The sequence below is a fragment of the Dipodomys spectabilis genome, unplaced genomic scaffold (genome assembly GCF_019054845.1).
Source record: "Dipodomys spectabilis isolate Male_0828 unplaced genomic scaffold, ASM1905484v1 ptg000098l, whole genome shotgun sequence".
In the NCBI taxonomy this organism is placed as follows: domain Eukaryota; kingdom Metazoa; phylum Chordata; class Mammalia; order Rodentia; family Heteromyidae; genus Dipodomys; species Dipodomys spectabilis.
This window is the reverse complement of record NW_024870775.1, coordinates 14,486,117-14,558,006: the sequence shown is the minus strand read 5'-3', so window position 1 is coordinate 14,558,006 and position 71,890 is coordinate 14,486,117. Positions and strand designations below refer to the sequence as shown.

General features: G+C 46.0%; 1 protein-coding gene across 1 annotated transcript; it reads right to left on the bottom strand.

Moving 5' to 3' along the window:
- Nucleotides 1-31,361: 31,361 nt before the first annotated feature.
- Nucleotides 31,362-33,200, bottom strand: Gadd45g (growth arrest and DNA damage inducible gamma). The gene is made up of 4 exons (XM_042686714.1): nt 33,054-33,200; nt 32,545-32,646; nt 32,194-32,407; nt 31,362-32,044 (listed from the first exon to the last, which is right to left on the bottom strand). The coding sequence occupies exons 1-4, from the start codon at nt 33,104-33,106 to the stop codon at nt 31,934-31,936; spliced, it is 480 nt and encodes a 159-aa protein (XP_042542648.1). The 5' UTR covers nt 33,107-33,200; the 3' UTR covers nt 31,362-31,933.
- Nucleotides 33,201-71,890: the final 38,690 nt, after the last annotated feature.

Sequence of the window (71,890 nt, the reverse complement as noted above, 5' to 3'; positions counted from 1 at the left end):
CTTCAAACTCACAATCCTCCTGCCTCCGCCTCCAGCATGCACCACCATACCCAGCTTATTGGGCTCCTCTGAGAGCCACATCCAGCCTCCATGGGAGGGAGAGAATCTAACAGAAAATACCCAGGTTTTAGGGATAAGACACTTCCATTCCACAGCACTTACAGCCTGCTCTCCACATCTACCTGCAACAGAAGCTGGAAAACAATGCAGCCCAGGAATAAGTAAAGACTGTATGTACTCTCATAGTTCCTGTGAACACATACATTCCAGTCCTCTGTCTCATGCCCCCAATCAGAAAGCAGCAGAGCATCCCCTCTGTGGCTCTTCACAGCAAAGCCCTGTTCCTCACTGGAACCACATGCACTGCTGGAAGCTGCACCAAGTGCTCATGTTCTATGGTTAGTACTCACATCCACATCCATCCTTCCACTTCAACCATTTGGTTTCCTTCTGACAATTTTCTCTAGCAAGTACAGACCTTTTCTTTTTTGACATTTCACCTTAACAGTACAAAATCACAGCCAGCATACAAAGTACTTTCTCCACAGAGAAAAATTGTATGTGTATGTGTGTGTCTGTGTACCTAATCATTTATTAATGAAGTTCTTCCAGGCAAATGTATAATCTCTGACAGACCAACTGCAAATATTGAAGCTCTATTTCCAGGTATCCAGGCAAATGTGGAGGTCTCAGATCCTTCTTCTTTCAGGGAAGAAGAATGAACATAGCTCAGGTGCCCAGGTGTGTGGCAGCTATGGTCCCATGGGATGCAGCTCAGTTGTGTGTTTTTTAAGTTAGACATAAGAGGCCACATCCAAAATCCTTGGAAGCTGATGCCTTTGGTCAATAGGCACAAGAGTTACATTATTTCCAAGGTGACATGTAGGGCCACTGAACTAGAAGGTTCTATCAGCCTGCAGTCTCCTTTTTGTCTCCATTGATCTGTTGGGTCCCCTGGATGAATAACAAGTTGCCCAAAACCTAGTGGCTGAGAACAAGTAACAAGCATTTCTTTCATTTTTCTGGGGGAAAACTGGGATGTGGGTGGCTCCCCAGTCTTTCTGGCTTCCGTTCTCATGAAGGTCAGGGTGCAGTCACTGGATTGGCAGGTTGGTTGGTGCTGGTTAGTGGTCATACTGCTTGGGGTGCTCCCACAGCATGCCACTGGAAAATATACAGAGTGGGGGGAGGGCACCCAGCTAGTCTTTTTAATAGCACAAAGTCACACATACAACATAGCTTCTACCACAGTCCACCAGAGCAGGCAGGCTCCAGGACAGAGAACAGAGCCCTGCCACCAGTAGAGGAACATTGCAGCTGGTAAAGGAAATGCTGGTAGGTGAGGATTGTGGGAGAACAGTACCAGTCTTTTAAAAAGAAAAAAAAAAAGTCTCTCCCCAGGACAAGCGTATGAATCTGATCCTTCTGAAGCTTGAAAAAAGGTGATCCAGGCAGGGTACCAATGGCTCATGCCCATAATCCTAGCTACTCAGGTGACTGAGATCTGAGGATCACAGTTTGAAGCCATCCCAGGCAGGAAAATCAGACTCTTTTCTCTAATAAACTCCTCCCCAAACCAAAAGTAGAAGGGTGGCTTAAGTAGTAAAGCACTAGCCTTGAACAAAAGAAGCTCATGGATAGTACCCAAGCTCTGAGCTCAAGCCCCAAGACTGAAGAAGGAAAGAAGGAAAGAAGGAAAGAAAGAAAGAAAGGAAGGAAGAAAGAAAGAAAGAAAGAAAGAAAGAAAGAAAGAAAGAAAGAAAGAAAGAAAGAAAGAAAGGAAGGAAGGAAGGAAGGAAGGAAGGAAGGAAGGAAGGAAGAAAGAAAGAGAGGGGAGAGGGAGGAAAGAGAGAGAGGGGAGAGAGAAAGAGAGAAAAAAGAAAGAGAAAAAAAAAGATGAAAAGGTGACATGGAAGGAGACTTCCAGAGCTCTTCCCCAACTGTTAGAAAATTCTCCACCAAAGGGGGAGCTATTTTCAATACAGCTTTCTCAGCTGAACACTCGTGTGTAACCTTGAGCCAATGTCATACAATGCCTTGCTCTGTGTGCAAGAAATGAGACAAATTCTGAATGATAAGGAACAATACAATAAGCACTAACAAGAACCCCAGAACTCGCCCTCAATCCAACCTCTGGCCAAGGTCAAAGGCCTGAGGTATGTGGAGTGCCTTGAAAAAGAAAAGGGGGAGAGAAATAACATTAAAGACTTTGACAGAGTAAAAAATTTTGTGGGGCAGAGTCTATCAAATGCTATAGGCCCACTGGAAGCAAGTCTGAGTTTTGGTGGTCGTGCAACAGCATGGGGCCCTGGCCTTGCAGATCTGTGCCCTTAGTTCCTTTCCCAGCTCAGGAACATTCTGTCCATCTGAGGCTGCCTAGGGAAAATCATAGAGGAATTATCACTGAAAAGAAATCTCTGACTCCAACCTCCAGGTACCCAGGGAACAGTAAGATTCTAGAAGCAAGGAATGAGAAAGCAGGAGTCCTACCCACACAGCCCCAGGAAGAGAACAAAGCTCAAACAACAAGAATTGAGCTCTGTTAACAGCTCTTCTCCCCAGCCCCTTCCCCTCTTCCCACTACTTCCTGGACTTTGGATGGTATTACGAGTGAGACCACTGGACACGGGCCAAGAAAGGGGTGAAGACCCCTTCCCTTAGACATCAACCACACTCCAGATCTTGAAAACCAAGCTAAGTCCTTCACCTCTGATGTCTGCCCCCAGGAGACTATCTGTAAAGAAGGAGAAAGGACACCTCCTAACAAATAGAAATAAGCCTAAAACATTCAATACTCAGTCACTCTTTTCTAGATACTCTTCCATGTGGCTTCTTGAGATGAGACCCTCTCCTTCCCCTAAGATGGATAAGATTATGCCATTTGGCCCATGGGCCACATTGACCAGCACTTGGTCCAGCAATAGCCTGTTGACTAGTAGCTTTGCAGTCATCATTATTGGTCAAGGCTGAGGAAGCAGGGCAGAAAAGATCCTCTCAGCCCTGCCTCATGCTTCTGCTCCTCATGACCTGGTCACAGGCCCTTCTGCCCCAAAGGGATTTGTGGTATCTCAGGAAATCTACCCTGAGTAGCCTTGGTCTCTGGGAAGATCAGTGACACAGGCCACAGAGCATGCTAATACAGCAGGAGAGGGTAGAGACAATAGAACTGGCTTTTTTTTTTTTTATCGTAAACAGAGCCAGAGATCAATCTGCAGTCCTACAGATTCCTGTCTTGCAGTATTCCCAGAATCCGTGGAGCCAGATTGAAGGCAGAGCCACCAGGCTGTGCTGCAAAGACAGAGTCCTTGGAACTCCCTTCCTGGAGGCTCGCCCATTCCAGCCGGTAGCCCTGATGTTGGAGCAAAGCCATTATCCTGGGCTGTGACCTCAGACTTCTAACTGCTACAACTGGAAGGACTTTCCGGGTATAGGGAGCCAGGGCTTGAAGAGGGCCAGAACTGCCATTTGAAGCTTACACACATGGCTGTAGGCCAATTTGGGGGCGGCCCTAGGGGAGGATCCGGATGCCCAGTGGCCACCCACTACATTTTTTTAATGCCTGGCAGAAACTCCCCTTATTGGCTTGAATCTGAAGGATTCATTTTTTATGGTCTCTAAATCCCAGTCCTCCTAATCAAAGGCAATTCCTAGACCTGCCAGGGAGGCCGGAAACTCAGATACTAACAGCACATCCTGCCCTGATCTCCTGCCGAGGGAAGTAGCTGGGAGAGGACAGGCAAGGGTAGCAGCCTCCTCCCTCACAGGACTGCCAGTTTCTATCCTGCAATAGGCCGCCTGTCCTTTGCCTCCCAGGAGCCCAGAATGATGATGATTCCAAGGCAGACTCAAAGGACAAAGTTCTCCCTTCACCAGTACCTCCAGGATAACCAGGGAGATCTCCAGGCCTCCCACATTTTACACATTGCTTCCATCCCCAGCAATCTATATTGAAGGCCTCCAGATGAAGTAAGAAGAAGAGGATATTTGCTGCAAGAGGAGTCTTGACCTGAGACCCTTGGACAGGATTGTGCTTCTTCATGGTCCTTGGACAGTCATGTCCTCCTGTCCTCAGGCTCATCATGGGCTTGGAGCAACAAAATAGGATGTTCCTTAGTAGCAATGACCAGTAATAACCCAGTGCTGGTGGCTCAGGCCTATAACCTTAGAAGGTTGAGATCTGGGAATTGAAGTCTGAAGCAACCTGGGTAGAAAAGTCTGTAAGACTTATTAACTAGCCAGCAAAAACTGGAAGTGCTGGTGTGGCTCGAGCAGAAAAGCACCAGCCTTGAGCACAAAAAGCTAAGGAATGTTATCCCTGGCCCTAAGTTCAAACCTCCTTCCCTTCCCCCCTCCAAAAACAGGCCAAGAAAGATCAGAGTGGAGGGACCTTGGGCCACCATAGCAAAAGCCTACTAGAGTTCTTGGATTGGAAGAGGGTCATGTGGAGATTGGCTTAGCAGTGTGCCCTAGAGAACATCAAGACAGGGTTCTCCATTAGTACCCAAGCCTTCTTTCAGGCTCCAACCTGAGCCTGGGAAAGAAGGAAGATCCCGAGGCCTCCTTGGAGGTAGGGCTTGGGTCTCAAGGATGCTTCAGAACCATCTTCACCCCCACCAGAGCCAGGATGAGAATGGAAAACACCAGGACCACAAGGTTGAGGATGTCAGGAGAGGAAGAAGGAAAGAGGAAGGGGTGGGGGGATGCAGCCATTTCACCAATGCAGCCTAGAGAGAAAACATTTCGGGCAGCCTGAAGGAATGTCTTTAAACCTCCTCCTCAGGAACAATTCACTTCCCCACTCACTGCCCAGCTCATAGCAGGCTGACAGAGAACATTGGATCCAAATGCTGGACTGCCTAAAAAAAGACTCCAGCTGTTGGCTGTTTATAAAGCAGGGTTTTCCTGAGATAGGAAAGAAGTCTTATGCTTCAGAGAATCAAAGTTGGGTGGGAGCAATTTGGTCACTCCTATGTGCTGGGTTGCATGGTGGTGGAGGGCCTGCATGACTGCAGCCAGAAAGTGACTAGAGGCATGCCCAAGAGCATGCTGGAGGCAGAGAGATTGCAGAAAAGCATGCGTGCATGAAGTGACCCTGGCTGTGGCCACTCCCAGCATGGTTTCTTTTGAAATCCATATCCTCTTGTCCTTACACTTTGACCCCACTTGGTCCCACCAAGAGCCGTTGGCTACATAGGCAAGTTGATATCACAAACACCATCCCCATTCATGTGTGTGTGTGTGTGTGTGTGTGTGTGTGTGTGTGTGTGTGTGTGTGTGTGTGTGTGTTTGCGTGTGTTCATACTAGAGCTTGAACTTAGGGCCTGGATGCTGTCCCTTAATTTTACTTGAGACTAGTGCTCTACTACTTCCGGCTTTTTTTTTTTTATTAATTGGAGACAAGAATCTCATAGACTTTCCTGGCTTTGAACCTTGATCCTCAGATCTCAGCCTCTTGAGTAGCTAGGATTAAAGGCATCAGCCACTGGGCACCTAGTACCTTCCCCATTCCTAAATCATGGACCCTGGATCTTGAATGACTGTTGCTGAGACTCCACAGTAGCCATACAACAGGGACTCATCTTTCAACAGGCCATGAGATTCACATGGGGCTGGAGAGATGTGGCAAGGCCTTTTCTATAAATGCCTCCCTGTGAACCTTTCCTCCAATCTACACTGTCTTGAATAGGGTAACGAAGCCATTATTGCTCTTGCTAATGCAATAGTGGAGGATTGGTGTATCCTTCTGACAGTCCACATTTAGAGTGCTGATAATATTTACTAGTATTTATTGGCATTGTTCTGAGCACTGCCTATACCTCTTTTAAAACACACAGGCAGTAACCCTAGGAGGTAAGCGCTTTTCTTATTATCCTTCCTCTGCAGATAAGGAAACTGAAGCATTTGAAGGTGTCATCCCTTGTCCATAGCCCAGGAGCTACTAATAGCTGGCTTAAAAGTCTTGTGTCTTATCCAGGATGGTGGCATCTTCCATAGCCACTTGCTTGTAGATACTTGCTCATAGACACTTCAATAGCCATGTGCTTGTCCCTGCTCCTTCCTGCAGAGATCTCTGGTCACTAGGTTATTTTCTAAAAACACCTGGATCTGGTATCTGACCACAGAAACTTCTCTTACACTCTTCCTTACCACCACAAACAGCAAGGAAAATCTCAAAGAGAGATTCTGCCTCCTAAGTGGGTTTCAAGTTACTTACTTTATTCTGTTCAGAGCATGCCAAGGGAGCCATGGAAATGGCAGAGGGTACAGCTTTAAAGGGAAATTAAGGTGGGGCAGAGGGTTTCTCAATGGATAATTACAGGACTTGGGCTCCACAGTTTTTAAAGAATGCAAGGTTGCTGGAAAACTTGTTGCTATTTTGGTAAGTGGCTCCTTGGCTTGGCCTCTATTGTGGAAGACTATTTATACTAGTTGTGACTATATAACTCCTGAGGTTTACCCCCAGAACATGTAGGACTTTGTCCTTAGCTTTTGTGCAAAGGATACATTTTGCTTCTTCATTTGAAAACCATTGTTAATATTCTTGTTCTGCTTTAGGGTGTTTTTTTAAAAAAATTTTTTCCCCATAGATATGCTTATCCTATTGCTTTGATTCTAGTGAATCTTAAGCTTCTTCTTCTTTTTTTTTTTTTCTTTTCAGGTCCTGGGCTTGAACTCCGGGCCTGGAAACTGTGAGCTTTTTTGCTCAAAGCTAGTACTCTACTACTTAAGCCACAGCTCCACTTTCAATTTTTTGGTGATTAATTGGCAATCAGAGTCCCAGGGACTTTTCTTCCCAGGCTGGTTTTAAGCCATGATCCTCATTTCTCAGCCTCCTAAGTAGTTAGTATTATGTCATGCCACATAGCACCCAGCTTTTAAGCTGTCTTTTGTTTTTGTTTTCCATAAAGGAAATGTTGGAAGAGATGAGTTGGGAAGCATTGGATTCAGAATCTGCCTGGGGGCCTGGGTCAGAAGGAAGGAGTTAGAGACAGTATCCTTCTCTCTGAGCATCTTTGACCGAGCCAGGGTGGGAAGGAAAAGAAGCCATTGGAGCTTGCTTTTACTCCAATATCCCTTTCCTCAGCTCTGCCTCTCAAGCAGCCTCTACAGAGCTGCTATCCCAAATTCAGAGCAACACCTTCTGTTTAATGCTGTAGCCGTCCCATCCATCTGACTATAGGACATTGCTTGGGGGCTAGGACTTGCTAAATCCAGCGCCAGGTTCACCTTGAGTCACCCACTTAGCCTTTCACCTAGCCACAGTTCAGCATTTGTAGTCATGTGTTGTTAACTGTGAGCTACTAAGAGGAAAGGGCAAGATAGACCAGAATCACGGGTGATAGGAGGATTCAGAAGCCCAGAAGTGCCTCTCTGCTCTGAATGCTGGGAGGTCTAGGACAGGCCACCTCCAGCTCAGTCCTCAGTCCCTCATCTGTCGGGGGGGGGGGGGGGGGGGGGAGGGGGAGGCAGGGTGTGGTTCTAGGAGGCCATTTGGTGAACACACATCACAGAAAGTCCCAGAACTGTGGAAAGGTCGGAGGTTGTCACACTGATTTCTCATCAGGGCCCTGGTTAACAGTGCCACTTGGCCATCAGCTATCATCCTGATGGATTCAGTATGTTGGGGGTCCAGAGGCCCTCAACAGAAAAAGAGGCAATTGAGAAAACAGAGCAAGCAACACACAGACAACATAAATCCAAATGCTTAGACCAGAAATGCATGTGTGCTAACATGATCTCTATGCCTCCTCTATCCCCTTCCTCAGCAAACAGATGGTGGCATGCAGGAGGACAGCCTCAGAGCAGGTTCTCTAGAAGGACATGCAACAATGGTGGGCTGGGGTAGTCATTCAGCTATTATGAGTACAGTTCCCAGTTCCTGTCCACATTGTACCAAAGGAAGACTAAAATCCAGAACCTAAGCAGCTTGCCCAGGTCTCGGCTGATTCTAAGAAACCAGCACTAGTTTGTAAATAAAGGTATGCATCAAGTCAACTTTGCTTATATTGCTATAATGCAATGCCTGACAAAAACAAGGAGGTTTATCCAGCTCTCAGTTTGGGATGCTCAAAGTACAAATACAGGAGAACTCTATTGGTTTGTGTAGAAGATAGTGGTACATCATAGCATGAGTACATGTAGGAGTAAATTGTTACACTTAGAACAAGAGCAGGAAGGCCTAGAGTGATGGCTTCTATCTGTAATAACAGCCATTATGAAGTCAGAGGTAAAAAAGTTTGGGCAAAAGAGTACGATACTGTCTAAAAAAGCAAATTAAAAAGCAAAAAGGATGTGAGTATGGCTCAAATGGTAGAGCACTTGCCTAGCATGCCAATGAGCCCAGCACTGGAAGGAGGAAAGGAGGAAGGAAGGACAAAGAGGAGAACAGGAGAGGAGAGGAGAGGGAGAGAGAAAGGGAGAGGAAGGAGAAGGAGGAAGGAGAAGGGAGGGAGGGAGAGAGAGCTAAAGCACAGAGAGAGAGAGAGAGAGAGAGAGAGAGAGAGAGAACCAGGATCCCCTAATTCCCTGGGAAGGTATGCTTCCAATGAACTAAGGAGCTCCCAGTAAACCCCACCTCTGAAGGTCCATAGCCCCTCCCAACACTACCATCTTGAGGGCCAAATCTTCACATGTGAACTCCGGGGACCTTTCAACATCCAGATCATGGCAGTGTGACTCCAAGAGTCCAATTCCTCTCCCTGAAGGACTGCCTTTTCTTAGCAATGCCTTGTCTGTCTTGGCTTTCCATCTGAAGACTCAGGAGACATGAGGTCAAGAGGTCAGGAGAAGTCAACACAGACCCAAGAGTCCCATCCCTACCACCCATCTTCTACCTATACAGACCCAGGAAGTTCTACAAATCTCCAACTAAGCTGTCTTTGAAGCCTAACTTCTTGCTCCACAAGATGAAGACAAGGATGCATTCAAGAAGTCACCAGGGAAACTAGCCCAGAGGTACATGTGGCCACACCACATGGAGAGAGCGCTCTTAAGTAACTGCTGTACCTTCATCCAGGGACCTACTGGGCTCGGGAAGAGTATCCTTGATAAAGTAGCCATGACAGCAGGAAAAGCCCTGGCCCAGGAGGACACAAGAAAATGTCACAACACACGATGTCATTCTCTAGGGCCACTGTAACCAAGTACCTCATATCGGTCAGCTAAGGCCACACAATAGGTTGTTTCATGTTTCCAAAGGTCTGAGATCAGAAATCAGAGTGTCGCAATCCCTGTCAAACCCTGAGTGTCTCCTTCATGACGCACAAGCCTCTGGTGACAGCCTCAATCTTGGCATTCCTTGGAATCCCTCAGTCTCTGTCTCTGTCTATACCTGGTCAATTCCCCATCGACTTACTTTCTCACGAAGACTCTGGTCATAGGATCAGGGCCGTTCTAATGACCTCATGGTAACAATTCTACCCGCTAGACCTCTCTTTCTAAATAAGTTGCATTCACAAGTTCTAGGTTGTCAAAACATGGATATATTACAGTGCAAACTCTAACTTTGGGGCACCGGCTGGTATTGAGCAGCCCAGAAAGTAGCTGTTTTCCAAGCATGGGACCAACACTAGACTCTGAAACAAAGACTACATGGGGGTGAGACAGAAAGAAGATTCCAGAGGGTCACACAAAGGGGCCTCTCAGCCCTGCTCCAGGGTACAGCTCCACACCAAAAGGAGATCCTGACAAAGCATCCTCAACTGGGATCAGAGGGAAGGCCCTGGGCCTAGCCTGCTCCAAGGGCTCCTAGGAGGGTCAGGTGGACCCTGTCATGGCTGTCCCCTGCTCCTTCAGGTCTAATTGATGGGTTCTCAGGGTTACTATCCAGTGGCCGAGAGACAAGGTCAAGGCTACCTTCCAGAGACATCTTGATGGTAGATTATGGGAGGCCTCTACCTTGACATTGACTTTCCAGGGCTCCCTTTGAGAATGGTCCACAGTGTCCCACTTCATCAGACAAGAACTCTCCTTGTTTGTCTCCTTCCAGAAGCAGACTTGGAGACAAGGACTCAAACGCAAGTGACTAGAACAGCTTTCCTCGATCATTGCTGGGCCCCAACCCACCTATGGTTGCCATTCCTCCCCTGTCCTGAGCAACAGGCATATCTGTACACCTTGGAGAGCCCCTTATGGAATGAATGACTAAAGCACCCACTACCCAGGCCTCTCCTGTGAACTTCTTCACCAAAGGATTCTCTAGGTCGATCTCCACTGCCCCATGCTGGCCAACAACTCCCATACTGGCCTCACTAGACCTTCCTCTTCAGGGCCACTGGTATTAGTGGCCTCAGCAGGGTCAGCTGAGGCTCCTGGATCCCCAGTCTCAGTTCCTTCCTTCTCTGGGTGGGCATTCTAAGATCGTCCCATTAAGAGTCTTACTTCAGGATAAGTACACTGAGAAAGCCACACAAAGGACAATGAATACCCCTCTCCCAAGCCGGGCTCTCTGGAGCCTTTGACTTCTTATGATCTCTGATGAGCGTGGAGCTGGAGCCCTCTCCATCCACCCAGCCCTTCTTGGGGTAGAAGTTTACACAAATCTGTAAACAGATGTCCTGTGAGATCCAGCCAGCTGTACTCCCGGCAGCAGAATCTGCAGTATCCTGCTGGCCAGTCCTGAAAGACATCCATCAGACAATGCTGAACTTCCTTGTAAAACAAAGGTTTTCTACGATCTGCTAATGAACACATGCAGGCCCGGCTGTCAGCCATAGATATCCAGGAGGATAGTTGGAGGTGACCAGCAAGACTCACCCAGATGGCCTTTGAGACTCTACATCTCCTCTGTGTGGTTTCCAAGTACAGACTTGTAAAGACTTTATCAACAAATGCCAGTGCTATAAACTATCAAGAGGTCACATCTAAGACATATGAGGAGACAAAAGGGTCCAAGGGCTGGAAGTCCTATTGAACCCAAACTAGCCATGCCTGAAAGCAGATTCATGGGTGGTCACACACACACACACACACACACACACACACACACACACACTCTCACACAAAACCCACAGGTGTGTTAGCAAGGCACCTCCTTTCTCTCATTCTGACTCCCTGGATCATTTCAGGGAGATAGCCTTTAAAGCTGATGAGCCTCCAAACACTGATGCCTTAACCACAGCCTCCTGTATTCCACAGAAAATTTAGCACATGGGCTAAAATGGGAGGTCGGTATTCTGGACTACCCACCCCAGAATCAGGACCATCTCCTAATGGATATGGTTACTCATTTCAGTGGGCAACTCAGAGGAAGCAGCCTTCAGCCTCTTAGTTCAAGGGTAGCAACAGGGATCCTTAACTAATTTAGACTGAGAGTTTCCAGGCTTGATACCTCTTCCTCACAATAAGTTTTTTGTGACACTGGCATTTGAACTCAGGCAGGTGTTCTCCATTTGAGCCACATCCTCATTCCTTTTGCTTTTGTTGCACACCTTCAAAGGAGTAGACTGTAGAAGGCAGCCAGCCAACCTACCCTGTACTTCCTGGACACTGAGCAGAAGCAGAGAGGCAACCCTGGATCCCCAGCTTACACAGAGCTTTGCCTACCTGGAGACTGCACAATGTTCAGAATACTGTCCAAAAAACTAAAGTGCAAGACTACAGTTTTAGACAATAGGCTGTCATTTCTTTGAAAAGGAATATCATACAGCCTAAAAGGATAATTGCCCTATCCCAGGCCCCAACACTAGCCTGCCAGTCCCCTTGAGCATGTCAGTTGCCTTCTGCCACAAAGCCTTTACACATGGCATTCCTTCTGCCTAGAATATCTGTACACATACAACATTACTTAGATTCCTCCCACAAATCTCCAGCTCTTGGTTCAATGTTTTTTCTTCAGGGATTCCCCCAGGCCCCATAATGGATCTTCCTGTAGAACTGTGACCTCTTTTCCCCCATTTTTGTCACACCTCCAAATTCTAATTACTCACTCACCTTGTCATTATCTGGCTAAGCAAAGTGCATTCTCTAGCATCTGTGATATCTTGCACATGCCTAGTAGGCAGTGAGCACAAAAACATGTTAAGAGACTAGCACAATGCAAAGAGCCCCTGGATTGAAGCCCAACCCTAAACCATTCATACCAGTCAGCAGGAGTGTAAATTGCCATTGATGAGCCTCACAGTATTCTGGACACTTACTTAGATTTCCTGTCCACTCTGCTTGAGAGTTAACACAAAGGAGGACAATTTCCCTTCAGAATCCTGAGGTTCACAATCCATCTGGAAAATTAACCTGGAGCTGTTTTCATTCTCCCTGGGGGCAAAGCTTTCTTTATTCTCCTATTGGTTCAGACATAAAGTAGCTCTCCTACAGCTCCAGACAGTTTCACAACCGCAGCTCTGCTCCTCCTACTCCTCAGAGAAGTTTGGTTGGCACCTGTGGCCTGAGGTGTCTTCATGCCTCCTTGAGCAGGCCAGTCCCTGATATGAACAAGAAATGTGAGCTTGCCATGCCCTGATGGCTTATGCCCATAAGCCTAGCTACTCAGGAGGCTGAGATCTGAGGACAATTGTTCAAAGTCAGCCTAGGCAGAAAAGTCCATGAGACTCTTATCTCCAATTGACCGGCAAAAAGCTGAAGTAGAGTTGTGGCTCAAGTGATAAATGCCTTGAGTGGAAAAAAAGTGAGAGCATGACGTCCTAAGTTCAAGCCTCAGTACTGGCACCAAAAGGAAGGGAGGGAGTGTGGGAAGAGAAAGAGGGAGGGAGGGAGCAAAGAGAAGGAAAAGAAAAGAAAGAGGTGAGTGATCTGAGAAATAGACTAGTGGCAGCCTTGCCTTGCTTCTACCTACCCAGCTGAGGAAGAATCAGTCTCAGTGAGCGCCAACCTCATCAATCAGTCTGCAGATCTCCGGAGCTGACTTTTCTGTGTAGGGTGACTGGGGTGATGAGTCCTCAGGGAAGGGTGTGGCCAGAGCCTTCCTCCCTTTCACCTCCTGGTGCAGGCCTGGGACCTCTTAGAGCTGTGGCATTGTCTGATGCATGGTTGCAGGGATAGCTGCCTGAGGCCAGTGGCCAGAGCTGGGTTTTCAGCCAATGTGTTATTGAGTGCCAACTGGGGCAGAGGGCTCCTAGCCAGGTACGGTGGGGAGCTGTGTGGACACTACAGGAGGAAAAGTCCCACGGGAGGTAGATGTACCAGGACAGGGCCAATTGGAGGTTGCCCAGACATAGCTAGCCTAGGGTATAGTAAGAACTGGAGTGCTCTACAGGAAATCAGGCCCACAAGAGAAGGGTTACCCCAACAGAGGATGCACTATACATCCAAATCAAGGCCTCGGCACACAGTGGCACCCACATACAGGCTCAGAATGGGAAGATGTCAGACCCCTGCTCAAGGCAGCAAAACCCAGGGCCTGGGTGATCACCAGCTTGTACACCAGAGCTCCCCAGCATGTGTAAGGTCATTACCTCTCCCTTGTGAACCCGGGGATCTATGCAGCATGACTGGCACAGGGAGATGCACAGAGTTGTTTCTTTTCTTTTCTTTATTTTTAGTCATTTTGTCAGTCATGAAGCTTGAACTCAGGACCTGGGTGCTGTCCCTGAGTTCCTTTTGCTCAAGGCTAGTGCTCTACCACTTTAAGCCATAGTGTTACTTCTGGTTTTCCAGTGGCTAATTGTAGATAAGAGTCTTCTGGTGGAGGGGGGTGGGGGGGCAGGAGGGAAGTATCTCATGGACTTTCCTGTGCAGGCTGGCTTTGAGCTGTGATCCTCAGATCTCAACCTCCTGAGTAGCTAGGATTATAGGTGTGAGCCACCATTGCCCAGCTCACAGAGCTCTCTTTTCAAGGCCAACAGAGAGAACACACCATTGCTGACATGGCTTTGGGATGCCTGGATCCATCATGGACCAGAGAGCCAGTGTGCACACTAAAGGACCAGCCACTCATCCCAGGGCTATCCCTACCCTCTTATCTCCTCCTTTACCCTCATCTGTCTCTAGTACCTCTTAGGATCTGCTCCAGTATAACTCATCTCTACTCTTCCTTACTTCCAGATCTTTACTGTAGAGGAGCTGACACATTTGGAGAAGAAGAAACCTGTTCCCAGAATTAAGCCCTTTCATGCAGCTCTGAAATTGGTGCTAAACTAACAGGGGAGTCGCTGGGAAGGCCAGCCTCCCTGACCCTAGGTAATTCCACAAGCTCACTGAATCACACAGGGCTTTGCTCAAAGCTGGCCTGAGCTACAGCCAAGTATGTAAGAGTTCAGGTGGGCAGAAGAGCTAGGATTGCCTCAGGTGAACAAAGGTCCAGTGCCCCTGTGGGAAGATTCATGTTTTGCTTTAAGCTACATAAAAATCCATCACTGACAACCCCAAGAAGGTCAGTTTGCTCTCATGCTGCTCTGTGCAACAAGATTGCAAATAATAACACAAGTAGAAAAGACAGAAAGCAGGCTTCTGGGGCTCAGGGAGCCATTGTACCCCAGGAGTCAACAAAGGCCCAGGGAAGTCATCACATATACACATCATCTTTACCCAGGAAGCTGTGCAAGATACCAAGCTTCCTTATTAAGGTGATCATAAATTGTGCACTCACTGCCTATGTCAAGCTCATTTTCAAATGTAAGAGAATGTGGCCTGCAGGGAACAGCTAGAGTTTGCTTTTACTGAGCAGCATCCTTGTCTAACCCCTGGCAGGACAAAGGATGGAGCATGAGTTCCCACACTGCCTGGGGGCACCTCTAAGACTTTCACTCCACCTCTGAACCATGGCCATTGGTGGTTCTCAGCTCTCATGGTGGGAAAACCCCTATGACTCACCTTGGGCTCTCCATTGCCCAGCCCGATGAATGCTGTGGAGAGTCTTCAGGGTGATGACATCAGCCCTCCATGGCCATTAATAGGATCCCCAGGAAACACATCTTAAGTTTCAATGGGTATTGAAAGTAAGCATGAATCAAGGTTTCTTCTGTTCATTCCAGAATGTTCCATGGAGACCACCTGTGCTCCTAGACACTATGTGGGGGGAAGTTTCAAACAAGCATAAGGTAGGCCATCCCACTGGCAGACACACAGACTCCCACAGAGCTTGCGGAACAGGCCTGCTGCACCCCACATTGATCTCTTCTAAGACTGAGTACTGGGGAGCCCAGGTTCCAGTTCTGTTTCTTTCTCAACCCTCTTGGGCACTAGCTTCCAGCAAATGCACTGGCAAAGATGACACTTGGATTCACTCTCTTCAATCTAGAGATTGTCCATCATGTCTGCAGAGAAAACTCATGTTCATCACCATAGCTAGCAGGACACACCTTGTCTCTAGTGTAGCCTGGACTCACTTCAGAAGAGCATGTAAGGATGAGCGAACCATGGCAGGAAGTTCATAATCCTTCATAAAGACGTATTAGGGGAACAATTTACACACTAAGTCACAAATCACGCTGTGGGGATAGTTTAGGCTCTCTCCAAGTGCCTAACTCAGAGAAGAACTGCTAGAGAGAGCTGGAGGCAGGTAGAGCTCTGCCAGGTAGAGAAGCAGAACTAGATGAGCTCTCAGCTCTCTTCTGAATTACAAATGCTTCTGTCTTAGGGCCTTGAGCAAGGCACTCTGGGGACAAATCCAATGTGAGACGGAGGAGTAGAGGTTCTCTATGTTCAAATGTTTTCGGCTTCACTCCTCTAGTGCAAGATCCTGGGTCTGGCCACCTGGTAATATCAGCTCCCCAGATATAGGGCAGAATAGTCAGTTCACCAACCAATATAACTGATGTCAGGACAGCAGGGCAAACAGGAGCACTGAGCAAACTGACAATCAGCACCTTGCTGAGAAGGGCCTCTTGCTTTATGTTTTAGAGGATAAGCAGAGCCCCTGGAGTAAAAGAGAAGCTAGCGGTTTTGGAGGCTTAGCTCCCTTGGTAGCCAATTAGTGAAAGCATCAGGTACTAAGTTTGACTCCCCATCTCTGACCAAAACAAACAGATAGAGAAAAAGGAAAAGAATGAGGAGAAAAGGAAAGAAAGAAAAGAAAAAGGTAAGCAAGTGGGCAGAGATGCCCATATAACTGCACAGCACATTTTATTCAGAAGCAATAACAGTTATTCAACTGCATAATTGACCCTGGGGGACAGTCATCACCTCCAAGGGACAAAGTCACTCCATTCTCTTGGCTGTCGACCAGCTGGCTATGGGGAGCTGAAGGCCTCCTCACTCCTAATGCAGGCAGCAGCTACTCCAGTCCCCGCTGGGGCATGTCTGGCCTGCTTACTCCCCTCCCAGACTTTAGTGCACTGAACCTGTGCCTGCAGACTGAGCAGGGTTGGGCCATGCTGCAGAGGCCCAAAAGGCCTCATTTGGTTTCTATGTCCTTTCTTAACCTGACCACTTCTGAAAAGAACCTCCTTACTTCCCTGAGCCTGCCAGAAAGATCTGCAATCAGGCAGGTGTATTTCTTACATGCCAAGAAAGAAGGCAGCAAGCTGTGTTTATGGAGAACCAGAAGAATAAGGGTAAACTACAACCAGGCACAGAGATAAAAATAACAGCAGTACAAGAGGTCCTGCCAAAAGAAGACTGAACTCACAGTTTAATCGCCACAGAGCCCCGGGGCCAGGACCCAAGCTGCAAGGACACAGCTAGCTTTGCCAGGCAGTCTGTGGGGAGTTGGCTCCCTCCCTTCTGGCTCTGGGTATTTCTCTCCCTCTTGTGTGGCTTCTGCAGATATCTGAGAAGTTCAATCGGGATACAAAATACTTACATACTGTGCAGCCAGCTTTGTAAACAGCTCCTGGACCAGCCCAGCCATGACCACAAAGCCATACCCTGGCACTTCTCCAAGGCTAAGGTGTGTGACCCTGAGATGGTACCCTTACGCTAAGGAGCCACAATGCGCTCATTCCTCTTCTCAGGATGGAGTCATGGCAAGGGGTGCCAGTGCCAGGGCATCATGTTTGCTCCCTTTGCTTAAGAAGAAGTCTCCATATGCAGAGGACCTCAGACAAGGCTCGGGTTAATCCTCAGTGGACACTACTCAGAAGATCCTCACCCTTATTAGCCCAGGTAGTTTGTGTCCAGGTAGGGTGATGCCATGCCAGAAATGCCAGTGTAGTTGCAGTGTTCCTCAGAGGGGAACATTGAACGAGGGCACAGCTTCCCCCTCCAGTTGGCATGGAAGACTTGGCAGAACCATGACTCAGATTTCAACACAAAACAATATGTGTTTTTTTCTTTTGTGGCTTTGGGAGCCTATTTGTAACTAACAAAAAGGGGATTTCATCCACAGATAGTGGTGGAAAGGCCTCACAGCTACTCTAGGACTCATCTTGTGTGTGTGTGTGTGTGTGTGTGTGTGTGTGTGTGTGTGTGCATGCGTGCATGTGCGTGCGTGCATGCATGTGCACACATGAGCACCTGCCAGTTCTGAGAAGGCACTGGAAATAGGGCCTGGGCACTATTCCTTAGGTTTTTTTGGTTTTGTTGTTGTTGTTGCTTTTGCTCAAGTCTGGTGTTCTACAGCTTTACAATGAAACACAGCTTCATTTCTGGCTTTTTGGTGGTTAATTAGAGATCAGAGTCTTATGGACTTTCCCGCCCAGGCTTTCTATATGCTCATGTTAATACCTCCCACGCCAGTAAATTCCACAGGTCTACAAGGACAAACTATACCCAGAACTTTAATTCAGCATCCAGGTTGAAGAAACTCTTTGCAATTACCATTTTCCACCTCTGTTCTTGGTTAGTCTTTGCAATATATAAGAGCGATGTGCATCGCTTCCCTGCCCAGAGACTGGGAGAGGTGGGGACCATAGAAGGATGGGGCTGGGAGTGGAGGTGCCAGGCTGTGCCTTCCAGAAGAGGTGACCTGGAGAGCTGCCTCCCTGTTAAATATACTAGTGGCAGGCTTCCTGCTCAGGCCCAAATTTGCTCTCTGCTGCCAGATCCAGGACCCAGGGCAAACAACAACAGGAGCTCTGGGCTCCCTGAAAGCCCTGAGAGCTGAAGTCTACTTCACTAATTGCTAATGCGCGAAGGACAAAGGCACCAACTTCCGGATGAGAACAGAACATACTGTGTACAGGCTGCACATCCATCATCAGCTTTACCCACGGATTCCACAAGGTGCAGTGTTCCCACAATGTAATCATTTAGTAGAAACCAAGTGTTCTGACCATTCTTTTTGCTGTCCTACCTTGTTTACTTGAAGTAATTTGTAGCACTGAAGGGGGAAAGAAAAGATACATTAGGGCCAGGGCCAGAGAACAGTTGTAAGAAGTATAACTTGCTTTCTACTTACTCTAAGGAAAAAGACTATTCCACTTTGAGGCAAAGTACTGTCTTTGCATCATTGCTGTCTTTGCATCCGTGTGTGTGTGTGTGTGTGTGTGTGTACTGGGTCTTGAGCTAGGTCTTTTTATTTATTTATTTGGTTATGGGGGCTGAATTATGGGCCTGGGCGCTGTCCCTCAGCTCTTCAGCACAAGGCTAGCACTCTACCACTTGAGCCACAGCGCCATTTCCAGCTTTTTTCTGCTTATGTGGTGCTGAGGGATTGAACCCAGGGCCTCATGCATGCAAGGCAAGCACTCTACCACTGAGCCAACTTCCCAGCTCCTTGAGCTAGGTCTTAAACAATGTCCCTTAGCTTTTTTGCTCAAGGCTCCTGTTCTATTTCTTGAGCCACAACTCTACCTCTGGCATTGTACCGGTTATTTGGAGATAAGAGTCTCACAGACTTCTCTGCCTGGGATGGCTTTGAACCTTGACCCTCAGATCTCAGCCTCCTCTCTGGCTAGGATTATAGACCTGAGCCACTGGCACCCAGTCCTCTGTGTTTTTCTGTAATCCGTGACATCATGGCAAGGAAGACAGGCAAGGTAAAAGGCCAGGGCCACCTTTGCTTCTGGAATGGGTAGAGAAGAGGGAAGTTGAAGAAGATCAGCAGAGTGGGGACAAGTACCAAGTAACACCAGAAATGCTTAGACCCTTGGGGTCTTCAAGTGAGCTGAGAGGGTGAGCCGAGGTGTAGAGGGCACTGCCAACACACTACCAGGCATATCTGGATGGCACAGCAGTAAAGGCCACTGTACTTGGCGCTTGGTGGTCAGGCCTTCCCCATGTACACCTTTGCCACAAGGGGTCAGAAAGGTCATTCCTCTAGCTCCTTTCCCCTCTCATCCTTGATCCTTTGCTGTTGACAAAGCAAACCCTGCTGACCTTCTTTTTCCTTCTTTTTATAATTTCGTTTTAATTAACACAGTAGAGATTATATATTTTTTGGGGTAGAGTATAATTCAAAACAAAGTGTAATGATCAGTATACTGTGACCACTTTGCTACTCTCTTCTCTCAGATCATCTCCTTTAACTTCTACACATACATGAAAATATGCAGCATTGGGCTCTCTGTGTCTATTAACACAATGTCCTCCAGTTCCCTCAAGGTTGCCCCAAGTGACAAGATTTTATTGCTTGTGTGTGTGTGTATGCACGCACATGTGCACACAGAGCATACAAAACCAACAAATATATGAAGAAAATGTTCATCATCTCTAATCATCATGGATCTGAAAATCAGAACTACAATGAAATGTCATTTCATTCCCTGTGGAATATATTTTAATAAAAAAGAAAAAGAAAAACTAATAAGTACTAGGGAGCAAAACCAGGGTCTAGAGCATGCTAGATATATGTTCTATAAGTGAGTTATACCTCCAGCCCAAGATTTTATTCTTTTAATGACTAATTAATATACCATTATGCATATGTCACATTCTCTCACCCCTTCAACTTCTCACACTTCGTTGATGCTGAATCTTGGTTATTGTGAATCATGTTGTAATAATTCAACATACAGGTATCTTTTTCCTAAACTGATTTTGTTTCTATTGGCTGCATATTCAGAAATCAGATTGCTGGATCTGTTTTTGTTGCTGTTTGATGCTTCATTAGGAACCTTCATGCTGATCACCATAAAAACTGCCCTAATTTACCTTCCCACCAACAGTGCCTAGATCGCTCCCTATTGGAACTAAGAGACTTGTAGACTTGCCTGCCTGGACTGGCTTCAAACCAAAATCCTCAGATCTCAGACTGTTGAGTAGCTAGAATGACAGGTGCAAGCTACAAGCACCCAGCTCCTATGCTCTTGATTCTGATTGCTTTAGTTGTTTGGGGTCTTTTGTATTTCCATATGAATTTTAGGATTTTAAAAATCCAGTTTTTGTGAAAAGTATCATTGTTATTTTAGTAAGAATTATATTAAATCTATAGGGTAGTATGGACCTTCTCATAATATTGAACCTGTAGCCCATGATCATAGGACATGTTTTATTTTTCTCCTCCCCTTGCACTTATTCTATTTTATTGCAATTTAATATTTTTGCCTTCTTCAACTTACTTCATCAATATTTTGTCACTTTCATTGTAAAGATTATTCATTTCATAGATTAAATTTATTCATTGGAGTGAGTTTTGTTTTCTTTTACAGCTTTTATGAATGGGATTGCCTTCTTGATTTCTAGCTCAGCAAGTTTATTATACAGGCTAAAAATGTTACTGATTTTTGTATTCTTGATATTTATATTCTGTAACTTTATTGGATTATCAATTCTAATAGTCTTTTGATGAGGTCTTAGATTTTTCTCGATACAGTCACATCCTGCTGGCCTAATTAAGTAGCTGGTGAGTCCAGCAAGACTGAAAGATTGGGCCTCACAAAACACAGGTGTGGAAACGTGTGCATGCATGTGCATGGATGTGTGCCAATACCCATGAATACATTTTGGAGGAAACAATTAATAAAACGTGTTGTCCTAGAACAGTGGTGTCATCATCAGGCAAGCTACTGGCTTCTTCAGTCCATAGTTCTCAAGCAAAAATGCTCTGAGGGGTTTTTGAAGATGCTGAGCATTAAGGAAGGAAAGGTCAAAAACCTATCCCAAGGTCAGATCCTGCATCAGTTGGTACAAGGGGCACCTACAAGCCCACAGGTACTATGTGACATCAGGGCTTAAAAAATGCAGTCATTAAAGCTCAGAGAAGTACAAAGAGCCTGAGTCACAACCAGGAAATGGTAGGAGGTCAGGAATTCAAAGCATAGCCCCACCCCCCATCCAGATTCATAGTTCAAGCTCTGGCCCCATGGCTGGCTAGCTAATCAGGACCTGGAGCTAGAACCAATATCCGGGGACTGCATCCTGTGTCAGTGCCTTGCAGTACCAATCTTTTCTGCTCCAGTCTGCCACCACAGAATTCTTTCTTACCTGGAGTTGGTCACAAGCTCAGTGGGCCACTGTCTCACAACAAGAAAATTGAGGGGCTGGGAAGGTGGCTCAGTAGTAGAGCACTTGCCTTGCATGCTTGAGGCCCTGGGTTCGATTCCTCAGCACCACATAAGCAAAAAGAAAAAAGCCGGAAGTGGTGCTGTGGCTCAAGTGGTAGAGTGCTAGCCTTGAGCTGAAGAGCTGAGAGACAGCGCCCAGGCCCAGAGTTGAGGCCCCACGACCAGACCCCCCCCCAAAAAAAACAAGAAAATTGAGGATTACTCCCCCTCCCCCCGGACACAAGGAAGAGAAAATCTCCCTCCACTGACTTCCAGGAAAAGTAAACTCAATCCATGGGATCTAGGGGTCTTCTCCACAAGCAGAATACAAACCCTCAGTGTCAGCACTGTCCCAGAGGGGACTTATTAAGTTATTAGAAAGCTGATATCTAGCTGGCGCCAGTGACTCATGCCTATAATCCTAGCTACTCAGGAGGCTGAGATCTGAGGATCACAATTCAAAGCCAGTCTGGGCAGGAAACTCCGTGAGAATCTTATCTCCAATAAACCACTAGAAAACTGGAAGTGGTGCTGTGGCTCAAGTGGTAGAGCACTAGCCTTGAGCTGAAGAGCTGAGGAAGAGCGCTCAGGCCCAGAGTTCAAGACCCATGGCCGCCAAAAAAAAGGAAAAAGAAAAAGCAAGCTGATATCTCAGAGCTATCCAGTCTCTAGGAAACCCCAGGGAGGCAGACCAAGTTGGTGGCTGAGTAAGATCCTCCAAAGCTCATCTCACCACAGACACTAACTTAAACAGCTACTTACACATCAAAATTTCACAAGCGCTAAGGAAGTAGGTGAAAACCATAGTTCCTGGAGCAGCCAGCCAAAGCCTGGACAAAGCAGCCTCTGGCCTCTGGTCAGGATCCTTCGGAGAGAGGGACAACACCTTCCTCAAAGCAGACACAATCTTCCCTTCCTGGGGAGAGATTTTGCTTCTTCCACAGGAAGTGGTGGGTAGAGTTTCCCTGTGGCTATATCACACTTTCCCACCGCACAATGAATTTTTGAGTTTTATTCTTCTCAGGATTTACTGAATTTTCTCCTAGTCCAGATGAGCTGATGGAACCAAACACTGCAGACTGAGTAGCTGATAAGTAGACACTTTTTGATTCTAAAGGTTGGAAATTCAAAGTCAAGAAACTAGCAGGCTTGGTGTCTGGTGAGGGCTTTCTCTCTACCTTTAAGATAGTACCTATTACTGGGCCAACCAGGGAGAGCCCAGCTATGTCTACATATGGTGAAAGGTATGGATGGGAGGAGAAGGGAACTATTTCCCTCATCAGGCTCTTTTGTAACAGGTGTTAGTCCATGATATAAGCATTTCACCAAAAGGCCTCAACTCCCTGCACTGCTGCAGCAGAGGATTAAACTACCAATGTATTCAGACCATAGACAACAGCCTCATCTAATAGCTTCCAACAGCTAAGCTTTGAGCCTGTTGTGAGCACTGACAGCCCCTTAGAAGATAAGGGTAGGCCACCTCCCAGGTCCTACTTGAGCCTTGGAACCCCATGCTCCATTTCACTTCATTTGGCTTGTACTCTTCCATTGACCAAGTCTAAGTACTACAGGCTGCAACCAGAGAAGGAACAAGCAGGGTCTGCCCCAGCGTTGCCCTCATGGAAGCCTTCTGACATGGAGTGGGCCCTTTCCTTTGGGATAGAATACATAGTTGTGATGAGGTAAGACAGACATCTGACTAGCAACACAATTAAGATGCAGGGCAAGGTCTCAGCATGCCTGGGCAATCCCAGATCGCTAAGGCTCCTGACTATAGCAAAGGCCCCTACAACTCTTGTTCCCTACAAGCATCTGCAATTTTATCTGGATAGCTGAGAGCTGAAGCAGAGTATGTCTTGGACACTGAAGGCCACATGAATGGAAAACAGCTGCCAATGCCTCCTTGTTCTGTTAAAGCAAAAAAGCAAATGCCTATGCCCTCTCCTGCGCTAGCATACTTTTTGGTGGGACCTCTATATCAGTCATTATTACTGTTTCTTTTTCTTTTTCTTACAGTTTTCATTACTGTAGGAAAATAACTGAAGTGAACAACTTGTGTCTATTTGGCCCATAGTTTGGTAAGTCCCACCCTCATTGTTTTGACCTACAGTGAGGCAATAATACATCATGGCAGAAAATAAATGGTGGAACAGTACACTCTCATTACCAGGAAACAAGAGAAGGAGGAAGGAGCCAGTGTCTCCCATTCCCCTTCAAGGGAACATTCCCAATGACCTAAAAACCTCTCACTAGGCCCCACCTCTTAAAGGCTGGCCACCTCTCAATAGCGCCACCCTCGGGCTTTAACACCAGCCTTTGGGGGGTGGGGGCAGCTGATATTGTAACACTCTCCAAAATCCTTGATTAGTTTAACTTGCCCTTTTGATGATGACCTGTCAGTATAACACCAGCTCCCTAGGCTGGTCATTGTTTGGCCTTGCAGAGCTGGAATTTAAGTGATTTGCAGAAATCCAAGTACAGAAGGTAAGTGCCCAGGGTTTAAAATGGATTTCTGATAGCTGAATACACAATTGGCAATCTCCTTCCTGGAATACTTGCATCCAATTCCTGCTCAGTGCCAGCAGTTCCATGAACTGATCTTCTACCATGAGTCACTCAAGGTCACTTTAATTTTGCTGTGAAAGAGAATGCATTCTCCTGGGTGCCTCTGTTTCCTTACTTTCCATTTTACTTCTTACTGCAGTATTCTTATCGCTCTTTGTAATTCAGCTGGCCTACACTTCATTATAATAAGACTCCTACAAATTTTAAATTATCCTCTTGAATTTTCCTGTTCAAGGAAGATAGGAGCTGTCCCTAGGCCACCAATATAGAGTAGGGACAAATGAAGAGAAGATGTCAGAAATGAAGATCAATAAAACTATCACGATACAATGGGCTTGTAAACCTCAACCCACAGCAAACTCTGAATACTGAAAAATGAATCATAAAAATTGGCAGCAAGGTTATGAATTCAAACCACATCAATGTAATAATCACAGTCAATGGTTATCAGAGACCTACTTTGTGAAGGGAAAAATCTTCACTATCCTTTTTAGCAAGCTTTCCCATAACTGACTGTGTTCTGAATGTCTCAGACAGTAAGGCCCAGGCTCTTCCTGGCTCACATTGATCTATTATTTTCCACATCCAGGGACCAGAAACAGACCAATAAACGTGTTTGCTCCTTGTAACAGGAAGCCATGAACAACCAGCAAAAAAGAACTTTGCTTTAACCAAGAAAAAATCAGGACAAGTTGAAAACATCTCAGGCAAGAAGATACCCCATGTTCCTGTGCCTTCCCCTCAGCTACTTCCTTTTTTGAGGGGGATGCTGAGCTTTGTAGTCTATTTGCCTTCCTCTAGCAAGGTTTAGCCACCCTGGAGAGGCCCTGGAAGGCTAGATAAGATTGTTCCTGTCAACTTTGAAGATGAGGATCATGAGGTGTAAAGGGTAGCTCTCTGGGGCTGGGTGGTGGGGGAGAAGGGGACCCCTATAGGATTTGAGGTTGGTGGGAGAGCAGGGACACATAATGTAGAATACATGGTGTAACTAGGTTAAAGAGGCTCTAGCCCAGTGGGCATGCATAGAGGAAGAGGGATGGTGGGACTGGAATCCAAGAGGGGACTGATGTCCCTGGCCATACTAAGTAACAAACTGCCATAAAATTCAAACATTATCTGTGCAAAGGCTCACGGGGCTGTGGTTCAGAACTACAGGCAGACTTAGCAGGTTTCTCTGTGCCCACAAGCCTGGACCAAGCTCTGAAGAATTGGTTCCTGAGCTCATCTGTGTTGGTGACAGGATAGATCTGTAAGAATTGGGTACTGTCCACTTGCTGGCTATGAGCCAGGGCTAGCCATTGTGTTTCTATCTTTTCCTTTCCTTTCTTCCTTCCTTCCTTCCTTCTTTTTCCTTTCTTCCTTTTTCTTTTGTGCTCTCTCTCTCTCTTTCTCTCTCTCTCTCTCTCTCTCTGTTTTTGGCAGTACTGTGGTGTTGAACTCAAGGCTTTGTGCTTGACAGCTGGTCACAATACAACTGAGTCACACCTCCACTCCTGTTTGTTCACTCGTTATTTTCAGGATAGGGTCTCACTTCCTGCCCAGGTACCCACCTTAGCTATGATCTGCCTATCTTTAGGCTTTTTGACATCACTGAAATCACAGGCATGTACCACCATATCAAGCCTCCTTTCACAAAGACAGAGTGTCATGGACTTATCTGTCTGAACTGGCCTGACAGCCATGACCCACCCACCCCAATCCTCCCACATAACTTGGGATGCCTTAGAGGTATGTACAACAGTGTCCAGGTATAGGTTAAAGGAAGGGATCTCAAGAACTTTTCTTCTTGGATGGGGCTCAAATTGTGATTCTCTCATTCTCAGCTTCCCAACTCGCTAAGATTACAGAAGTGAGCCACCAGTTTCCAGCCCTATCACCTGAAAACATACCCTGTCCTCTGCTTCATGGCTACCACCATCTTCACCAGTAGTGATGTTATCTGAAGCCTTCCAACATCTAGACCACCACACTCCCTCTTCCACAACCAGCAGCCTCTGCTTTTGAAGAGTGCCTATCACTATTGATTGACCCATGAAAAGCATATCCCTAGTTTCCAGTCTACTGATGGGTAACCTTAATCACACCCACAAAACCAAGAGATAGTTCTCCATCAAAGAGCCCAGGTAGATGTCTACCTTTCAACGAGACATTACCTGGAACATTACTAAGAAGAGAATCACAGCTTCTTCTGTCTGCTGGGCTTCCAAAGGAGATGCCAGGCCCCCAGTGGCAATGAAATATATAACCAGTTGCCCATAGATCTGACTGAGTGAACTTTGCCTGTCATGGGTCAGTGTGGGGAAGGGCTCAGGAGCTACTGAGAGCTCCCTGTGACATTTGTAAGAGTTTTGTTCATATGAAAATTTTCTTCAGTGGGTATAAGTTAGTAGAATTGCCACATTCCCCAGGAAGGGAACCCCTCCAGGTGACATTCAATGACATTGTTAGCCCACTCTGGCCAGGCCCCTGGCAGCCAGGAATCGAAGACATTCCTTAAAAAGTGTCAAGGGTACCGAGGTCCCTCACAGCCCTCAGCTGAGGACTAGACACTGAGGACAGGGGATGGTTTTCTGGAACCTCTACCTTCAATATCTGGACTCTCACCCTCCTTCTTCCAGAAGCAGCAATTTCTGCTTATAAAGGGCACATGTCACTACTCCTAGTTAAGGGTGAATAGTTGGATACAACATATAATACACAGAGTTTGAACTTTAAGAGTAAACTCACATCTCAGAGATCATTTGGTTCTCTCATCTCAAGGTCAGGCCTGGCTCCAACTCCCTGAGTGGACAGCATCAGGAGCAAGAGCCAGGAAGGTGGAACTAGCAAAAAAAAAAAAAATCATGATGGAGAAAGCCACACATCCAGGCAAGGTCAGATGCATGGAGCCACATTTGCCCTAGGCTGGTACACATCAGCAGCTCTATTGTGTAACCTTACCTCTTGGTCACCGTCATCACAACCTTGAGCCGACCTCAGAGATGGGGACCCCAACCCCAGAAGATGAATAATACATTTTCTACCTCCACCACAGTAAAAAAGAAAAGAGAAAAAGAAAAACAGAGAAAAGACTTTCTGGTGCCCTTAAGCGACATGTACCACCTCCTCCCGAAGTTCAGACTCCTCTGGGCAGCCTGCCCCTTCCCAGGGCAGCCTTCTCTCACCCTCATAGTCGCTAGTGAAACCATTTGACAACTTTATTCTACAAGATAAAGAAGTGTGACTTAAAATAGGTCAACTAGCCTGGCTCTAGTGGCTCCTTCCTGTAATCTAGCTACTAGGAAGCTGAGATCTGGAAAATCAAAATTCAAAGTCAGTGCAGGAAAGAAACACCCTTATGAACTCTTACCTCTAATTAACCAGCAAAAAGCCAGAAGTGGAGGTATGGCCCAAGTGGTAATGCACCAGCCTTGAGCAAAAATAGCAAACAAGAGCAAGAAGCCCTGAGTTCATGCCCCCGTATGAACACACCACACACACACACATGCACACACACACACACACACACACTTACTTCACAGGACAACTTAAAAAGACCACATGTCCAAGTTTTCCCTAGAACAGAAATGAAAGCCTTTACATTGTTCTGGGTAACACATCAACCCTGACTTGCAAGTCATCTTAGCATTCTTCCAGGGTTGTGTGCTGTTCCATACAGTATTGGAGACTGTCTCCTTGCTACCATTTAAGTCACAAAGTCTCTCTATGGTGGCTGTGAAAGGACAATTTCCTCTGGCCATTTAGGGAATATACCCAAATAAGAAGATCAGGGGCCACTAAGATAGGAAGCCAACTGAAAAGTGCAAGTATCTTGAGAAAAGCAAACAACAACAACAACAAAAGCACAAGCAAAAGGAGTGTCTGCTCTTTGAGGTGACCTTATGACCTCACTGCCTTGCTTGTTTACCAAGCCTTTACTCCCTTTTCCTCTGAAAAATTCATTATTATTCATTATTGTTATTATTATTATTTTGCTTTCCTCCCAGTGGTTCTTTGTAAGCCTTCTGAGCAATACACATTGTGCTATTGAGGTGAATAGTTGAATACAACTTATAATACACAGAGTTTGAACTTTAAGAGTAAACTCAAATCTCAGTGATCATTTTGTTCTCTCATCTCAAGGTCAGGCCTGGCTCCAACTCCCTGAGTAGACAGGGTCAGTGACTGCCTGACCCCAACACCTCCCACTGTCATTTCTGTATTCATTTACCTCTGTTTGTCACTGTAAAACGGTGTACCAATGGTCTAATGCAAGACATTAAAAATGAATACAAGATAGACCCTGATGGCTCATACCTGTAGGCTCACTAAAGCAAAGTAAGCCAGATACTGCTGCCTAGAAAATACCTGTGCACTTGCATATACTACATGCAATATATACCCTAGAGAGAGAGCAGAAGGCAAGACAAGAATGCACCCAATTGCCCTTGCTGGTTTGCAGAATCGTCTTACTTTGTTCTTTAACATTTTGTGTCTTATGATTGCATATATATATATTGTTTTTTGTTTTCTGCTGGTCTGCAAGTGTGAAGCCTGAACAAAATATTTCATGTTGTGTGGGAAATGTGTCAGCAACTCCCCTTGATCCCCTTGAGCCCAAATTCCAGGAACAACTCTTTAAATTCCACTCCACTCCCACACCACTTCTCTACTCCAGTGAGTGAAACTAGCCAAAAGGCCGGTCACCTCCGGAGTCCAGGACGCTTGGTTTTGGGGGCTTGGCCATTTCTCTCTAGAGGGCTCTGGGGGAAGTCAGGACAACGCTTCTGCCTGGTCAGCTCTTCTTCACTCACCAGACTGACTCTCCTAAACACCTCCTGCACTCCCTGGACCAGATGTTCCTGCAAGTTAAAGACCACTGGGTTGCGGCTCAGACCGTCTACTTTAGTCAATCATTTCGAAGAGCCTCAACTCCATGAACCAGCCAATCCCCAGTACCTGGTCGGTTCCTGCCACTGGTTACGCTAATCATCTTTTAGAATTATTTTATTATTTTCCCGTGGAGTGATAGGATTTGTTAATTGTTGCAATGACTCATAGAAGTCCCTAAAAACCCTATAAAAGCCCTCTCTATCTAGATCCTCTGCATCGGTGATGGTGGTGAGTCCAGGCTCCAGCTTGCACTAAACGACTCTCTCTACTTGCATCTGAATCTGCTCCTTGGTGGTCTTTGGGGATCCTTAACTGGGCACAAGACAAGCATTCCAGCATCAGGAAGTTGTAAGGCCCTAGTTTCTGGAACCAGACTCCTTGGTCCCAAATGGGCTCATCCCCAAAAGGTCAAAGGAACTTACCAGCATAAAAAGAGCTTGTGGTTTATAATTCATGGTCTTGAGCAAGCAACCATTAGTTTGTAAGTATCAGGGACTCTTGTTCTCACTTGACTTTCTTGCTCAAGGCTGCTGCTCTACCACTTGAGACACACTCTACCTACAGCTTTTTGGTGGTTAATTGAAGAAAAAAGTCAGATGGATTTTCCTGTCAGGGTTTAGAATCATGATCCTCTGACCTTAGGCTCCTGTGTAGCTAGGATTACAAGCATGAGCCAACCTCACTCAGCACACTGAGGTTTTTTTTTGTTTGTTTTGTTTTGTTTTTTATCTGCAAAGTTTTGAGCTCAGTTCTTTGCATGGGCCACCTTACATGTACATAATGATTAGCAGGTACCAGGGGCTTCTATGTGTCTTGTACCCAGAAAATAATGTTTTAGTAACAACACGCTTACTTCATGTGAATAATGATGTATTTACTTGTATTTATCAAGAAGACATTTAGCACAAACTTTGAGCCTGGTTCCTGTGTTAAGCCTGCTTTATTTATTTTTATTTTTCTTTTCCTTCTTGCGCTCTGCAAATTCTCCTTGCTTCCAGAGCTCCAACAGGTGGCCTCACAGTAAGGCCTAATTAGAGAAGGCCAAGTTACACATGGCCTGCCAACTCAATGTTCTACAACAGTTGATCAGTGATCAGGTCTGTCAGCCTATTCTGCAGAGTTCTGTTAGAAAACTCAAGATTTGGGGGCAGCAAATAAGTAAAATATGGAGGAAATTTGGGCACAGATAATTAAATTAGATCATTGGGCTTTGGCCTTCACAAAGGAGTAGATGCTTTTAGAACAGATAAATGAGAAACAGAATGCTTTCTTTACAGGAAGGGTAATTAAGCTCCTACAGTTTTCCTGTTGTCTTCCAAATGCTTCCTAGATTTGGAAAGAATTTTTAAAGTAGCACTCAAATCAGCCACCCCAACGACTGCCGGTAAATCAGCAGCAAGTCCTTCTTAGAAAAACAGCACTCCGCCCTCCTTCCCTGAACACTCTTGACAGCAAGCCAGCTCCAATGTGCATTGCTCTCCCTTCCCCCTACACCCCCCCACCAAGCAGTTAGCCAGGAAAGGGAGTAAAAGCAAGATCAAGACTGTCAGATCTCATAAGAAAAGATCTGCTCATTGGTAGGTACATTTTCCTCTAGATCCTTCTTAAAGACAGTCTTGACTTCGAGACTTAACATTTATTTTTCCTGTTTTCAAAAGGGAGTTGCAGCCAAGTACCCATGATCCACACTGGTCATCCTAGCTACTCCAAAAGCTTCTATCTAAAGATCCCAGTTTCAAACCCAGCACAGGCAGGAAAGTCCGTGAGACACTTTTCTCCAATTAACCACCAAAAAGACAGTAGTAGTAGCAACGAGGCTCAAGTGACAGAGCATCAGCCTTGAGGGGAAAAAGTTAAGGGCAACCACCCAAGCTAGGAGTTCAAGACCCAGTACTAAAATAAAAGGGGGGGGGGGAGGTTGTGAACAGCAGCAAGACTAACTGATGTGGGCAGAAGACACTGAAAATAGGCACCTAACAGATGCCAGCCCCACTCAGAACTACTCATTCCTATTTATATAGACGCTGCCTTCCAAGTTTTGCTCACATCTTGTAAGTTCTGTCACAGCCATGACAAAATGATGAGTCAGACTTGAACGCAGTCATTGGTGTCATGTTTGATATTAATACTTTGCTAACATTGCCTTGTCAGAGCAATTCAGAAGCGAAAGTTCCCGAAAGCAGAAGCAGCCAGCCCCCCCCCACGCTCGGGGACCACAAAGGGCCAGGGCTGCAGAAGGCAAAGCTCATTGTGTAGGAAAGCCATGCCTGGCCCCTTGGCTAGCTGCTCTGATAAGCAGCTGTCGGAGGGAGGGGGCGGGGAAGGAGAAAGAAAAGGGAGGCAGAGGTCACAGTGATCGGATTGGATTGCAAGTCTTGAGCTGCTGCACCCGAATGCCTTATCTCAAGTATGCTCCCGATCTGCAAGTTTCACATCTTCCTAAAGGAGACAGAAACACAAGCTAGGCTCAAGTTCTACGGCCAGTGGCTCCCTTCCCCCACTGCCAGCCCGAGAAGCCTGTAATTCTCGCCCGACAGGAAGGCGGAAACAGGTGCCATTAGCTCCATGCGCCACCTCCAGCCCTCACCTCACACACTGCTGACCACCTCCCCTTAAACAAGGACCGAATCCCTCGGAGACAAAGACCCCAAGCGTCGGTTTATTTCAGTAAGTTTATTGCAGAACTCAAAACTTCAATGACAGCATCCTTGAGAGAAAAGAAACACAAAACAAAAAGGAAGCAATGCCCAGATTCGTCCTGAAAAAAGTCGTGCCAGCCGGCCAAGTCCGACATCACTGCCGCCGCCGCCGTACCAAGTCCAGGCCTCGGCGCGCCGCGCCTTCCCCAGCCTTTTCCCTCCTTCCAGCCCAGAGCACCGGCGGCTGAGTCCCGAGGGTATCCGGCCAATCAAGTCCTTCCTGGCCCGGCGACCTACGTCCCAGCCTCGGCCTTCCAGTGCGAGCTGCCCCGTTCGGGGACACGTGCAGTGCAGAGTCCTGGGTTGGAGAGTGTTCCGTGCGCGGCCGCCGCCGCCGCCGAGCCCCCGCCTGGGGCGCCGCGTCCTCGCTCGCTCGCTCGCTCTCCCGGCGCCCCGCGGGCCTGCCGTCTCCACGCCGCGCGCGCGCGCACTCGGGCGGGCGCCCTCCGAGGGCCCCTCCGCAGAGCCAGCAGCGTGCTAGGCGCCCCGGAGCGTCACCACGTCGATCAGAGACCAAGGTCCTCCCGCTGCTCCAGCCTGTCACTCGGGAAGGGTGATGCTGGGCACCCAGTCGTTAACGCTCCGGCTCTCCTCGCAGAACAGACTGAGCTTTTCCAGTGCAGGGTCCTTCCACGAGTCCTCATTGGGATTCTGCCGGGAGAAAGCGAGGGGGGGGGGGGGGTGGTCAGCGCGGCTGGCTCCGGGCCAGCATGGACGGCTGGACGGGGAGGGGGAACACGGTGTGTGTGTGGGGGGGGGGGAGCCCAGGATGGACAACCCACCGTGGAGGCGACACCCACCGAAATGAGGATGCAGTGCAGGTCGCCCGGCGCGCCCGCCTCTTCGCCGGCGCCCACGATCGCCGCCAGCCGCTGCACGTCTCCCACGCGCACGATGTCGATGTCGTTCTCGCAGCAGAACGCCTGGATCAGCGTGAAGTGAATTTGCAGCGCGATGTCGCCCTCGTCCTCCTCGTCCGCAGCCAGCACGCAAAAGGTCACGTTATCAGGGTCCCTGCGAGGGCAGACGTGGGGGAAAGGACAAGGTCAGGGGGGTGGGGGAGGACCTCGATCCTGGAGCCAAGGTGCCCCGCCGCGCCGACACCTCCCACCCCCGCGCCGCCCCGACCACGGGACGCGTTCTGCACTTACACGTTCAGGACCTGGGCGGACTCGTAGACGCCGGCGGTGAGACAGCCCTGGCGCTGTGCAGACAGCAGCAGCTCGTGCAGCGCTTTCCCGGCGCCCTGCATCCTGCGCGGAGAGCCAGCGCCCGCCGTGAGCCCACGTGCCCCCCAGCCCCCGGCTCCCCGACTGCACTCGGCTCAGCGGGCCGCGATCTGGCACCCCCACCCCCGGACTTGGATCGCAGACTTAGTGCCTTGCACTCTCCACTACCCAGGCCCGACCTGGAGCCGCCAGCCACCGGACGCGCTCTGGCTCCCCTCCAACCCCCCCACCCCAACCTCGAATCGACGTGTGCACCCCCGTCCCTAGGTTGAAACACCCCTGATTCCCCCACAGTCCTGACACCTCCCCCAGCCGGCACCCGGGCAGAGCTGGGCTCCGACCTCACCGGGCTCCAACAACTCCCCCCCCCACCCCCACACACACAGCGAGATCGCGGTTGGAATGGCCCAACTCTGCGCTCCCAAACCTACCTAGCTGTAGTTTCGGGAACTGTGTCCTGGCCGCGGATTTCTTCCAGAGTCATGGTGCGGTCGACGAGCAGCAAGATATCCAAAAGCGGAGACAACGCAGAGAGCAGTTCGGAGAATCAGGACTCCCCAGCCCGCCCGGCGCGCCAACCTCCAGCGACTACAGCGGGCGCCGCCGCGCGCGTCCTTTTATAGCCGGGCCGGCGCGGCGCCGCCAGCTGGCGCAAGGCTGCACGCCCATTGGCCGGCGCCCGCTTTCTGATGCAAATGAGGCGGCAGGCCGGCGGCTCGTGCCAGAAGGCCACGTGGGGAGGGGCGCGGGGGATGACAAAGCCTCAAATCTGCCGCTTTTGTCGGGGTGTTGCCGGGCAGACTGCAGCGCGCAGCTCGCTTTTCTTTGGCTTTTTTTTCTTTTCTTTTTTTTTGATAAGCCCTTAAAAGGAAAAAGTAAAAAAAAAAAAAAAAAACCCACAAACCCACCTTGTTGGCTACCGAGAACCTGGGAGGAGGCCAAAGAATTGCGCTTTGCATTTCACCTTATTGCTGCTTCTGTGTTTTGAATTCTCCCTGTGCAAGTGGCGGTTTATGAAGCTGTCACGGGGAGACTGCAACTCAAGTAGAAGCACGCTAGGGTCGTGTGCAGCCGGCCAAGGCCAGTAGATGGGTTTGCAGCCCCCCCCCCCCTCAGCCGGTGAAGCCTGCCACGAATATTCCAGGCCTCTTTGGGGTATTGCTGGAAGCCCGAGCCCCCCCTCCCTCCCCCTCCCCCCGTACCCCTGGTTGGAGGAGCAGCGGCGGGGTGCGGGGGGGGGGGGGGGGAGGGGAGCTGGGGACCAGCAGATTGCGGCCGGGCGCACGCGGCTCGTTTGCATTTCTATGGGGATCACACAATAGTGGCGGTCTGGCGTGTGGCCGCGGGACAATCAAGGCTTTCTCTTCATAGCGACACTGTCCACCTGCCTCCGGGTATCCCGGGGTGGGCGAGGCCCCACCGCGCGCACGCGCGCGTGCGCGGGGGCCGCCGCGTTGCCAGGCGCGTCGGGGGCGGGGGGCCGCGTGCTGCCCCGCAGCCTCCGAGTGCTGGAAACTGGGTCTGCACGGGGTCCCCGCGCGCGTGCCCCATCGAGTGCCGCACAACTGGGGAAGGATCCGCGGCGAAGGCACCCGAAACACAGGGCTTGGATCCCGGAGTGGGGGAAACCGCCATGGTGGGAATCCTTCTCCCTGGACGCCGCCTAGAGGCGCGCCTGGGTAGAGGCTGAGCTCTAGTTTGATTTTTCTAGGGGCGCTTGAGCTGGGTGCACCCCCAAACACGCAGCAACCCAACTCCCGCCCGGTGCAGAAAGCGCGCAAGTAAGAATCAGAGTAAGGCCTGCAAAACGCACGGGTTCCCACCAGGAAACAGAAGCCTTGGAAAGAGACTCTCGATTCCCAGCCATGGCATAAGAACCCATATGTTCCATGTGGTTTCGAAATATCTCACTTAAAGATGCATGGTTAAAAAAAAAAAAAGGAAGTTGTTTTTCCAGGAATAAAAGTATAAAATGGGAAGAGATGTTGGGCGTTTCATAGCATAGAAGTTGCTACCCTCTGGCCAGTTTGAACCTACAAGTCTCTCCTGCAAAGGGGGGGGTGGTGTCACCTCCTATGCACATCGATTTTGACATCTCTCGGTGTTGCTTGAAACTGCGTGCCTGGGAGATTGGCTTAGGGCGATTGGTTCCCGGGGGGACTTTATGGAAGCCCACAAGAATGGAGCAAAAATGAGAAAGAAAATAATCAAAAGGACCTTCTTCTTCTTCTCCTTCTCCTTCTCCTTCTCCTTCTTCTCCTCCTTCTCCTTCTCCTTCTCCTTCTTCTTCTTCTTCTTCTCTGGGGCGATCTTTGGATGGGGGATGGATTGGCAAGGTACTTCTGAGCTTACTCGTGTTTTCCTTCTGTGCTGGGAAACTGGCACGTTGGTTAATGGGAGGGCCCAAGTGAGGAGCGCACTCTGGTGGCTGTAAAGCAAAGAACAGCAAGCATCTGCCCTGCGGGGCTTCCAGCAAGTATGCATTTGCTTACAAGGTCTCTCAAAGGCCAGGACTAGAGACAGTGTGCACAATTTAGTGGAGACCATTTCCTCTTTGTCTTTCTTGGTGGTATATAGAACTCTCCTTTGTCTTGATTGGATAAAATATAGTTTTAAGCGATGGGAATTCCTCATTATTTCTTAAAATTTATTAATACCAATTCCCTAGGAAATGTTGGGAATGTTGGTGCTCTTAGCACCTCCTCTGGAGGTGTATAGCACTGGGCAGGTCTAGGGAGGGGTTAGGGAGGGCAGTAAGTCTAAAACCTCCCCTCCCCCACAGGAAGGCTGTTGTGGGTTCAGCCGGCTTAGAAGCAAGGCATCCCCAGACAGTCTCGGCCAGAGAATGACTGACAACCCCTGAGGCTATTCTACTTTGCTCACATTTTCAAGGTGTTCAGTTACAGGAAACCTTCCTTTCTGATATATGATAAGTTTTACATGGCTTTATTTGTTAGTCCCAAGCCGCCCAAATCCCTCATCTCAATTAGAGAAGAAAGGTTTTATCTGGAAGCAAAGCTGTGATCCGGGACACCCTTGTTCCCTTGCTGAAGACGTTGGACAGGGTGCCAAAATACATTCAGCAGGGGACTCAGCTTGCTCTGGGTCTCAAGTCACAGTCTGATGTCACCCTCAAGCTCCCAGCGGCTGTAGTCACTCAGCCTCCCCCTGAACCTTAATAAAGCAGTGACTTTCTTAAAGGAAAACTCTCACAGATGCTTTAACAAAACAAAACAAAACTTTGGTGTAAGGTCCAGAGAACCTGCTACTGAACCTTTAACGGAAAGGACGGTCACCTCTGGAGCCCTGGATGCTTGACTCTGGTTTCTTGGCCACTCCTCCCTAGAGGGCTCGGTGGAAAGTTGGGATGCCACTTCCCTCTGATAAGCCCTCCTTCACTCACTAATTTTTTTTCCCTCTCCTACGCCTTTAATGGGGTGCTGTGTGCCACTCCAGTGTCGTGAAACCCCTTGAAATGCCTCCTGCATGCCCTGGAAAGCCAGAATGCCTAATTTTTTTATGCTGTTCTCAGATTTAGACAATTTTTGTCTCTGCAATCATAAATGGTCTGTTTACTTTCAGGCTTTCTTTGCTGTCTGCTAATCATGTCCAACTTTCTCTCCTTTTTTCTACAACTTTTTGGCTTGTGCCCTGAAGAGTGTGACACAGGCTGGGTCCCAGGGACTCCCCTCCCCCACCCCCCCAGGTCCCTCTCAAAGGCTAGCCATTCTAGGTTTGAAAATTGTCAGAGTTTCCATTTGTTTAGGTTTTCTTGCTTTTTTTTTTTTTTTTTTTTCAGAAATTCGCCATCTTGAGTTCACCATCTTGGCCACGTGGTGGGTTAAGGATTGGGTCTCATCTGACTCTTAACCTTCCACCAAGCTTACTGACTTCTCCTCTACCTTGTCACCAGATAGGGACATTTCTATCAACATTTTTCAGCCCCAAGTTCTTCCTCTTGCCATTTATTTGCTCTCTAGTATTTTTTTTCCAGCTCCTCAATGCCTCATGAGACTTTCTCCAGACTTCATCTAAGGACTCACGCCACCAACGGACCGACAGCTGCTGTTCACTGCCTACTCTGGGAGAAGACCAAATTCCAGCCTTTTACCCCTATTGTTGACACCCCTTGTCAGCAGGAAGTAGCCAGAGAGAATCCCCGCCCTATTTCATGATTATTAAAAGGCTGGAATGTAAGGTCCACTCCTGGATGGCTAGCAGACTCAACCCTCCTCGCAGCAAAGTCTCTGCCCAGTACCTGCGTTACCTAGGCAACTGGCACAACTGGAAGAGGTCATCTGCATCTGCTGAGGTCACATCTGAATTTGATGTGGCCATACCTTTCTCTGCCCATACCCTAGATAAGGCCTAGCGCAGGCTCTCTTTCTCAGCTCTTTCCCAGGTCTTTCCCAGGCCTTTCCCAGCAGCGTGGAGGGCCAACATGGCCTGGTGCCAGCGGGAACGATGAATACCCCTTACCTGAATACCACGTGCATGGTGTGGTTCTTACTCAGCGACCTCTTTTTAAAAAAACCTAACATTTGGAAGCTGGGTGCTAGTGGTTCGTGCCTATAATCCTGGCTACTCAAGAGGCCCAAAAGTCCATCAGACATACGTTTAATTAACCAGCAAAAAGCCAGACTCAAGTGGTAGAGTGCCAGACTCTGGGTTCAAGCACTAAGTACCAGCACCAAAAGACGAAGAGGAAGAGGACCAGAAAGAGGAGAAGGAGGAGGAGGAAGACTAGAAGGAGGAGGAGGAGGAGGAAAAAGAAAGAAATGAAATGGGGAAAAAAAAAAAAACCTACAGCGCTTAAAATAAACCTTCAGAGCCATAGAACATAGTGGAGTGCAAATATGTAACCCCAACCATTAAGGAAGCTGAAGCAGGAGGATCCTTGAGTCCAGAAGTCTGAGGCTGGCCTGTGCCTAGTGAGACCTCTATCTCTAAAATAATAGGTGTCCTTCATGATTTAAGTGTTTAATTAACATGCTCTCTAAAATGTGCTTCTGATTAACTTGTGTTTTGTTTTGTCAGTCGCAGGGCTTGAACCCAAGGCCTGGACACTGTCTCTTTGTGCTCAAGGCTTGCACTCTACCATTTAAGCCACAGCTCTACTTCCGGTTTTTCAGTGATTATTTAGAGATAAGAGTCTCACCAGGACTGTTCTCCCCAGGCTGGCTTCGAACCATGATCCTCAGATCTCAGCCTCCTGAGTAGCTAGGATTACAGGCATAAGCCACCAGTACCTAGCAGTGATTAACTTTTATGTCTTGATTGACTAAGAGGTTAGTGGGAAAACACACTTCATTGGATAAGGAAGGAAGAGGATTATAAGTGAATGGTGAGATTTATAAAACATTCCTTGTTGCCATTTCTTAAAGCATTTGCATTTGGAGCATGTACAGTACTATCATAAATCACCAAGTACATGCCTTGTACCCACAGAGGTTGGTGTTGGCATCCATAATACGTTGACTAGAGGCTGCCAGGAGTTTCTTGTTGACTGCAGGTGGGACTTCATTGCCACCTTAACAAGTCAGCAGCATTCACAGAAGAAGGTGATGCTTTGTTTTGCTTGCCAATGGAATGATCTGACCACATGTGCCTATAGTCTGTCCTCTTCCATGGTAATCATCAGCAGGGGCCGGGGGGTGCTGGATCCCCAAAACTGAGAACTATTCTCCAGTCCATCACAATTCTGCCAGACCCCAACAAAGGACACCGTCTTGTTGCTTTGCTCATTGGTTTCTGCAGATATTCTCCTTTGCAGATCTCTGGAAAGAAATGAAGTTTGAAACAAATAAAGGACAGTTCTTAATGGCAAGGTCGGAGACGTTCGATACCATTTGTACCCCCAGATTCTGCAGGATCGTTTCTTCTAGGGCAGCTCAGGACTCTGGGCTGCTTTCTGGAGTTCTAGGTTATTCTCAATGCTCTCTCTCTCTCTCTGTCTATATCTCCCTCTCTCTTTCTCTGTCTCTCTCCTTCTCTCTCTCTCTCCATCTCTCTCTCACCCTCTCCTCTCCCTCTTTCCCTCCTTCCCCTCCCCTCCTCTCTCTCTCTCTCTCTCTCTCTCTCACACACACACACACACACACACACACACACACATCCCAGTATCCTTCAGCACCTTCTTGTAACCAGGCAAGGCCCCTTGGCTTCCTGTGTTTCCAGAAGAGTGCTAGTGATTTAAAGGGAAACAAAGAAATCCATGAGTGATGGATTAGGCAGCATGAATCAGAGACATGATATCCAAAAGGTAAGAAATCGTTTCTAAAAGTGTTTTATTAGCATATATTAGTTTTCCAAGAAAGGGTTTCTTGTGATGTTTCCACACACATACACAATGTATCCCCATCAACCTCACCCCTTCTATCACTCTCCCTTACCCCTCCCCCCCACCCCCGACTCAGACACATTTAACAGGAAGAAACCAAATCTTCACAGAGGACACATGCCTAGACTCAGCCTGGACAGTGACCTCTTGAATGCACCCAGTATCTAAAAGACCCCATCACACTGACCCCCCTGACCTTCACAGCTGTCCCTCAACCCCAGGGGAAATAAGGATCTGTAGGTGTGGGGGCGGGGGGAGGAGGCAGTGCTTCAGATGACAGCTGAGGCAGGAAACAGGAAACTGAGAAAGGGAAACCCTCCCAGACCAAAGACGGACATCCGGAGTGAAACCTTGCAGGAAGTTATTCTTGGGTGTGCCCTGGTAGAACACACAGCTGACATTAGCTCTGGCAGACCCTTGGACATAATGAGAGGGTATAGGTTATTTGTGCATGTTGTCTTGTTGTCTTGTTTCTACCGACTGGAAGAAGTGATCATGGCATGTGTCACAGTCCTATGCAAAGGACAATCCTCCCTGTGGGCAACTCTCCCCCTCCCCCCCCCCCTGCCCTTCAGATCCTTTACAGTGATATTCTAAAAGTGACTTCCGGTCCATCCACAGGACCCGTGGATGTTTGGTTTGATGCTCAGAGCTCTCAACAACTCAGAAACTTACATCTGAGGTGGTGTGTGTGTGTGTGTGTGTGTGTGTGTGTGTGTGTGTGTGTGTGTGTGTGTGTAGCCTGGGGAGGGTGGCAAACATTCTTTATGTCACTCTAGACATGTCCCAGTGATCACATCACGCCTGTGGGCACAGGAAGCCGCCGCCCCCTCCCCATAGGCATTGGAATTTGGATTAAACTCTGTTTTCTGGCAGCACAGAGTGTGCTGAGATTCAGGGATGCTGTTTTGAAAATGTTAGCATATAGTGTAGCAGAACCACAGAAATCCCTAAGCGGAAAGCCTTCATAAGTTAATTAACGATGTTTCAATAACCCACCTCCAAAAACAGAACAGTATACTATTAAGCAAGACTTAAGGCTGGATTTTGCTCACTGTGACCCTGAGTGAAAACTGAATGCATGTTTGTTGCTGTTTCATTTCCGTATTGCCGCTGAAGCTGGTGTGTGTGTGTGTGTGTGTGTGTGTGTGTGCGCGCGTGCGCGCGCGTACACACACACACTAATAATGGGGCTTGATTTCAGGGCTTTGCCCTATCAGTTGGGTTTTATGCTCAAGGCTGGTACTCTACCACTTGAGCCATAGCTCCTCTTCTGGTTTTTTGTTGGTTAATTGGAGATAAGAGCCTCACAGACTTTCCTGCCCAGGCTGGCTTTGAACCACGATCCTCAGATCTCAGCCTCTTGTGTCACTAGGATTACAGGTGTGAGCCACCAGCATCTGGTAACATTTCTTACCAGTGAAAAACTATAGATTGGTATAAAAATCATTGTGCAGAATAATTATATTAATGTAGAACCAAAACAATGTTTTAGAGAGCTCTCCATAACATGACAGACAGCTCATGCTAGACTATAGCTCATGCAAACTCTAAAACCAGGCAATTCTAATGTTGCAAAAATCTTCCAGCACATCTGAAAATAATCATATAAAGAATCAAAATCAGAACAATGGTGCATGGTGAAGTGGTGAGATCATAGATAATTGCAGTTCTTCCCCACTATGCTTGGCTGTAAACATTCTGCACCTTGATTTTGTATAATACAGAGTTCTCATATACAGTAACTTCAGCGCCAGACGTCAGCCACGCGGCTCCCTGTGTAGCTCTTTGTGCCTAATGATCCAGGACCATATGGCAGCAAATGAAGAAGCCAGACATCCTCGGGGCTTTGTGGCTGGGGAGGGAGGTCAGAGCGTGACCCCTGGCTCCCTTACTGCTGCTGGCTTTGCGCCTGTCCCTCAGCTGAGTGACAATCATATCACTGCACTCGGAAGTGGACTCCGTGTGGCTGGGATACAATCTCGTGCCACGCACTAGGGATACATCACCAGGGCCCACAGCCGAGAGCCAGGATTATGGAAGGAAGGCACTAATGCATCTTGCAGTTCACTAGCACTGTGAAAGTGTGCTGTGGCTCCCTGCAACAAGTCACTCTAGTAGACAGAAATAGCTTTCTGGTAAATAAAGGAGCTGCTTTCCAGAGATGAATCACCGCCGCACATTGTGAAAATTGTTTCCATTGTCTACATAATACGTGGGGGAATTCTAAAAATTCAAAATATTTAAATGCACTCAGTCTATTTTTGGAGACTGAGTTTGCTACTTAATTCTTCGGTGTTGGGATTTCACCCCTTTGAAACAAGAAACACAACTTTTGAGTGTCTTATTTATTGGATTTATCAGACTTTTCTAGGGCTTGCTAGGTGCCAGGAGATAGTTGAAGCAGTTTGAAAACATCATTTAAAATTCATAGCGGTAGAATCACTGTTTTTCAGATGAGGAATGGGGCACAGAGTGGTCAAATAACATGATCACGGTCACACAGCCAGAAGGCAGCAAAGCGAGTGTTCTCAATTCTTCTCTGGCTGGATCTGGGGTTCCTGCTTATAATCAGGAGGGAAGAGACGAAATTCCCTGTAAAAAGTTTTCAAGAGCTGGGTTCCAGTGGCTCATGCTGGTAATCCTAGCCTCGCAACCTAGGAGACTGAGATCTGAGGACCACAGTTCCATGCCAGCCCAGATTCAGAAAAGGTTGGAAGTGGTGCTGTGGTTCAAGTGGTAGAGTGCTAGCCTTGAACACAAAGAGGATCAGGGACAACCTCCAGGCCCTGAGTTCAAGCCCCAGGACTGCCAAAAAAAAAAAAAAAAGTTGTCAAGGAATTTTGTTTATCTAGGACAAGATAATCATGTCTGAAGATCTTTTTTTTTTTATTGTTTTTTTTTAAATTTTATTTTATTTTATTTGACAACATACTGTACAGAGGGGTTACAATTACATGGGCAGGATGTCTGAAGATCTTGATCACTTGTTTTGTTGTTTGTTTTCTGTAGGAGCCCTGACTCAAGGGTTCTGGTTGCAGAGTGACATCTTGTGGTCAAAGAGAGCATCGCTTCCCACTGGACAAGATGGCATTTCCTTCTAGCTTCCAGGTACTCGCCCTCTTGGTGTTCTCTTGGTGGCTATGGGCTTGGTCACTCTCTACTAGTGACAGGCAGCCTCTGAGAAGTCACACAGGTCTGAAAATATTTTTGCAGGGGTCAGTCAAACTAACCCTGAGAGAGCACTTCCCTATCCATAAGGAGTACTTCTGAGTCAGCTGCGATAGTCACACCCACTCTACACATGAGAAAAATGAATTTCTGGGAGCTTGACAGCATATTCAAGGCTCCATAGCAGATCTCAGATCTGGGGTTTTGGTTGCCTCTCCAAGCGTGGACCATGTGAGTTGATGTGATTGGAGAATTCATGAGGTTTGTATAACGGTATGACTATCTTTGCAAAACTAGACTCTGGTTCTCCCAGGGCCTTTGGAGTTCTGAACTGCCCTCATCTGCAAGAGGTAAGGTATATGGTCTCATTACCTTTCCTACAAACTCCTGTTATTTTACACTTGAGAAGCACAACAGACAAGGCTGTTTCCTCTGAACCAAATCTGCCGCCCCTTGGAGAATAAGGACGGATGGGGGTTCAGTGTCCACTTGGAGCAGGACATGCATCTCATGCTCATCCCCAGGCCACATGTGGGGACTGGTCCCCAACTTGTAGCACTACTGGGAAGTGGTGGAACCATTAGGAAGTGAAGCCTGATGGGAGGAAGATACATCATCTGTTGGGGGTGGGTCTTGCAGGGAGTATTGGCATCATGGCCCTTTCCTTCCATTCCCTTTGTTTCCTGACCATGTGCTCCCACCAGCATGTGCTGCCTCCCCACAGATCCAGAGTGACATAAGTAAGCATCCATGGAGTGAAATTAGAATCAAGGAGACAAAATAAACCTTTCCCTTTCTGCTTTCCCATCAATTTCCTCGGGTATTTTGTCACAATGGCAAAAAGCTAAAACACTCAAGTGGTGCTGTGGCTCAAGTGGTAGAGAACCAATCTTGAGAGGGGAAAAAAAAAGCTGAGACAGTGCCCAGGCCCTGAGTCCAAGCCCCAGTTACAAGCGTAACTGACTGGAAGCCCATTGTCAGGGACTAAAACGTGTTCTGAGACACACAAGTTGAGGTGGAGCTCTCCACCGTGCCCAACCTTCACCACAGCAGGGCTTTGGTTTAGCCAGAATGGAGGGCTCCGTGTGGTTTTTTCCCAGGAGGAACAGTCTGCAAATGTTTGGTTCCACCCAGATCTGCAGAATCAGGAACTCCAGGACTGTTCCAGCCATCTTCAGTTACAAACATCCTGCTGTGTCCCAAAGCAGCTTCAATACCACTAAAAGCAGAAAACACGACAGCTACTATGGCAGCCTCCCCTCCCCCTCCCTTCCCCCCCCCCCCCCCCGGGAAATTCTCCTCTTTCTTTTTTTGTTTTTTGGGGGTTTTTTTGTGTTGGGACTGGGACTTGAACTCAGAGCCTGGGACTGTCCCTTAACTTTTTTCACTCAAAGCTGATGCACAACCACTTGAGGCAGCTCCATTTCCAGCTTTTTGGTGCTTAGAGATGAGAGTTTTATGGATTTTCCTGACTGGGCTGGCTTTAAACCACCATCCTTGGATCTCAACCTCCTAAGTAACTAGATTACAGGAATAAGCTACTGATACAAAATTCTCTGTCTCTGTCTCTGTCTCTCCCTCTTTCTTTCTGCCTCTCTCTCATCCAACTCAACTCTCTCCTCCCATATCCATGTCAGAAGAATTCTTTCCAGGGCTTCCAGGGCTCTCTGCAGGACCTTGGCTCTGTTGTCTTGGACAGCATCATATTCCCGGGGTTCTGTCTGCCATCTGTGATAGATGGATAGAGGTCTCTGGTCAGTGAGTGATTTGACACCTGCGTGACCCCCGCCCCCCACCCCCAGCCCTCTCTGGTGGTACACAGATCTCTCAAGATGGTATATTAGAAGTTCCAAGAGATAAGAGCTGTTCTATGTGACGTTCTGGAGTAGGATTTGGGTAGAACATATGGCAAGAATAGGGAGGAGCAGAAATAAAATGCAAGCTGGCAAAGCTGCTGGGCTGGCGTGGTGCTGCCCAAGACATTGTCCTCCATTGTCCTCCCTGACCTCTGGAGGAGACAGACGCGACAAGGCCAGGCGGGAGACCCAGGGGTATTGCAAAGGCAAAGGAACAAGGGCATGTCTGGGACTCTCCCAGAGAAAAGAGTCCCATAACTGCTAGACTCTCGCAGAGAGGTTTAAAACAAAACAAAACAGCAAAGAGCAAATCAAATGTCAGCAAGATGAAGGTTGGCACAGACAAGCTCATGTCAAGTGATCTGCCATTCCCCTGCCATTCCCTTTCCCTCATGCCTACCCATCCCCAGGAGGGCTCCTCACCACAGGAGGCATGTGGGGACCGTGGCTGAGGTCAGGGTCACAAAATCAGCATGAGCAGATGGACACGGCCAGCCAGGCAGGCAGCCGGAACCAGCGGGTCGGGAGGGGTCCCTCGGCACAGGCCTATGCAGAGCCAGAGAAGGAAACAGACCCGTGGGTCCAGGAGGGGGGGTGGTGACACAGATGTCACCGCCACACGCCGAGACACATGCTCCAATGGAACTTTTATTGCTGAAAATTGGGGCGAACTGCACAGAAATAATGCGGTGACCCCTGGCAGGCTGCTTCTGTGACAGCTGCTCAGGCCACAGAGGCAACACAATCTGAAGCTAAGACAAGCTAAGACCGGCTGGCAGCTTCCCTAATGCCCCTCCCCTCCCCTCCCCTGCCCCCCACACACACCAGGGGCTGACTCCCCGCTGCCCTGGCCTCCATTCATTGTGGGCAGAGGGAGATTTGCAAGCACGGTGGGCTGTAGAGATAAAGTCCTGTCTAGCATTTTCTTATGTCCTGGAAAGTTTAAATTGGGGCATGGGTCTCTCCACCAAAAAAACTGCATAGCCCATTTGGAAACTGTCCCCTTGTCTCCAGGGGTATGATGTGTTTTATAAGGGCATACCCGCTCCCGGGATAGTGGCCTGGATGGATGTAGATACAGTTTCAAACCGTGGCATGAGCTCAAAAGTGCAGCCGCAGTGTAGCCTAAGCACACAGGCGTGTTTAGGCTGGCCAGGGTCACCTGCAGAGGAAGGAGTGAGGGGCAGCATCAGGCCACAGCTGCTGGGGCCTCCTCTCCCCCAGCATCTCTGGCTTGGCCCTGGCTGAGCCAGCCTGGCTCCAAGAACTCAATTGCAGTTAGCAACTAGGGAACTGGAGCCTTCTGGGTCTTGGTGGAAATTCTCACCCAGCAGGATTTAGGCTGCAGAGATAAAACACCCCCCCCCCACCCGTGTGTGTGTGTGTGTGTGTGTGTGTGTGTGTGTGTGTGTGTGTGTGTGTGTGTGTGTGCGTGCGCGTGCGCGTGTGCGAACCAGTACTGGGCTTGAACTCAGAGCCTGAGTGCTGTCCCAGAGAATTTTTTTTCCACCTCAAGGCTAGGGCTCTACAACTTCCATAGCTCCACCATTTGAGCCATAGCTCTACTTCCCGCTTGTGTGTGTGTGTGTGTGTGTGTGTGTGGTTAATTGGAGATAAGAGTCTCATGGTCTGGCTTTGAACTGTGATCCTCAGATCTCAACCTCCCAAGTAGCTAGAATTACAGGTATGAGCCACTGGTGCCTAGCTAGAACAGCTTCAGCAAAGACAAGGGACTTATGTAGAATTCTACATTCTAGGTCACCAATGGTCTAGAACCTTCAGAACAACTTTCACCCTGAATGAACCACACATGCAGTTCTCTTTCCCCCACCATCGAGAGACCAGGGATACTTGCTCCTCTGGCAGGTGACACTTGGACCTCTCCTTATTTCACCTCATGGATGAGGAGAATGCAGCTGGAGCCTTATGCAGTTTCATGTCACACTGAAGCAGGATGGAGAGAGGAGGAGGGCAGGAAAATTAAAATTAATAAGCATTAAAATGTCCAGACTCAGGGTTGGAGGTGTGCTGCAAATGGTAAACCATTAGCCAATGAGCGAAAACATCAGATAATGAATTTGACTCTGGTCTTGAACAAAATAAATAAAGAACCACTGAGTTCAAGCCCTAAGACTCCCCTCCTCCACACACACAATTGCAGGCTCAGACCAGTGGTCAGTGGCTCACACCTGTAACTCTAGCTACTCAGGAGGCTAAGATTGGAGGATCCAGGTGCAAAGCCAGCCCTGGCAGTCAAATCTGTGAAACTCTTTTCTCCAGTTAACCACCAAAAAGCTATCAGCAGAGCCTTAAGCAGAAAAAAGCCAAGCAACTGTGAGAGACCCTGAGTTCAAGGGCCAATCCTGGCACAAAACAAGCTAACATCCAGACTCAGAAACTAAAACCAGGAAGGAAAGAGGGTGGGTGAGCAACTAACTTTTTGTTGCAGTACCTCTTAGATGTTAAGTTACTAGAATAGATAGACATGAGGGGCCATTTGAATCTGCCTCCTGCTTTGAGAAGTTAAATATACAAACTCTTCAGAAATAGTAAAGAGAATTAGAAGGTGTGTCTGGCAAAAGTTCCCTCCTGTCTCCAAGTTTTGGATGGCTCTAGATCACATCTCTGTGGTTTAGAATGATAAACAATGCCCATCCTCGACTTCGCAGATCCATGCTTTTATCACTAGGAGATGGTTAGAGGACATGAGTGTGTGTGTTCTCCTAGCTCAAAAAAGTACAAAGAACTGAGAACTGAAAACTCACATTTTGAGCCTTTTGCTCCCATTCTTGCATGAGGAGGAGTCTCTGTTTCTTTACATCATCCTAATTTTCATCTTCATTTTTTTCCATCCTTGCTAAAACTTCCACCTGATGAGACTCTCTCCCTCCCTCCTTCCCCTCCACCCTCTGTCATGAGGCTTGAACTCAGGGGCTAGGCACTATCCGAGTTTCTTTGCTCAAGCTAGATTTCTATCACTTTGAGCCACAGCTCCACTTCCAGTGTTTTTAGGTGGTTAATTAGAGGTGAGTTTCAGGGTCTTTCCTGCTCAAGCTGGCTTTGAACCCCAGTCCTCAGATCTCAGCTTCTTGAGTAGCTAGAATTATAAGTGTAAGCCACCAGTGCCCAGGAAGGCCCTCATTTTTATGAGACACCTTAACATGCTTCCCATGTATGGATCTCAAGTACCTTTGATTTTGTATAAAATATTGGGAAACTGAGGAAAATTCCTCAGTCAATCAGTGACGGTACCACATGGTGTGCTGGACTGGTCAGAACTACTACAGAGTGGCCCCGGGGCAGTGCCATGTCACATGATCCTTCCTGGAACCTTCCCACTTGCTCACCTGAATCTGGAGGGGGATAGAAGTTCTCCTGGAATCCAGGAGCCGTTTCCCTTTTTGGAGTCAAACATCCAATAACAGAAACACTCCAAACCATTGAGCATTTCAGTGTCAGGCCCTCTGTGCCAGATTCACTCACATGCTTGCCTTTAGTCTTCTAGCAGCCCCAGAAAGCCATGCACTCACTCGTGGAGGCTGAATGCTGGCATTGCACAGCAGAGCCACCCTCCAAACACCTGGGTGGTTGAAGCTCAGGGATTTACAAAACACCTCTGGGTCCCCCTCAGGCATCTGCGTGGCTGGGTGGGCAGGGATGGATCTCCTGGGAAGCCCTCCTACCAAGGCTGCCACTTGAAGAGCAGGACTCATTTCTCTCCAGTACTTCTTTTTTTGTTGGGGGGGGGGGGGTCCAGTCATGGGGCCTGAACTCTGGATGGGGGTGCTGTCCCTCAGCTCTTCAGCTCAAGGCTAGCGCTCTACCACTTGAGCCACAGCGCCATTTCCAGCTTTTTTCTTTTTGCTTATGTGGTGCTGAGGAATCGAACCCAGGGCCTCTGGCATGCAAGGCATGCACTCTACCACTGAGCCACCTTCCCAGCCCTCTCTCAAGTACTTCTGAGCACACTTGGCTAGCTCCCTATCTATGCAGATGCTCAGGGACTGGGCTCCTTGGTGAACTTCCATAGGGGCTGCTCCACCCCTATAATACCAAGCCCCACCCCAAGTGGCTGGTCCAGAGTAGCACAGGAAATCTGTCCCAGAGTAAACACACACACACACACACACACACACACACACACACACACACACACACACACACTTTCCTTTTCTCTGGAGACTCAAGCTGATGCAGACCCCCATGTTTGAGAAGCTGGAGAGTTTGGTGGAAATGGGATGTGGGAAGGAAGGGGGATGTAGCTCTGAAGGATGAGAGCTGTGATTATTACCCATCAGGGGATGCTGCAGAGCTCCAGAACAATGATGCTCTTCTGTGGAGATGCTAGAGCTCCACTGTTCCCATTAGGCAGGAGCATAAACCAGCACACACCTAAACCTCCTGGTCCCTGCCTTCCAGGGAGGCTGGCAGGAAGCTGAAATCCTTGAGGTCTCTGGGGAAGGAGAGACTCCCTCAGTCTCTCTTTGAATTGTGCACCAAATTAGTGACATAAAGGAATTTCTGGGCACTGTCGCCCTCAAGTGGCCATGAGCAGTCCATACAACATAAAAACTAAATACAGTGAGTAAATCCGAATAATGCATTAAAAGTAGCGTTTAAAAATTAAAACTAAAGACCTTAAAACATTTTGATAAAATTCTCCAGTGAAAACACTTAGATGTGTAGTTTTCTTTATGAAATACTTTTTAAACTATAAAGTTAATGTATTTCATCCATTTATAGTGGCCAAGTTATTTCCTCTTTGGTGATATTTGGTAATTTTTATCTTTTGAAGGATTTGTTTGGTGTGTGTGTGTGTGTGTGTGTGTGTGTGTGTGTGTGTGTGTGTGTGTGTGTGTTGTGTGTTCTGTGTGGCGCACTCACCAGTACTAGGGCTTAAACTTAGAGCCTGGGTGGTGTCCCTGAGCTTTTTTTGTTCAAGGATAGAGCTCATATCACTTGAGCCACAGGTCTACTTCTGATTTGGGGATGGTTCATTGGAGATAAGAGTCTCGTGGACTTTTCCTGCTTGGCTGGCTTCAAACTGTGATCTTCAGCTCTCAACCTCCTAAGTAGCTAGGATTACAGGCAGAAGTTATTAGTGCCCAGCTGGGAGTAGTTTTTGTTGTTGCTATTGTTTTTAAAATAATAGATAGCTAAGGAATTCTCCCAATTAAGGGAATGAAAAGTTTATATTGTTACATACACCTACACATACAGATTTTTTTAATTGGATGAATTGGATTACAAGTATGAGTCACCAATACTCAGCTGTTCAGTATTTTTAAAACTGGTGAAATTCATCAGCCTAAGGCAACTTTGTTCATAATATTTTTCTTTTGTTCACAATGTTCTTTATTTTTAATTTTCTTTCTCTTTTTTTATACTGGGGCTTGAACTCAGGGCCTTGTGCTCATTATCTTTCTTGATCACAGATGGTGCCCTACAACTTGAGCCACACTTCCAGCCCTACTTTTTTTTTGTCGATCATGGGCCTTGAACTCTGGGCCTGGGCGCTGTCCCTCAGCTCTTCATCTCAAGGCTAGCGCTCTACCACTTGAGCTGCAGCGCCACTTCTGGTTTTCTGGTGGTTAATAATTGAAGATAAGAGTCTCATGGATTTTCCTGCCCGGACTGATTTGAACCACTATCCTCAGATCTCAGGCTCCTGAGTAGCTAGGATTACAGGCGTGAGCCACCAGTGCCCAGCTTCAGCCCTACTTTTCACTGGTTAATTAGGGATGGAATCTCATGGACTTTTTCTGTTCAGGCTGGCTTCAAACTGAGATCCTCCAGATCTTAGCCTCCTGATTAGCTAGGGTTGGGGGGGTGGGGGTAGAGGGGATAAGTGTGAACCATTTGTACCTGTTCAGATTGTTTTTATTATCTACACAATCAGTGGCAACATCATCTCTGTTTTTCCTAATAAAGTAATTTGTATCTGTTTTTCCTGATTAATCTGGTTGCAGGTTGGTCAAATTTAGCTGTCTTCTTAAAGAACTAGCTTCATGTTTTGTTGGTTTTCTCTATTGCAGTCCTATTTCTTTGATTCCTGCTCTGATCCTTTTATTTCTTCTGCTTATTTTGATTCTTATTTATTCCTCTTTTTCTTTTTTTTGGGGGGGGGAGGCGTCTAGTGGTGGGGCCTGAACTCTGGGCCTGGGCACTGTCCCTCAGCTCTTCAGCTCAAGGCAAGCGCTCTACCACTGAGCCACCTTCCCAGCCCTCCTCTTTTTCTTAAGGTAGAAACTGAGGCCTTATTTAAACGACTTGTTTTTCCCCTTCCCCTCCACAAATTATACCGACATCAAATACAGTGAAAGCAGGGGTTATACTGTGGGGGAGGGACATACAAAGCAACAAAGAAATAATCTTATAAATGCGTTAGAAACAAATGCATGAAAGAAAAAAAAAAAACATTTGAATATATATCTTAGGACCCGTTGCAACAATGAGAAGTACAAGTTGTCATGTCGAAAACGAACTTTACAACTTTGGTGGGGCGGGGGGGGGGGGGGGGGGGGAAGGATTGGGTAGGGGGGCGTGGGGAGGCTGAGAAGGGATGGGAAGGGGAAACAAAGGAGGAGGCTACAATGCTTGATAAGAAATGTACTCATTATCTTGCCCATCTAATTGTAACCCTTCTGTACAGTATTTTCACAATAAAAAATAAATAAAAATTAAAAAAAAAGAAAATGAGGCCTTTCATTTGAACCTTTCCTATTTCCTAATACGTGTTAAGGGGTGTAAATTTCTCACTAAGCTCTGCTTTAGCTGCATACCCACAGGTTTTGATGTCCTGTCATGCAACTCAAAGCATTTTCTAGTTCCATTTTCTTGGCTTTCTCTATGATCCATAAGCTACATAGAAGAGTTTATATAGTTCTTAAAGAGTTAAAATTTTTCTAAGGATCTCTCATTATTGACTTCTAACAATCCCATTGTTGTTAGAAACACTCTCTGTTTGGAATTTCTTTCAATGTATCAGCACTTTTTTGTGGTCCAGTCTTGGTAAATATCCCTATGTGCTGGAAAAAAGGTAGGTTCTGCTATTTGAAGTGGGTTCTTAGATGTCAGCTAAGGCATGTTGGTTGATTGTCTTGTTCAAGTCCCATATATCTTTATCAAATGTTTGCCTGTTGGTCTGATGAACTTCCAACTATGGATAAAAAGTTAGTAGAAAAGCAGCAATCAGGGAACTGAGGCAGTTAAGTGGAACTAAAAGCCTCACGGACTTTACTGACCAGGCTAGTTCTGAACCTCAGTTCTTGAATCTTAGCATCCTGAGTAGCTAGGATCACAGAAATGCGCAGTAGCACCCAGCTTACCAGTACCCTTCCGCTACAGGATTTTAGGAGTTCTCTAACCAAAATGTCCTGCCTCCACTGGCCTTCTAGGTTTTGCCTGACAAAATGTTTCTCAGCCACTTGCTCATGCCAGCATGAAGCGTCACCTACTGACTCCATACACACACGTGTTATTTTTCACACAGTGTCATCTTTTGAAGAGTTGTAAAGCATGAAGAAAGGCTCTGTAATGGCTGTCATGCGATATTAGCTCATATTTTTGATTTAGACACGTGCATGCATCTGGGTTCATTTTCTTTCTGCCTCAAAGGCTTCCTTGATCTTCCCCCTCACACTGCACAGTGGGGTTTGATGTTTCATGCTTTCTAGGAAAGCTCTCTATTACTTAAGTCAAGCGCTCCCTCCCGTTCATTTTCCACTTATTTATTTAGTTACTTACTTACTTTTAAATTAGTTCTTGTTATCTTTTTGCCTGGGCTGACCTTGGACTGTGATTCTCCTAACCTCCACCTCCTGAGTAGCTAAGATTACAAGCATGACCCACCACACTAACATTTCCTGAACATATTTTTGCTTTGTTGTTGAAATGCCTGTCTGCTGGCAACAAATTCTTTTGGTTTTCATGAGTCTAAATGAAATGTGTTTTTTTGGTTGTTATTGGTTGGGGTTTTTTTTGTCGGTTGTGGGGCTTGAACTCTGGGCCTAGGCACTGTCCCTGATCTCTTCAACTCAAGGCTAGCACTCTACCACTTGAGCCACAGCGCCACTTCTGACTTTTTCTGTTTATGTGGTGCGGAGGACTCAAACCCAGGGCCTCATGCATGCGAGGCAAGCACTCTACTAGTGAGCCACCTTTCCAGCCCTGAATGAAATGCTTTTTTAAAGATTATTTTCCTAGCTGGGCACCAGTGGCTTATGCCTGGACAGGAAAGTCCGTGACACTCTTATTTCCAATTAACCACCAAAAAACTGGAAGTGGTGCTGTGGTTCAAGTGGTAGAGTACTCTCCTTGAGCAGACGAGCTCAAAGACAGTACCCAGGCCCAGGCCCTGAGTTCAAACCCCATGACTGAAAAAAAAATAAAAGATTATTTTCCTGGGCCTAGGATTCTAAGCCAGCAGTTCAGTTTTCTGTTCTATCCATGAAACGTGGCTCCTTTGCATTCTCACTGATGGTCATGTCCACTCATATATATGCACTCACTTTTCAAACACACAGGCATTGGTACACACATGTCCACACACATCCACTCACACACATGCAACTGCAGTTGCTGTCCCTGACAGAATGACCTGGAAAAACAATGTTTAATGTTTTGAAGACAGTTTCCCAGGTACATCTCAGTATCGGGACTCGCCTCCTGTCCAAATTATAGACCATATCATCCTGCATAGCTCCAGTGATAAGAGTGTCAGCCTTGAGCAAGCAGACTAAGAGCACGAGGCTCTGAGCACATACGTACATGTGGGCATGGTACACATGCACACACACACACACACACACACACACACACACACATACACACACAGAAATTGAAAGCAAATTATAACATTTCTGAGGAATGCAAAAGAACTAGAACAATTTTGCTTGTGGCCGATACAATTTTGAAAGAGAAAGAAACTCACACTACTGATTTCAAAATTTTCTAGAAATCCACACCAAGAAGACACTGCAAGATTAGAATCTGAGGAAACTGACCTGCATGTCAATGGCTCATGATCACACTCAGTCTTATAGCACCAATTAATTTTTGCCAACTCTACCCCAAAATGATAGCCTATTCAATAAATGGTGCTCAAGCAAGTAGATATCTAATGTAAAATTGAAACAGAACTAATTCAACCCCTACCTCACACTATAAAGGAAGACCAACTGCAATGAACTATAGATCTAAATGTAAAGCTAAACCCTGGAACTTTGGAAAGAAATAATCACAAGAAATACAAGGCACCAGTGGTTCAAGCTGGTCATCCTAGCTACTCAGATGGCTGAGATCTGAGGGTCACATGCAAAGCCAGCCCAGCCAAATAAAGTTGAAGGACTCTTATCTCCAATGAATCAGTAATATGTGGGAAGTAGAGGTGTGGCTCAAGTGGTAGACCACCACTTTGATTGAACAAGCTACAAGAGAGTGTTCAGGTCCTGAGTCTAAGTCCCAGTACCAGACCCAGTACTGGCACACAAAATATGAACTGGTGGAAAGAAGGAAGGAAGGAAGGAAGGAAGGGAGGGAGGGAGGGAGGGAGGGAGGGAGAGAGGGAGGGAAGGAAGGAAGGGAAGGGAGGAAGGAAGGGAAGGGAAGGAAGAAGTTGAGAAGAAAATTTGATTATCTAGGGTTAGGAGAAGATTTCTTAAATTGATATTCCCAAAAATATGAACTCTATATTTAAAAATTAACAAATTGTACCAGCAATACATCAGACAAAGGCCTAAATTCCAATATATAGGAGGAATTTAAGAAAGTAATCCCTCCCAAATTGGGCAAGGGAGCTAAGGAGAGATTTTTCAGAAGAAGAGGTTAGAGGGGCTGGGAAGATGGCTCAGTGGTAGAGAGCGTGCCTTGCATGCCTGAGGCCCTGAGTTCGATTCCTCAGCACCACAGAAGCAAAAAAGAAAAAAGCCAGAAGTGGCGCTGTGGCTCAAGTGGTAGAGCACTAGCCTTGAGCTGAAGAGCTGAGGGACAGAGCCCAGACCCAGAGTTCAGGCCCCACAACCAGACCCAAAAAGAAGAAAAAAAGAAGAAGAAGAAGAAGAAGAAGAAGAGGTTAGAATGTCAAGAAACACATCATCCCTGGCCATAAGAGAAACACAAATCAAAACAACCGTAAGATACTATCTTACCTCAGACTGGGCAATATTCTGAATTTGGTTGACAACAACAAATGCTGTTGGGGATGTGGGAATAAAAGGAAACCTACTACACTGCTGGTGGAATGTAAACTAATACAACCTGGAAATCTGGAAAGCAGTCTGGAGGGTCCTCTAAAAACTGAACACACACCTTCTTACAACCCAGCCATACCAGTCCTGGGCAGGTACCCTGAACATCATGGACCAGGATATGATAAAGACACTTGCACATCCATGTTCACTGCTGCACTATTCACAATAGCCAAGATATAGAAACAACCCAGATGTCCCACAATAAATTAATGGATCCAAGAAATGTGGTACCTATATTCAATGGAATTTTATACAACCATTAGAAAGGATAAAATAATGATGCTCACAACAAAATGGAACTAGAACAAATCATGTTGAGCAAGGTAAGCCAAGATCAGAGAGACAAATGGCGCATGTTTTCCCTGATATGCTGAAGTTAGTTTTACAATGGTATATGACAAATTATACAGGATTCTAGATACCCATATGCAATGAGACCAAAAGAGGATACTCTTAGGAGAAAATCACCAAGTTATAATACTCAAGTATTATCTTCATTCACACACACACACACACACACACACACACACACACACACACACACACACACACACACATTCCAAAGATATGGAAACAAAGGACCTTTTCTTAATTTGTCTTTGCGTTTTCTGATGACTGGATTCTTTACCTCATGTACGTTATATACATGCACATCTAAGGGAAGGTGGAGGGAGGGCACAGAATCAGTGGAAAATGGATGAAAATCACAACAGTGGAGCCTACTGTCTGCACTGGACATTGATGAACGTGAACCATGCAACTTGTGTGTAGAGATGGGAGGGAGGGAATGGAAGAGAAGAAGACAACAGATGATACCATGCAAAAGGAAGGAAATGTACTTATTACATGATGTATGCAAAGGTAACCCCACTGTAAGTCACCTCTAAACCAACAATAAAATAATTTTTAAAAACGAACAAATTGGAGTTCATCAAAATCGATATGATTCGCTCTTCACCAGCTGGGTGCTGGTGGCTCATGCCTGTAAGCCTAGCTACCCAGCAGGCTGAGATCTAAGGATTATAGTTTGAAGGCAGACAGGCAAGAAAGTCCATGAGATTCTTATCTCCAATTAACCACCAAGAAAAAAAAAAGTAGGAAATGGAGCTGTGGCTCAAGTTGTAGAGTGCTAGCCTTGAGCAAAAAATGGAGAGACAAAACCTAAGCCCTGAGTTCAAGCCCCAGGACCAGCACACACACACACACACACACACACACACACACACACACACACACGCACGTGCACACACACACGCACACACACACACGATACAGCTGATTGGGGGAGGGTGGGGGAGGGACTGGTGCCTCATGACTGTTATTCTAGCTATACAGGAGGCTAAGAGAAGGAGGAACATGGCTTCTAGTCAGTTTGGACAGAAAAGTTTTTCAGACTCCATCTCAAAAGAAGGTGGTGTGCATGTGTCAACCCAGCTGCTGTGGGAAGTGAAAATTTGGAAGATCATAGCCCAGGTACCTACCCAGATGGACAGGAAACAAGACCTTCTCTCAAAATAGCAAATACACAAAATCTGGAAGCATGGATCAGTGGTAAACCACCTACATAGCAAGTGTGAAGGCCTGAGTTCAAACCCAATACCAACACACACGCAACTACTACTACTATTACTACTACTACTACTACTACTAACCTACTAAAGGAAAGTGGTTGACCGCGAGAAACTATTTGAACATTTATGAAAGATTTCTATTCAAAATGTATAAAATTCTGTCTCAACTCAGTAACAAAGATGTAAATGACCTAATTGTTTTAAATGATTGAAAGATTTCCAAGGTAATGGTGGCTCACAACTGTAATCCTAACTACTCAGGAGGCTAAGATATTAGGAACTCAGTTCAAAAGCAGGCCTGACAGATAAATCCTTGAGATTCCCATCTCCAATTAACCAACAAAAGCCAGGCATAGCCAGTTACAGTTCACTCCTGTAATCCTAGCAACTCAGGAGACTGAGATCTGAAAATCACAGTTTGAAGCCAGTCTCAATAAGCAGGTTTGTGCGACTCTTATGTCCTACTAACTACCAAAAAATCTAGAAGTAGAGCTCTGGCACAAGTGGTAGAGCACTAGATTTGAGCATAAAAGCTCAGGGATAGTTCCCAGGCCCTGAATTCAAGTCCCAGGACTGGCACATACACACACCACACACACAAAAAGCCTGAAGTGATGATATGGTTCAAGTGGTAGGGCACCAGCCTTGAGTGAAAAAAGCCAAGCAAACAAAAAGCCCCAAGTTCAAGCTCTAGTACCAACACAAACTCACACATGGCGGGGGGGGGGGGGGGGGGGGGAAGTGAAAGAGAGAGAGACTTAAACAGTTCATTAAAAAACAGTCCCGATGGCAAATAAAGAAAATATACTACATACCATCATTGAACAATGGAGAAGTTCACATGAGAAGCACAAAGGAGATGTAAGTATACACACAACAGAGCTAAAATGTTGGTTAGAGACAAGGAGAGGGTGGACAGTCATTCCAGCTGGTAGGAGCATGAAGTATCGCAGTCTCTTCAATGGCTAGCAGTTTACCCTAAGGATGAAAAAAAGGTGTTAGCAAGAAAGCCTGTGGATACATATTTATAGCAGTCTTGTACTGTTGTATCATTTAAGAGCTGAAAGCCATCTCATCAGCTAGCAGTGGCAAGTGAGTAAACTAATTGCTGCATGCTTGCATGTGTAATGCTATTCAAGCAGGAAAAAAAACCAACAATGAGTCACATCAGCATGGGGAGGGATCCTAGAAGCACTCTGCTTCTACATAAAACGCAGACACAGCAGCGCACACACTGAGATCCACAGACATAAAAAGCTGTCTGGGGTTCCCCAGGGCTGGTGGTAAGAGAAAATGACTGATAACATAAAAGCGGGGTGCCAGTGGCTCACGCCTATAATCCTAGCTACTCAGGAGGCTGAGATCTGAGGATCACGGTTCAAAGCCAGCCTGGGCAAGGAAAGTCCATGAGACTCTTATTTCCAATAAACCACTAGAAAACTGGAAGTGGCACTGTGGCTCAAGCGGTAGAGTGCTTACCTTGAGCTGAAGAGCTGAGGGACAGCGCTCAGGCCCAGAGTTCAAGCCCCACAACCGCCAAAAATAAATAAATAAATAAAAGAAGAGAAAAAGTAAAAGAAAGAAACCGGGGCACTAGTGGTTCATGCCTGTAATCCTAGATACTCAGGAGGCTGAGATCTGAGAATAATGGTTCAAGCCAGCCTGGGAAGAAAAGTCCATGAGACTCTCACCTCTAACTAACTATCAAAAAGCTAGAAGTGGAGCTGTGGCCCAAGTGGTAGATCACTAGCTTTGAGTGAAAAAGCTTAAGGATAGTACCCAGGTTCTAAGCTCAAGCCCCAATAGAGACAGACAGACAGACAGACAGACAGACAGACACACACACACACACAATCTGAGAGAACTATAACTACCACAGTCATGGTCATTATAAAATTTGTTTGCTTGCTAGAACTCTCTGGAGGGTATGCTTCGAATTTTTGTGTGTATACCAGTTCTAGGGCTTGAACTCAAGGCCCAGGCACTGTCCCTAGGCTTTTTTTGCTCAAAGTTAGCACTCTGCCATATGAACAAGAGCTTTACTCTGGGCTTTCTGATGGTTGATTTGGAGATGAGAGTCTCAGAAACTTTCCTGCCCAGACTAGCCTCAAGCTGTGACCTTCAAATCTCAGTCACCAGAGTATCTAGGATTACAGGCATGAGCCTAGGGCACCTGCCCAAATGGTTGACTTTTACTATGTCTAAATTATACACGATAAAAGGGAGGTTAGAGATATTTTAAAACATGCTTCTAATTTAAGACTACTAAACTGAAAGTTGAAAAATAGGAGTATAGTTTGGTGATTCCATTAAATTGAAAAGGTTTATACTTTAATATCAAAATGGTAACTGAATGTTTTCACATCAAATAACATAGGACAAGTGGGGAATCAATGCAACAATGATATACCCAAGACAATCTGCTGGAAATGATCTGTACAACTTGGGGGTGGGAGGGGAAGTAGGAGAAAAATGAGGGAAGGGGTAACAAGTTTGACAAGAAATGTACTTACTACCTAACTTATATAACTGTAACCTCTCTATACGTTACCTTGACAATAAAAAAAGAAAAAGAAAAAAAAGAAAGAAAATGGGTGCACAGCACCATCTAGTGGTCGAGTGGCATATTTACAGCATGAATCCAGTTTAAAGCAAAGCAAAGATCAACCCAAGAAATACCAATGTTGTAGTCTACTTAGGGATATTAATGTTGTACATTAACATGAAAATTGTATCTAAATTCGGGGCATGGTGATATACTCAGATAACCCCAGCACTCTGGAGGCAGAGGCAGGAGGAGCCTGAATACAAGGCAAGCCTGGTATGCGTAGCAAGATGCTATCTCAAGAGAAAAACATCTCTTAAGGCCCCAGAGTAAGTTTGCAACATTTAATACTTTTACTAATAAATAGTTGAACAAAAAGAGGGAGAGAATGAACTCTTTGAGCAAGAAATAAATTAAAAGTCCTCATTTTAGTTAGAAACAAATAAAATAAAATCTTTTGTTAATATACTTACTTAACATATTTCTGGAAGTTTCAACCAATTCAAAGACTAAAAATAAAAACAACATGAAAGGGAAGAAGTAAGGTTATTGTGAACAGAAGCTATTGTTGTAATAAATTAAATGAAAAACAGAATCATCTCAAAATTCTGATAATATATAAAGTGATCAGGTTTAAGATGAAATGACAAAAAAGGATTCGATTTTCTGTAGGACAACAATCACAGAAAATATACTGGAGGAGGGGCTGGGAAGGTGGCTCAGTGGTAGAGCGCTTGCCTTGCATGCCTGAGGCCCTGGGTTCGATTCCTCAGCACCACATAAGCAAAAAAGAAAAAAAAAAAAAAGCCGGAAGTGGCACTGTGGCTCAAGTGGTAGAGTGTTAGCCTTGAGCTGAAATGCTGAGGGACAGCGCCCAGGCCCAGAGTTCACGCCCCACGAACGGACTCCAAAAAAAAAAAAAAAAAAAAAAAAGAAGCCGGGCGCTGGTGGCTCACGCCTGTAATCCTAGCTACTCAGGAGGCTGAGGATCGAGGTTCAAAGCCAGCCCGGGCAGGAGAGACCAGGAGACTCCTATCTCCAATAAACCACCAGAAAACCGGAAGTGGCGCTGTAGCTCAAGTGGTAGAGCGCTTGCCTTGAGCTGAAGAGCTGAGGGACAGCGCCCAGGCCCAGAGTTCAAGCCCCACGACCAAAAAAAAAAAAAAAAAAAAAGAAAATATACTGGAGGAAAATATAATGAAGTAGTCCATTAGGTTACTAATATATTAAATACACATTTAATATGTGTATTTAATATATAATATATATTTAATATATGCATTTGTGTTAATATGTTAAATATATTAAACACAATATGTTAAATACCAATCTATGATCCTAAAAGCAATGCCCAGTATCTAAGGAAAAAACTGTCAAAGTGTACTGTATGTACCACTATATGTGGTAAAACAGATATTGTTTCTCATGGGAAAACTGAATAAAATATATATACCTCTCCTTTGCTTTATTTTACATGTTTTATGGATGTCTGACCAAATTATTACAAAATTATACACAAAACATATAAATACCAACCCAAGTTCTGTGGCTCATGTCTATAATCCCAGCTACTCAGGAAGCTGAGATCTAAGGATCAAAGTTCAAAGCCAGCCCAGGCAGAAAAAAACTCCATAAGACTCTTAATCTCCATTTAACCGGCAAAAAGCCAAAAGAGGAAGTATGGCTCAAGTGGTAGAGTGCCAGCCTTGAACAAACAAAGCCAAGGGGAGACCCAGGTGCTGGTGGTTCAGGACTAAAGTCCTTGCTATTCAGGAGATCTGAGGATAGCAATTCAAAGCTAGCCAAGGCAGGAAAGTCTATGACTCTTATCTCCAACACAAAGCTGGAAATGGAGTTGTGGCTCAAGTGGTAAAATGCTGGCCTTGAGCTCAGGAACCGTGCCCTGGCCCTAAGTTCATACCCTAGTATTAGCACAAAATAAAATTTAAAAATAATAACATAAAATACCAGATTGCTTTTATTTATTACCAGTTACAACTCAGTGGGATCCATTGGTCTCTGGAAAATACAGCAAAAAGGATGATCCAGATAAGGTGCTTTATATCTCTTCTTATTGATCTTTATTTTTTCAATCATTTATGAAGGGAGCTCAGAGCAGACTGAATGCAATAGGTAAAAGCAAGACTAAGAAAAAATGAAGAAGTATTTGCACTGCAGGATTTTCAGCCTGGATCTTGCAGAGTGTCACCCAAGAGCTGGAGCAGTAGGAGGAGTTAAGACACTGGACAATGAAAACTCCTGTGGAGATTTAAGAAAGTTTTAAGCAGGGTGCCAGTGGGTCCCACCTGGAATCCGTTTACTCAGGAGGCCCAGATCTGAGGATCACAATTCCTAGCCAGCCCATGTGGAAAAATCTGCGAGACACTTATCTCTAATTAACAAGCAAAGAGCCCTAAGTGGAACTACTCCCATTGGTAGAGTTGAGGTCAGTCTGAAGAACAATAAACTGTTAAATCTACAAATCACACACAAAGATATTCATACAAACAAAGCAGAATGAAATATCTATCCCAAGGCCACAACTGTCGCATTGTCTGCGCTTTGGGGTAACACATGTGGTCTGTGATAACACCCATGGAAGCACATCACAGTAAATGTTCGTTGTCCTCCAAGTTGGTTCTGTGACAGTGGGCGGCTGGAACGAGGCGAAGACAAATAACAAACCTGCCGTTCCAATAAGTGCTTCTCAAGGCTTGGGTAGTGTCATAGGAGCTTAGCCCTGAAGGATGTTCTCACTTCGGTCAGCTCAGTCTTTATGGGAAAAGCTGAGTGCTCAAAAGCTGTGACCCCAGGTGCACACAGCCATTAGTTATTGTGATGGCCAGGACGCAGTCCATCCTCGGTGTCCAGGCAAGGTGCACCTGTAGGACCCCTTGGGTGAGAGCCTGGCGAGTCAAAGATGGTTCTTAGAATGTTTGTTTTTATGATGGGTTTCAACATTTCTCATACATTGAGGTGTGGATGCGCAGGGGTTGAACCTGGGGCCACACACATGCTAGGCAAGTGCTATTCCATAATCTGTAGATTATGGTGCAGTTTGTTTTTTGCTTTCTGAAGTTTTCTCTGTATTTGTTTTTTGTTTTCTTCTGCTGGTCCTGAGACTTAAACTCCGGGCCTGGGTCCTGTCCCTGAAATCTAGCTCTCTACCATTTGAGCCACAGCTCTGTTTCAGCCTGTTTATTTTTATTGTTTGTGGTGCTGGTATTGGTGTTTTGTTTTGTTTTGGGTTTTTTTTTTTTTTTTTTTTTTGGTGGTTAATAAGAGTGTCACAAACTTTCCTGCCCAAGATAGCTTTGAACCATGATCCTCAGATAAGATGAGTGTCACAAACTTTCCTGCTGAATTTGGCTTTGAACCATGATCCTCAGATAAGATAAGAGTAACACAGACTTTCCTGCTGAAGATGGCTTTGAACCGTGATCCTCAGAGCTCTGCCTCCTGAGTAACTAGGATCACATACATAAGCAACTGGTACCTGGCTTATAGTACAGTTTCTTACCTTGACAATATTAGACAATAAAAGAGGATTTAGGGCTTTCTGTTTGTTTGTTTTCCTGGTACTGAGGTTTGACCTCAGAGCCTTACACTCTCAGTTGACCTTTCTGCTCCAGGCTGGAGCTTTACTACATGGATCATACCTATACTTCCAGCTTTTTACTGGTTAATTGGAGAAAAGTCTTGGGTTTGCCTGCTTCATCTGGCCTTGAACTGTGATCCTCAGATCTTAGCCTCCAACACCAAGAAAGAGAAAGATATTTCAAATTATAATTTATTGTTTTATAGAGTTGACGTACAGAGGGATTACAATGACATGAGTCAGGTAATGAGTACATATCTTTACAAACAATGTCTTCTCTTCCCTTACTCTCCCAGTCCTTCCTTCCCAGATCAACCCATGAGTTGTATAGTTGACTTTCATCGTGTCCAGTGAGCTGCACCGCTGTACTTTTTCACCCTTCTCCCTGGAGTTTTATGACCTTTCCTCCACCTTCCTGAAGATATAAAGAAAAGAAGTCCAAATCATGAAGAAATTAAAATTTTAAAATAAGAGAGCCATCTCTTGTTTCCCTATCTTGGAGTTTGTTTCAACGTATATTATTTTATATAAATATAAAGAGGCATGTAAGCGTTACAGCTTTGTGTTTCTCTCCTCAGAGTATCCTCTTTTGGTCTCATTGTGTGTGAGTATCTAGAATCCTGTATAATTGATCATATCCCAGTGTATTTTATGCGAGAGCTTGTTCAGATTCCAGCTTCTCCTCCGCTATCTTCCCGGAACCTCCCCCAGTGTATTTTAGATCCAGTTTCTGTTTGTCTCCCTAAGCTTGGCTTGCCTCACTTTACCCGATTTATTCTAGCTTCATCCATTTTCCTGCAGATGACATACGTTTATTCTTTCTAATTGCTGTGTCAAATTCCATTGTGTGTAGGTATTGCGTAGTTTGCGTCCATTCACCTATTGTGAAGCAACTGGGCTGTTTACATATCTTGACTATTGTAAATAGTGTGACAATGAACATGAATGTGCAGTGTCTTTAGCATATCCTGGTTCATGATATTCAGGGTAGATCCTAGGATGGGATGACTGGGTCATAAGGAAGGTCTATAGTTTTTTGAGAAACCTCCAGACTGCTGTCCAGAGTGGTTAGACTAGTTTATATTCTCACCAACAGTGAGACATCCATGCCAACATTTGTTGTTATTCAAATTCACAATGTTGAGGTGAGATGGAATCTCAGTTGTCGGGATTTGCATTTGCCATTCTTGCCTCTTCTGCCTAGCTTAGTTCCCTTCCCATTTTGTGATTGGTTTATTCGTTTGGGAAGGCGTTTGTTTCTTGAGCTCCTTGTATATATTGGACTTTAGGCCTTTCTCTGATGTATTGCTGGTAAAGATCATCTCCCAGTCCCTTGGCTGTCCCAATTGTAAAGTCTCTCTCCTATCTGTTGTGCCCCCTGGGACTCTAGAAAGAGGAAGTTTTTAAAGACAAAGCTGAGGAGGATTGTGCTGATGTTTTGAAATAGTAGTCTTTGGCCATATGGCTAATAGGAATCTCCTGGGCCCATGGTGGAACAGACCGTGGCTGGGCAGATGTCTTTCCAGGAGTGCTTTCTTGGAAGATCGTGCCTACCTCTGGGCAAGATCAGTGCTCAGCCATGTGTAAGAACTTCCTTCATAACCTTCCACCCATATATATATATATATATATATATATATATGTGTGTGTATATATATATATATATATATATATATAAGTGATGTTGGAGATGACATAAACAGCTTCATTGTTATTCTGGCAACTTTCATATTTTTATAACATCTAATATTATTTCATGTAGAGGCCTTGCCCCCATGCTTTCTACTTATTCCAAGTGTCCAGGGTGATAAGTCCTTCTCCTTGAGCAGGTCAGCTAGCACCAGACGGGGAGAGAGAAGGGGGAGGAGAAGGAAAAGGAAGAGAAAGGAGAGAAGAGAGAGAACAAAGGAGAGGGAGGGAGGGAGAGAGGGAGGAGGGGAGAGGAGAGGAGGATATCTGTGTCAATGCTGCTTGCCTCTGACATCCTTTTCTGCCGTTGAGATGTAATGTGACTAATATTCATTCAACAGGACTGCACAACATTAGAACAAAACAAGTTAGACTGCACATATATCATACTAACACATTAAACTATGCCATTCACTTTTTTTCGGAAATTGGAGCCTAATTACAACTATGAAAGGTAGTGAGATCGTTGTAGTAAAAGGTATTATTGTAATGAAGAGGTGGTTGGTTCCTCCATTGTCCTCATTTAGTTTTATGATCGATCAATGATTTAATGCTATTTTTTAAATGTAGGTTCTGGAAAAGAAATAATTGCAGAAGTAGCCATGAAAAGTGTGAGTCCATCTGGAATTTAAATATAGACAGACCACAATGGTCTCTGATTACCATTGGATTCTCCCTTAATGTGGTCTCTTTTCTAAGGAGGAAAAAAGAGCCTGAATTTAGAGAAGTAGAAAAGACAATTCATTAAACTAATAACAGTGGCCTTGAAAAGTCCTGAGGCGAGGACAAGTCTTCCAATGTTTCATTTTTTCATAAGTCTGAATCTTGCCTTTTGTGTTTGCTTTTGTTGATTTTTTGTTTGCTTTTGCTTTTGTTTTTCTTTTCTGTCATGCTGGGGATAGAACCCAGGCCCTCTGTTACTGAGCTACAGTCTCAGCCCTGCATCTGACTCTTGAAGGTCTTTATAAATTCATTGATTCTTTAGCATCCCAGAACACTAAAGAGACAGGTTTCGGAGTATGTCAGCATTCAAGCTGACCAATTTATGTGATTCAGAGATCACAAATTTAATCAGAAACGGCAAAGATGGGAGAATGGAAGGAAGGGTTAACAGATGTGTCTCCTTACAGGCAACACTGAGAATTCACATGGCAGAAGACTCCAGACCCAGCATTGGAAATGGGCCCTGAGCTTTTTTTTAAATGTAATCCTCTGTGTTTTACACCCAGCCACACTTTGTGGCTCTTGACTCTTCAGTGACATGCTAGGGTACATTCCGGGACAGGATTTGGGACCCATGATGCTCCTGGAAAGTGCTTCAGGCAGCCTCAAAGGCAGCACTGGGGGAGGAAAGAAGAGGAAAAGCACTATGCTTCTGATTATTAACATAAGATACTTTTCTCAGGAAATAATAAACACTCCTCTTTTTTTCTAAAATTATACTGTCCACTATTGAAATCATTTATTTACAATCATCAAAAACATGAATACAGTCCAGCAGTGGTGTTTCACAAGGGTCATCCTAGTCATTCAGAAGGCTGAGATCTAAGGAAGCCAGCAGAGGCTGAGAGATCCATGAGATTCTTATCTCCAACTAATCAGCAAAAAGCCAGAAGGTGGCTCAAGTAGTAGCATGCTAGCCTTGAGCAGAAAAGGTAAGGGTCAGCTCTCAGGCCCTGAGTTCAAGCCCCATTACAAGCACCAAAAAATGAAAACAACTCATATGTTCACATCCCAGTAAATGGACAAGTCATGATGCATGCATGCAATGAAAAACAAGGGAAAGTGAACAAAGCAGACAATCACCCCCACAGCACACTGGGTCTCAGGAGCATTGTCCAAGCAAAGAACTAGGCATTGAGGAGTATAATCACCAGAGTCCATAATAAAAATGTCAGGAAGAAAGAAAATTGGCCGGGTACTGGTGGCTCATGCCTGTAATCCTAGCTACTCAGGAGGCTGAGATCTGAGAATCACGGTTCAAAGCCAGCCCGAGCAAGGAAAGTCCATGAGGTTCTTATCTCCAATAAACCACTAGAAAACCAGAAGTGGTGCTGTGGCTCAAGCACTAGAGCATTCGCCTTGAACTGAAGAGCTGAGGGATAGTGCCCAAGCCCAGAGTTCAAGCCCTATGACCGTCCAAAAAAAAAAAAAAACAAAAGTCAGCCGGGGCAGGAATGTCTGTGAGACTCTTATCTCCAATAAACCATTCAGACACCAGAAGTGGCACTGTAGCTCAAGTGGTAGAGTACTAGCCTTGAGCTGAAAAGCTCAGGGACAGCACCCAGGCCCAGAGTTCAAGACCCACAACTGACAACAAAAAAAAAAAAGAAAGAAAAGACAATTGGTCGATGGTATTGATGAATCAATGGTTGTCTAGACAAGGAGTGACAATGGGTTGAGAGGAAATTTAAGAGCAAGGAGTCATTCTGTATCTGCACCCCAGAGATGACTACCCACCTATTAAAACTATCAAATTCAATTTTCTAAACACAAGTCAAGCATTCCTAATTTTTTTAAAGATCCAAAATCTAGCGAGGCTGAGATCTGGAAGATCATGTTTCAAGGCCAGCTCTGAAGGTATGTTACAAGCACTCTCACTCAGCTGTGGCTCCAACCAGAGTACTTTCTACTTTTAGAAGAAAAGCACTGCCAACTGATTAATAGTACAGTGAATACTTAGATTTTTTTAAATATTTTCTCCTGGTGTAGATTAATTTGCAATTAATATTACTAACACTATCCTATCCTGTAATAACAAGATATTTCTAGAGATGATTGAAAGAAAGGCCCAATTAATGGTCCTTTATATAGAGGAAAAAATTGATGGTTAATGTAATAGAGGAGAGACTCAGTTTTATGTTTTTAAATTAAAAGTTAACATTTTAAGATTTTTTTTTTTTTGGTTGGTCATAGGGCTTGAACACTGTCCCTTAGTTCTTTGCTCAAGGCTAGCACTCTACTATTTGAGCCACAGTGCCACTTCCAGCTTTTTCTGCTTATGTGGTGCTGAGGAATCAAACCCATGGCCTCATGCATACAAGGCAAGCGCTCCACCACTGAGCCACCTTCCCAGCCCAAGAATTTATTTTTTAAAATGTCTGCCTTCTGGAAAAACAAGTCGTTTAAGGATACAGGTGGACCCGTTGCAACAATGAGAAGTACAAGTTGTCATGTCGAAAACGAACTTTACAACTTTGGTGGGGGGGGGGTTAGGTGGGGGGCGAGGGGAGGATGGGATGTGAAGGGTAAACAAAGGAGGAGGCTGCAATGCTTGATAAGAAATGTACTCATTATCTTGCCCATGTAATTGTAACCCCTCTGTACAGTATGTTCACAATAAAAAAAAAAATTTAAAAAAATGTCTACCTTCTAATGTTTTAAAATAGGGTATAAACCTACTTTAAAATTAATTTTATGAAGATCTAATATACATACAATAAAATCCACTCTTAAAAAAAAGCAGGGCTGGAGGTGGAATTCAAGTGGTAAAATGGCAGCCAAGCAAGCAATCTGAGTAGGTATGTACCCCTGAGTTCAAATCCTAGAACCAGCTAACAAAGAAAAACCTAAAATCTAAGATGTCCCAATGTTCAAGATATTTTGAGCACCAACATGCAGAAAATTCCACATCATGAAATGTTGGTTAAAGTTTAAAAAATATTAAAAATGTAATTATGCATTTTATATTGTATTTCAATGACACAGCATTATTTTAATAGTTTAAATATTATATCATGTAAAGTGTTTTTAAATTAAATAATAATTACAAGTTATTTAAAATCATGTATAAAATTACCTTAAGGCCAGGGTGTGCAAAGTTCATGCACAATATAAATAAACTTTTTGTGTTTCTGCTTGGATCCAGTCCTGAAGTTATCTCATGAGTATTCAAAAAATCTGAATTCCAAAACACATGTAGTCTCAAGCATTTCAGATAAAGGGTACTCAGTCTCTTTGTGCACTTTACTATATGAATATTATACTTAAGTAATGTTAATTTTTAGGAAGCAAGCCTTTCCTGGCTGTAGATTTAAGAGGTCAGGTGTGGTCATCCATGCCTATAATCCCAGCTACCAAGCCAGTCCAGGAACAGTTCATTCAAGTCCATATTTGAAAAGAGAACAAAAAGTAAAAGGACTCAGAGCATGGCTCAAGTAGTGGAGCACTTGTTAGGCAAGTGCAAGGCCCTGAGTTCGATCCTTAGTAATACATACACACACACACACACACACACACACGTGCACACACACACACACACACGTGCACACACACACACACACACACACACACACACGCACACACACACACACACAAACTGAACAGAGCCATATACTCCAAGACAGCTGCAATGTCTCTCTTGGAAGAGAACCAGGCCCCTACTGCTGGGCCCGCCCTACTGTTTTGATCACAGTTGTGGTGTCAGGTACAGGCCTCAGTACAGGCCTCCCTCAGTTCTCCTCTCTTTCCTCTGTGGTTATTGTCTGGCCTGGAGAACCTGTCCCCAAGAGTGACCAAAAAGCCTCAGTATGCCCAGGGCCCAGGGTCTCTCAGAGGCCCCGGTGGGACTGGACCTCACTTGTCTGTGCCTAGAAGATGGAGTCCTTCTCCAGGAAAGCTGCTGCCCTCCACCATCCAGCGAGGTGGCACCTGTGCAGGACAGGCCTCTTGTCCTGGCCCTCTACCTCAGGTGTCATTCAGGAAGGGAAGGACATACCTTAGAAGAACCTTAGCTGCTGAGAGCCCATATCAGCAGCATGCAGAATTCTAGAAGCCGCAAGGAACCTACCCAATGACACAAGGCTGCCGGCCATCCAGTGATGGTGGGCCAGGAACCAGCCCTCACCGTCAGCCCCCACCGTGGCCAGCTCACCCCCTTTCCCTACTTCCCCATGTTTGTTTATGGAGGCAGACAGCTCTTGCTTTGTGCCTAAGCTTCTGACATGAGCAGAAGCATTGTCCTTTTTCACTATCAAGATATGGTGAGCCAACTCTGCATCTAGTGTTAAATAATGGGGTGCTCTAACACCTCTTTTCCCTTATGGCCAGATGTGGTCATTTAACTTTATTCCTTCCCCCACACACACAAAAAATGATGATGTGTGCCATATAACAACTTCAATGTAGTTGTAAGTGTTTGCTATAAATGGAACTAAAACTCCAGAGGAAATGACTCAAGCTCATTTTGATTTGAAAACTGGTCTAATGTGAACGTATCCCAGAGAAAGAATGATCCCCCCAATTAAACAATTTTACCATGTATACCATGTTGTTGGGTATTATTTTCCTAAGTTCTACGTATAGCAAGAGACAACTAGATGCTATTCAAATAAAGTTTAGGGGTATTTTGTTTTGTGTCATTCATTTTGTTTTTTGAAATAAGGTCTTCCTATGTAGGCGAAGCTGGCCTCACGCACATGATTCTCTTACCTCAGCCTTCTGATGTGATTACCTTGATACCCAATTTTTCATCTCGGCACTAAGATATTTTCCTTACCTTGGTACACACACACACACACACACACACACACACACACATGTTTATAATCACACTTTGCATGCTGTGACTTCAAGTATGAAAAATGTGTGCTTCTTTACTTCAAGTATGAAAAATGTGTGCTTCTTTAAATGAACTACCACACTCGAATGTATGGTTCATTGGAAATATCAAGGCATTGGCTCTCAACACAATCCTGTTAGTCTGATCTCATCCACTGTAGGACATGCCAGCCACGTGACCTAGTTTCCCCTGGTACTGATTATGCTACAGTGTCTTCTTCCTCTTTGCTTTTCTTTTTTCTGTTGATTGTTTAGTGTCGCTTCCCAGGCTCCACATTCCTGTGTGGAAAATGATGAATGGCTTCCATAGTTCTAGGTCACTGGCTTGCAATGGCCTCCCAACTGTGGCCCAGCCAAGCGTAAGACAGAGTTGGAGGAGAGTCAAGAGCCCACAGTGGAGAGATGGAGAGACAACCAAGACATCCGCATCCAGAACACCCAGAAAGTGCTACAGTGGCATGTCTGTCTACCCCGCCAGGGAAATAGGCCTGCTCCTATCAAGAGCTTTTGTCTTCATTATAAAGAGTTTCAACGGATCTTAAATACATGATCATTGCTATGAAAGTGTATGGTATTGATAGGAATCCAGAGACTACAAAGGAAGTTGGAGTTTTACTGGGTACTTCCTTTTTTAAAGTTCATACTATGGTTGTTTTTTCTTTTTTGAATCAGTACTGAGTCTTGAACTAAGGACTTGGATACTGTCCCTTATCTTTTTCACTAAAAGCTGGTGCTCTACTACTTGAATCACACCTCCACTTTCAGCTTTTTACTGGTTAATTGGAGGTAAGAGTCTTATAGTTTTTCTTACCCAGCCTGGCTTTGAACCTTGATCTTCATATCTCAGCCTCCTGAATAATGAGCATTACAGGTATAAACCACCAGTGCCCAGCTTACATTGCATTTTTATATTAATGCAATGCTACAGGGCTTCCGCTTAACTTTCTTAGAAAAGTGATCATAATCCTTTCCGTGGAATTCCACAGCAACACATCTGTACAGCTTACTCCTCTTGGTCCCCTAAGTGCTCACTCTGACAAGTGACAAGCAACACCTCAGCTCATCCTCCACCCAGTCTTCTGGGTGAAAGTTAGTCTACTCTAACCTCCCAATCAGTGCCAAGTGAATCAGCCCACAGTCTATCACCACACTTCTTCCTGGCAGTCAGCTGCTACTGACCCTCCACCACATGGAGACATTTCCACTGCATATAGACATCTGTCCAAATGGGGCCAGATTGAGCAGCACATAACAGAGAACACCCAGAAACTATAGCATTGGCCCTGCCTGATCTGCATTCTTGATGGCTCTCAGAGATTGAAAGAATATACTCTCCATTTTTGGAAGCCAAAAATTACAGTTATCATTAGACATGCTGTTTGCCTATTATTTAATTAAAAATGAATGATTCAGTCACATGAGCCACATTCCAAGGGCTCACCACTACGCTGGGCTGGTGGCACCATCCTGGGAGTAGAACATCTCACTCAGTGTGACATGGTCCACTGAGTTGCATTACTGCATTAAAGACCAAGTAAGGCTTGATGGACGCCCCCTGGCCTAGCAGCTCTCCTGCCTCATCTCTCACAATGCGTCCTCCTGCTTGCCACCCTTTACCTGTTTCAAGCCCTCTACCGTGAGGCCTTTGAGCATCACGTCCAGATACAAGGCATCAATAAAAGGAGGATCAAGGCTAAGCATCCCAGATGCCTCTCACTTTGCTTCTATATCCTTTCAGCTGAGCCATTCTCTCCTGCAGTCTATGTGTCATTTCCTTGAGCTCTCAGAAGGACATGATTTACTAATAAGCATCTTGTAACATAAGGTAAACTGCTCCCTCCGACAGGCAATGCCATCTTCTTGTCACCTTGTGGCCAAAGGCAAATTGCCCCAAAAGCTCAGGACAGAACACCTGCTAGCAACAGGGATTGACTTTCCTGTTCCCCTCAAGTGGGGAAGTACAAATATGTCTTCCAGACTCTTCCAGAGACAAAGACTGAGATCATGGTCAATCAAGCCTCACCAGTTTAGGGATGTTTGAGCTATGCATACCTTTCTCACCCCTGCCTCAGTTCCCTATTTAAAGCCAAGGCCAAGTCTATCCCCCAGAAGTCAGCTGAAGATGTACCAAAATTCTCTTCTTCTCAGGGTGCCATGTAATAAAGCTTCCTTCTCTTCATGTCTCTTCATTTGGCACATGGGGTGAGTGGCTAGATCTGGTGCTTCTTGAATTTGGGCCTGGAGTTTGAAAACTTCTGTTTTATCCCTACACTCCATCACAGCCTCTGTGGACTAGCTGACATGCCCCATCTAATTCCTCTCTTCCTCTGGAACTCAGAATTTACTGCCTCTGAGATTCTCTCTTTCCAGACCTGGTTGAGCTCCCTTGCAAAAGAATTCAATGAGTCCTCGAACTTATCTTTTGAAGCTCTTTAGGGATGACATCACTATGTCATTTAAACAATGAGTTGGTGTGCCTTTCCCTAACTAGGAAGGAAACGATGGTAGAGCAAGTACCTGACCTGCCTTAGACAGTAACCAGAATTGATGTGGTGCCTGAAACGGTGTAACAGGTACTTTAAAAGCTGCTTTTGCTGAGGAGCATTGACCCCTTGCTTGGATCCATGAATGAACTGGAAGCAGAGGAAAGCTTACTGTAGCCTCTGTTCTCTGCCCTGAGCCTTTTCCT

Coding starts and splice junctions, on each gene's coding strand:
- Gadd45g (XM_042686714.1), bottom strand. CDS start 33,106: ATGACTCTGGAAGAAATCCGCGGCCAGGACACAGTTCCCGAAACTACA. Junction 32,647..33,053: donor GTTCCCGAAACTACAGCTAG/GTAGGTTTGGGA, acceptor CTCTCCGCGCAG/GATGCAGGGCGCCGGGAAAG. Junction 32,408..32,544: donor TCCGCCCAGGTCCTGAACGT/GTAAGTGCAGAA, acceptor CTGCCCTCGCAG/GGACCCTGATAACGTGACCT.